At 39.9% G+C, this 70,790-nt stretch overlaps 2 protein-coding genes across 2 annotated transcripts; both read right to left on the reverse strand.

The window, feature by feature from the left end:
• Nucleotides 1-13,187: 13,187 nt before the first annotated feature.
• LOC131011229 (probable pectate lyase 16) lies at nucleotides 13,188-18,214 on the reverse strand. Its single transcript, XM_057939013.1, has 4 exons — nucleotides 17,474-18,214; nucleotides 16,969-17,072; nucleotides 15,436-15,574; nucleotides 13,188-13,621 (listed from the first exon to the last, which is right to left on the reverse strand). The coding sequence occupies exons 1-4, from the start codon at nucleotides 18,206-18,208 to the stop codon at nucleotides 13,403-13,405; spliced, it is 1,197 nt and encodes a 398-aa protein (XP_057794996.1). The 5' UTR covers nucleotides 18,209-18,214; the 3' UTR covers nucleotides 13,188-13,402.
• Nucleotides 18,215-26,090: 7,876 nt separating this feature from the next.
• On the reverse strand, nucleotides 26,091-27,482 carry LOC131008004 (uncharacterized). Its single transcript, XM_057934909.1, has 2 exons — nucleotides 27,318-27,482; nucleotides 26,091-27,149 (listed from the first exon to the last, which is right to left on the reverse strand). The coding sequence occupies exons 1-2, from the start codon at nucleotides 27,480-27,482 to the stop codon at nucleotides 26,091-26,093; spliced, it is 1,224 nt and encodes a 407-aa protein (XP_057790892.1).
• Nucleotides 27,483-70,790: the final 43,308 nt, after the last annotated feature.

Below are 70,790 nucleotides of genomic sequence, written 5' to 3' on the forward strand. Positions count from 1 at the left end.
GCTGCAACCTTTTTCAATTGTACTCTCTCAGATGGCCATTGAAAACTCGTAGCAGCCATACTCTCTATGATGTTCCAAGCCTCTGAACTGCCTTTCTGAAGCAGCGAACCTCCTGCAACTGTGTCCAAATGCATTCTTGTACGCTCTCCACAAGCATTGTAGAACATGATAATGACCGTGCCTTCATCAAATCCGTGGCTCGGACACTTTCTCAACTTCTCTTGATACCTCTCCCAAGTCTCTGCCAGCTTCTCTCCCTCAAACTGCTGGAACTGCACAATGTCCATCTTTAATTTTAGGGTCAGGCCAGGAGGATGGAACTTGCGTAGGAAAGCTTGAGCTACATCTTCCCACGTAGTAGTTGCACTCAAATTCAATGTATGATACCACGACTTCGCTTTATCCCGCAGTGAGAAAGGGAAAAGACGAAGACGGATAATATCATCAGATACTCCATTCATCTTTACAGTGCTGCAAAGCTCCAGAAATTGCGCCAGATGCGCATTAGGATCCTCTATAGCGTGTCCTCCATACTGGTTCTGCTGGACCATCGTGATCAAACCAGTCTTCAGCTCAAAATTATTGGCATTAATACGGGGAGGTTCATGATACTCATACTGAGGAACGAACATCTCTGCAATCGGAGTCTAATTCTGAGCTTCTTTAGCAGCTTGAGTGTCCAACAGCTGTTGCAGTTGCTCCTGTAGAGCACGAATCTGTTCATCTGTAGCCATCGTATGCAGTGTCAAAAAAAAATGAAAATTAGAAAAATAAAAATAAAAAGAAACAGTAAACGCCTAAAGTACTACTAAGTCCTATTGGAAATATTAAAGTAACTTCTAATCAATCCCCGGCAACGGCGCCAAAAAGTTGATCACTAAATTATTAGCACAAAATACTGCAACTAACACGGTGTAATTGTAGCACAGAAATAGTAACCGAATATCGTATCCACAGGGATTGACACAACGAAACGACTTTATCTATCTCCTAAACAGACTACAACAGTAGACAGGCAAACGAGAGTAGAAGGTTTAATTAACTTAAACTAAAACGCAAATAATAAATAAAAGTACGTAGGAGAAAATCAAATATTAAAAGCAACTGATCCTAGGGCAGTAAATTCATCAATTAAATCTATGCAATAAATCTATTAATCCTATGTACCAGTTTAATCCAGTTATGATGAGAGATCACTTAATTAATCAATTACTCTCGCTAGAGCAGCAACGATCGTAGATTAGTAAATTCCCTATCTCCGTTAGGTCTCAAGAAAATCTACTAACTCCCAATAGCTCCTAAGAATAGCTCCCTATGATCCACCTATCTCCGCTAGGTCTCAAGGTTAAAATCATATCATACATTCCTGAATCCGCTAAACAGTTATCTCCGCTAGGTCTCAAACCGAATAGCTAAACATGCAAACTATTGATCAGATAATTCACAAGAATTCAAGCACCAGGAATTATGAATCATAAACTGGAAGGCACAAAGGTATTAACAAATAAAACACATAAATTCAATCAACTATTTACAAACCCTAGAATCAGCTAAAGTAAACTAGCCAGACATGCTTAAATAAAACATAAACAAAATTAAAGAGAATGCAATTGTAAAAACTGAATTAAATAAAAGCTGAATAAAAACGATTGTAGCGACTTGAATCTTCAATCTTGATCCAAGCCTTGAAAACTGAAAAGCTATAAAATAAAGCTAAAACTATAAAACTGGAAAATATAAGTCTGGGTGTCGGGGCTCTCTCTCGAATAGGTCAAAAGAGAACCTATTTATAAGCTTCAGCTTTCCTTCGGATCACCATGGAAGTTGCCATGCAAAGTAGAATTCTAATGGTAATAGAATCGTGTGAATTAAGGCAACTCTCCAGCTGGATGCGCGCTTCTGGAAAACACTCCTACTCTCGCCAACTTCGCAGCTCTCGCCAGAGGAATGGATGTCACCAGGGTAACGGGTCACGCCAGGAGAATGGGTGATTTCTCTGACTTCGCCAGCGGAATCGTCGCCAGCGGAATGATGATCTCTCTGGCATTCGCCAGAGGAACGGTGAATTCTCTGCTATCGCCAGAGGAACGACGATTTCTCTGGCTTCTCTGACTATTGAGCGCTGGACTTTACTTCTCTGATGCTGGCGCTTCTCGGCAGAGGAATAGGTGATTCCTCTGCTCTGGCTTCTCGATTCCTCTGACTTTTCATTCCTCTGACTAGCGACTCCTCTTACTAGCGATTCCTCTGCTCTGATATGTTGATTTCTCTGGCGATTGGTTTCTCTGCTCTGGCTTTCGACTTCGCTGATCTGGGCTTTGATTTCTCTGGTCTTCCAGAGGAATGATGATTTCTCTGCTCTGGAGACCAAAACACCTAGAAAATGCCAAAATCATCCAAAATTGCATTCTTTCATCTCGAAAGCCTAAATCTCCTGCAAAGCATAAAATACACCATAAATGCACCAATTTCCAGAAGATTATCTTAAAATACGCACATACAAACCCTCAAAAATAGAGTAAATTAAGCATAAATCAGAGATAAGAGACGTCTGTATTGTTTGGAGGAGATCAAATAATTCATGGCGAAGTTATCAAAATCATGAATTATGTCCCAAACATGTTCAATTTGAAAGAGGCTGATCAGGGAAGCCTCTTCCATCTCAAATGAGTCTTCAGCTTCAAGGCAGTTAAGACTGTTGATTCTTGGACATGGCGCTGTCTTCAGAAGAGTATATGTGAGAAGTCTATGAAGGTCCCGGTAGACTTCTAGAGACGTATCAACATCACCAATTATGCGTTGAAGGCGATTGGTGGCAAACTGTTGAGCTTCAGACCGAAGTTCCACAGCTTCTTGAGAACCTTTGAAGAAAAGGTTGGAGGCTTGTTCTGGTGCGGTTTCCATAACTGCTTTGCCTTCGGATCTTGGAGAGAGTTTCCAAGGCATCTCAGTTGGTATAGATGGTTTCTTGGGGAGGATTGTACGAACACGTCGTGGGACATTTGTGTGAGGATTTGAAGGAGGTGAGTCAGGGGCTTCAGAATCAGATGTTGGAGGAGAAGAGATGTCGATTACCTTCGCCTTTGAGGAAGGTTTGGGATCTCTTCTAGCAATTTTGAAGAGACGCAGGCTGTCTGTGAATTTGATCATCTTAGGCCATTGCACATACTTGTGCTTCTTTGTCCCCTCGATGATGATCTGGGATACCCTGTTCCCCTATCGGACCATCGTCGCCGGTCGTGTGTTGTGGGCTTCATTGTAAAGAAGCTTCAGGTAAGCTTCTTCCCAGTTGAAGCATTCCTTCTTCATAAGAGCAGCCATGACATTCTTCTGTGGTTGAGAAGCTTTGTCTGGAGTCCCTGTAGCACCTATCCAGCACTTCTGGATAATTTTGCCCAACATGGCAAACTCTGGATGAAGATGAGATAGAGTGATCTGACTCTTCGTTGATTCGGATTTATCCTTCAGTGCAGTCTTGAGAGTTTCATTTGCTTCATCATCAGTCAATGAAGAGAGTAGAAATCCGTTGTTTGGGAGATTGAACAAATCCCTGATAATTTTGGAGACGTTGAGAGTCTCTTTAAAGCATTTTGCTCCATCGATGATGCTGACCTTTGAGATTAGTTCTCCGGAGTTGTTGAATCTGAGATTTTTGTAGAATTCTCTGACAGCATCGTCGAGTAAGTAATTTGGTTCACTTGTGACAAACTTCTTCCAACCATTTTGGAGAAGTATTTCAGAGACCTTCGTAAATTCCGGCTTCTTTTCAAATGATTCCTCATGCACTGTCTGTTCATATCTGACCTCTTTCTTCATTGAAGCTTCCTTCTCGTTGTCAGTCTTCTTCATATTAGTATTGGCCATTTCGAATAGAATATCTGTGAAGAGAATTTTGCAGAGAGAGAGAGATCTCACAGTAGATTGCTGTGGATTTTGAATGTTAGAGAGAAAGTGCAAAAGTGATGGAGAATGAGGAATGGCAGTAGTAATGGAGAAAGTGTGATCATAGGAGATGAACAGTTTCCTAGGGCAATCGAAAAGACGTGGGCGGTTTGAAATCTGCGCGCCAAATCAATTATAATAATTTTTTACGTCCGTAATAAATGCCCGTCAGAAAAGTGCCTAGAAAAGTGAGATATGAACTGATATAGAATATTTGTCATAATCTCTTGCCGTAAATAGGCGGCGTATAGTGCATGCAATGATTTGAAAAGATATGCATAAAAGGAGATTTTGGAAATTGAAAGACTGAAGTCGAATGCAATTTCACCAGTTAATCATAAACACACCTAGTCCCTATTTTCATTTGGTCCAAGTAGAAGATATGAACAAGTTCCCAATCAATCAGTAAGGACAACAGTCAAGGAAAGAAAAAAAAAACTTAAAAACAAACTTAAACAGTGTTCCCCCTAAATAAGATAACCCATACTCATCAAGTGTAAATAGGCAAAAGGAACAAAGACTGGATAAACATGAATCTACATGAACACAGTAAATAACAATATAAACCAAGGATGCGGAAGAACATAACAAGGAAGGGTTAACTAAGACAAACTAAGAACATCATATACAAAATAATGAGTTTCTGTTCAGATGACATTCCTTGTTCTTTCTCAGTCCTTAGTTGATGCGGAGTTGTTTGCTTGGTTTCCTTGGAGGACTTCCTTTTGGCTCTTCAGTCAGCTTCCCTTTTTCTTTCCTGTTCTCTTCTTGTTTGTCCTTGTTATCAGACTCAGGGACCTTGCTGACATTATTCTGGATGTCCAGTTGTTGTTGTAGGTGAGTGACTGTTGATTCAAGAATCGCAATCTTGACTCTCAGTTCATAAGAAACTTCTTCTTGAATGAGCATCCTTTCTTCCAGCATCTGGACTCTTTCATCAGTGGTAGTTTCAGTAGGCTCTTGTTCTTCAGCTGGCTTCTCTTCTTCTGTTGCTTTGGCTGACGCCGACTGATGAGGTGGAGTTTCATGGTGGACTTCAAAGTCCTCATCATTGTCTTCTTTGAGAAGACCTCTGGAAGTGAGGTACAATCTGAAGTTGGGTGCCCAGTCGTGGATGCCATCCCAAATATTTGTGACTCTGAACTTCTCAAAGATGTTGTTCTCCAAAGCTTCCATCTCACTATCAGTGAGAACTTCATCAATCTCTTTGTATTGGGATTTGGGTAGGGTTTTGATGAAGATATAGAAGAAATAGCTGACAAGAGCTTGAAACTCTTCAGGATTCAGGGAGGCTAAGACTGTAGGATTGTGACACAGTGTTCGGACAGTTGTGTCACGAAGCTTTTGAGAAGGGCAGTTTGGTTGACAAAGGTTGAGGATGAGGATGCAGCATTGATGTTAGAAACTTCGTCAAACTTTTCTTTCTTGTTGAACCCTTCAAGACAGTAATGGAAGAAACCTCTGAGAGGAAGTTCTTCAGATTCCGTTTCTCTGTCATAGGTTGCTCGAGTCTCCTCTGTCGGTTGATTTTCTTCATCTGCTGGAAGGACTGACGGAGCCTGATGTTGATGAGATTCTGTGCTCGGCATTGGAACTTCTTTAGAAGATTTTGGAGCATCTTCTTCATGTTCCTCGTTGTAGGATTTCTGAGGGGTGTCCAGCGAGATCTTGATTGGAGATGACACGCTTTCGAACTTTCTTTTATTTGAGCCTCGAGTCTTGTATCGTGGCTCGGAAGTAAGGAGAGGAATTTCAGTCGAGATACTGATATTCCCTCTGAGTGAACTTTTCTGTTTTTCAAACAGATAGATGGTGGAAGACACTTGAGTAGTGTTCTTCCAGAAGCAAGGTGTCTCCTTAGCACTATGGAGAATGAGTGCTGAGACTCTTGTTCCTTGACGCAGATGTCTGGTGGAGTGAGACTCCTTCTTCTCTTCAGCGAAGATCTGAATGTAGGCCTTCTCCCAGTTGAATGGGCCTTTCTGCATCAGGGCGATCAGCACAAGTTTGTGTGGTCTTGAGAGGTGACCAGGGGATCCAAGAGTACCAAACCAGCATTTCTTGATCATCTTCGCAATGGGTTTGAGATGAGTATGAATTCTTGAAATGCTCAGTACATTTGTGATGACGCGATCCGCAGGTGCATTGCTTGTCAGTGCTTCCCTCATGTGCTCAGTGGCTTCTTCGTCGGTGAAGAATGGAGCTAGTCCATCAGTTGGAAGATTGAACATATCTCTCACTGCTTCAGATATGTTGATGGACAACATGGTTGATTCTGAAAAGCCTTCATTTGTGAAAACAGAAATCTCTATTTTGAGTTCACCAGTCGATTCATATGTTTTGATGTTGTCGTAGAATTCTCGAATGATCGACTCGTCGAGAAGAAATCTTGGTGAGCATTGGACGAACTTCATCCATCCATGTCGTTCTAAGATCTCATCGATCTTGTTGAAATCAGCGAACTGTTGAAGTGACTCCAGTGTTGCAACAGATTCGTAACATACAACTTGTTGTGATACTGATTTTCCCATTTGGATTTTTGAGAGGTTTTCTGCAAAGGTTTGAAGATTGATTCTCACAGAGATGGAACTGTGGATTCTTGCTGTTAGTCTTGCAGAAAAAGGCACACTCACAAGTTTTGCACACAAAGATTTCTCTGAGATTGAGTAAATCTTTAGTCGAAGATGAAACATTTTTGAAGAAGGTGTGAGAGGTCGTACAAAAGGCGGTTTCAATAAACGTTTGAAATCCGTGAAAATGGAGTCGTGCCACGTGGATCACTCCGCTTGTTAGTAAAAAGGGCGGGTTCGTGTGATCGTGTGACAACCGTTTTAAAATAAATGTGCACGTGTCTATTTCATAAAATGAAGAGAGTAAATAAATAGACACGTCAGACTCATCATAATACAGCCAAAAGAAAATTAAGAAAAGCAGTCATAGATACAAGTGAATTGTTGAGAGAGGCTTACACAGTGATTATCACTCGTTTCGCCATAGTTTGAAGTGTAAGTTCCCCCTGAGTATTATGGCTGATTCTCCTTTGATTTCGAGTCTGTTGGCTGTTGTTGCACATCCCTTTCACGTTCCATCTTTCTTCTGTGCTTAAGTGATTCCTCACGAATCACTCTTTCAAAAACTTCTGATATCATTTTGAATTTCGTCTCTGCTTCCTTGAGACGTTCTAGAAGTTCTTGCTTTTGAGACTGAAGAAGTTTCAGTCTGTTGATCAGTCTGCGCTCCTGTATATCTCTTTTGTCTGCTTCGTCTTCATCTGTAATGAAGTGGCGCATGACGATCCGTCGAGCATCTTGCACCAGATCAGTCTCTTTGATGATCTGTTTGTGCTCCCTAAGGAGATTTTCAAATCTCATACTTAGGTGTTGATACTCTAGTCGTGTCTGATCATATCTGCTCGTTTCTTCTTATTGTGAGTGGGTTGGACTCATGTTTTCTTCAGGAAAGATAAATCTTTCTTCTTCATCAGAATCCAATGAACCCAACTCAAGTCTGCTGATTCCTCGAAAATATGTATGAACATAATCGCTGGAGGAATCCTTCTTGTTCCTGTACATTGTTAGAGAAGGCAGGGAGAACCACACAGGAAACAGGAAACGAACACAGAACAAGCAATCTCAAGAGTAATCTTGAGAGGAAAAGTTTGATCAAAGACAACGATTCCCCAAAAGGATCTAGTTCAATTAGAACTAAGTCAAATACAGATAGTTCTTGCGAACAACCTGCTCTGATACCAATTGTTAGGTCCGGGGGGTCTCGAATAGGTGTATTCCCCCCCATACACCTATAGGCTATTTTTACAATCTACCGACCTCAATCAGAGGGATCTCAGTCAGAGATTACAACGAAACTTTGCATGCAAACAAGACACCTGTTTTACCGAAATTAGTTGACCAACAGGGTTGACGACTGATACTGAAAGCTCTTCAGTAAAGAGTTATCAGTTAAGTTGCTGGAACTTAACTAATCCAAGTAAGGGCTTCAGTCGTGTTTGCAAAGATAGAGATGATATCACTCGTCCTTGCTATCAGAGGATAGTTAAGTCAGAATGATATCATACGCAGCAGAAATATAAACTTAGTTTCGAATAGCCTCGGTGGAGCAGATAGTTGGATTAAGGTTTCTCTTTGATGTTAGTCAGTGTTTAGTTTTATCAATTGAAATAGCACAGATATGAATGTAAAACTGAAAGCTGTAAATAACACAGAGACTTTTACGTGGTTCAGAAAAACCCTTTCCTACATCCACGGCTGGTTGATCAGACCAACAATCCCCTCCGTAAGTGCTTGCCTGGTGCACTGCAAACCGTAAATTGAAGATAAACTCTCTTCAGCACCTACACACCTCGCGTAGGATTTCACCACCTACACACCTCGCGTAGGATTTCAGCACCTACACAACTCGCGTAGGATTTCCCTGCTAAGCACACCTCGTGCTCAGACTTCCCTTTCAGAGTTCAGAGTACCTTCCTGAACTCCGAGTCACTCAAACATTCTTATGGGGGAGAGGTTTAAACGAGTGCCAACTATACTTACAAAGAACAAGTTCTTTGAAGCAAGTTTGACCTTTGGCTTCTGGGTACACAGATATATGCCTAGGGTCTAAGAGAATGTATGTAATCAGCAGCGACTGATTTTAGCTTTGGAATTCTCTTCTTCGATTCAAGCTTTGGGCGGTTTAAGCTTTAGGCTGAGTAGCTATTTCGGCAGAGCTTCAGCTTATGTCGTTGAATCGGTGAAGATTGAATTGATCCTCGAGCGCTATTTGTAGGAGAACTCTTGAATAGATCTGTTGGCGTAAATCGTCCTCAAGATTTCTTCCGTTGGAGAGCAATTCGAATTTGGGCTGAGGCTTTAATCTTCGAGGTTCCTTGTCTGTGTGGAAACGGCTCTCTTTGAAGGACAGGAGATGTGACATCTCTGAAAAGTAACCACCAAATAGGAATGACCTCTGCAGAGATAAGATATTAAGATATCTCTGCATTTAATGCGGCTGTACTTGAGCGTACGTGGCTTCCTCTGAACGTTGGAAGATCAGTCCTAGGAGGAATGTTCAACTGATACTTGACTTTAGTATCAGTCCATGGCGCGCATTAAATAATCAGTCTTCAACTGATTCTTCAACTGATACTTCAGTTGGTAACTCCAGTCTTCAGTCTTCAGTCTTCGTCCTTTAGTCTTCAGTCTTCAGTCTTCGACACCGCAACTAAACTAGAAACGAACTCTAACACTTGAGTTCAAAACGATTCTAGTCTATTACAAATAAGTCCTATGAATTTTGGTATCATCAAAACAAGGGTTAGGATATTCCACAAGGTTCCCAACATTAACTAATCTCTTATTTATGCACCCACCAATACGTGACTATGTATTTCAATTACATAACAGCTAGGCTTCATTCTCAAACCCTCACTTGACTAACATGCTTTTAACTAGAGAGAAGAAAACCCATAGATGGACTGGAAGAGGGGAATGGGACTTACCTCTTGTTGGACTTAGGCTAGAAAAGATAAGCTTGTTCCTCCCTTTGGAAAAGCTTGAAGAAGAGCTCATCCTTCTCCAATGGGGTGCTCAAGTAAGGTAGAGAGAGATTCTTTTTCCTTTCTTCTAAAAGACGAGTGGTCGAGAGAGAAAGAGTAGGAAGAGGTAGATAATATATTACCTTCCTTTATTTAGGCTGAAAGATGAGTAGAGAATTAGAGGTAGCTGCAATCTTTCTTCATATTTTCTTCTTGATTTAGCCGCTTAGGTGAGTAGGAAATGATAGTCTACATGTTTTTCCTTCTTTGTGGCTGCAAAAGTGGCTATAGAAAGGTAGAGAGCATGGTTTCTTTTCCCATTTTTCCTCATTGGCATGTACGTGTACAATAGGAGTGAGAGATGAGATATAGTTGTTTATTTCCCTTCTTTTCTTCTTGTCAGTCGAGGGTGGAGAGTTGAGGGATGATGTACAAATACACACACACACACATGTGTGTGTGTGTATTTTAAGCATGTGTTAGAATTAGGAGTGTGATGAAGAGATGATAAAGTGGCAGAGGAAAGTCTTTCATGCCTTAGGGTGGCGTTAGATTAAGGTTTAAAGTATGAGGTGAAAGAATTTGATTTAGATGTGGTAAAGTTGTGACATAACAAAAAGTATTCACGACGCTTTAACGTTCGGCTAGTCGAGACGTAGTTGCCAAGCCCAACTTCTCTTCTTCGCATTCTATTAGTCGAGAATACAAATGAGTAGCATGCCACTGAAATTTCAATTAAAAACTCCAACGTTTAAAATTGAGTGTGAATAGTGAATTCTTAGTTTATCGAAAGTCGCTAATTTTAATAGATATCAAATTCTCAATTTGACTTGCATTGTTAAACTATGAGGGATAAATATTGTTCATTATATAATGCAATCCCCAATTAATAAATAATAATGTAGTAAATCAAGTTCGGTAATACCGGGGTATTATAGTTCATCTAGGGGTAATCAGAGCACATACTAGTGCCATTAAGCCAGATCTTAATGCCCCTAATAAGCTTCTCAGTTTAAGGGTTTTATCTTCAAACCTTAAAGTATGATAGGATTGCCAATATTAAAAAATTTAAGACAATGCACAACACAATACACATATATAAGAAATGGTTCTACATGACAAAGGCTTCACATCGATTTTATCTCACACATGAGGATCCTGAACTGCACAAGAGTTGTAAAAGCAAAAAATTCATCACCAAGGTGATGTTTATGTGCGCGGTTTGCAGACCTTTCTTTGATGAGAATGGTAATGTGGTGTTTGATAGGAAAATATGTATTTTCCCTTTCACACAAACTGTTCCAGCTCAAAGATGAAGTAAAAATAGGATTGCATGGACTCTAGAGACAAAACCAGTGCAGTCTATCACCAAAGTGGTGATCTAAGAGTGTTTGATCAGCCAGGTATGGGGAGGAAGATAGACATATATGCAATGTACTTTATTTTGTAGAATTAGTATGCAAAGTGTACGTAACACATGTTAAAGCTTTTCAATTATTATTTTTTTAGATTATTCCAGCTATCATGTCTAAATGGCCACAAAGTGCATCCAAGTTGATTTTCATTCAACAAGACAATGTGAAACCACACATAAATGATTCAGACTTAGAGTTCAGACATGGTGCTTCACAAAATAGCTTTGATATCAGACTTGTTCACCAACCACCCAACTCACCGGACACGAATGTAATGACTTGGGGTGGTTTAGAGCAATTCAAAGCATTCAAAAGGAGTCTGCTTGCACTAATGTAGACCAATTGGTTAATACAGCTTGCAAAAGCTTCTTAGAGCTCAGTCCAATAGTATTAAATAAAGTGTTCTTATCCTTACAAGGGTACATGATAGAAATAATGAGAATGAAAGGGCATAATGCTTACAAACTGCCACATATGAGCAACGATGCTCTCATAAGGCAGAATGCGCTGCCTATCACATTGGAAGTAGATAAGCATCTAGTGAATGAGTGTATCATGCACATGATACAGTCAGGGGAAGAAAAAAGAATGCATGACATCATGGAAGAGTTGGGCTATGAACATCATGGTCAGCTCACTTTAAATGAAGCCTATATTTCTATTCTTTTTGTAATGCATCAAATATGGCTGACTTAGTCTATGGCTTAGAATCCTTTTGTACATTTTGGAAAAACTCAGTTGTAAAAAGCCAAAGGCTTCAGTTACTCATTTTTGTAAACACTGAGGCCTATTTTTTTGTAACATTACATACTCAATCAATGTGAAAAATGATGCATCATTTTGTGAAAACACAAGGCAACAATTTATCTTCCATAAGAGTCGGGGGAAGAACAATGTAGAAGCAATAAGATGGTAACCTTAAACACGGGAAGGCTTAAACAATTCATAACATTGCAACCCTCAAGGAATACACAAATCATAAGTAATAACACATGAAGACTTAACAAAAAAGGGCTACACAAGATGGCGGCCTCAAACACATCTATTATTGTGGAATCATCGATGTGGTTTAATGGCCAAAATGACAACACAAATTAAAGTTTCACACATAACAGAGCATCACGGATGCAAAAACAGGCGCCAACATATCAACTTAGCCACATTTAGATTTCACCCTCAAATCTACATCATGCTCTTACCAATCACACATGCAAGAGCAAACAATAATTTTCAAAGGCATGCATAAAAAAGGAATTTCCTCACCCGTTTGTAGAAGGGAAAATAGATTCCCAACATTAGATCTAGCACCCTTTAGAATTGGTACACGGGTTTCTCCGCGATTTCCGCCTCTTCCTCTTCACCAAGCACCGACTTTTCTTCTTCAGCAACCACTGTCTTCGGTATATCGATTTCAGGAACAAAGGTCTCCCGTAGATCGGTTTTCGGAACCATAATATCCACCTTGCATCTACCCTCTCGAAAATATTGGGGAACGTAGCCGTCGGGATCTAGCAGATATTCTGATCCATCAAAAATTGCGAATCGGAGATGTAGCCACCGTGGGTTGCGGTTGAGGGGTGGAGAGACGGCGGCAGAGGTAGAAGAAAAGGGGTGGAGAGAAGACGACTAAGGTTTGCGCCGCTAGAGAGAATGGGAAGAAAGGTGGAAGAGAAATAAAATTAGGGTTATTACGGTTTATTTGGGGAGTATATCTGCCTTAATTAATGGTCAAAGTTTAATTAATAAACCCCTAAACATTTCTAAATAAAGACTGGGCCTATTCAAGTGGGACGTCCCAAAAAGAAAAATGAGCTTATTAGAGTGGACAGAGGGAGTAATATTTTTGTAAAGTAAGCCTACTTGATTAGGCAAAGACTGAAGTTCAAACGTAACCTATCTTGGAATAGCATATATTGGAATAGCAGTGCTAATCCTCCTGGTCCACAAAGTCTATAAGAAATTATATATTCTTAATAGGTCTCGTGAAACTAGCCTTAAGTCATAGTGGGAGTACTAACATTCTTGATTGTGTGGTCCAGATTTGGACTTATATACTATGAGAGGAGTGGATACTATATGATCTCATCCCTATACATGTATTTTATACATGTAAAATATATCCATCTTATTGTAAATATAAAAACATGTACTACCTTCGTCTCACTTTACTCAACCTTATTTATTTTTCGGGCCGTTCCACCTAACTTGGCCTGTTTCCTTTTTTAATAATAAATTTTCACTACAATAAATATGAGTTCACATACTTTACGCTACCAAAATGGCCTAAGGGAAACGCATACTCCAAACTTATTAATAGTTATATAAATAATTTCTTTTGCCAAATCGATATAGGACATTTACATAAAATCACAAACATATCAAAAAGTTACAACGGGGCAAGCAGCAACTCATTCTCAACCCCCAAAAAACTGGAGCAAAGGAAAAATATATTGGAATAATTCAAAGTAGAGAAATTAAATTAGAAAACGACATGGTAGGGATTGTGGAAGGGTCAGCACTGTTGATGAGGTGAACAAAAGAGAGGGCCAGCATCAGATGTTAAAGCAGGAGCCATTGATCCCAAAGCGACTGCAAAGTTTTGTGATGGCAAATAATTTGGAGCAACACTCCCATATCCTGATGGCACAAAATACGCCCCATTTATGAATACGTCCTTCGTGGATCTCCATTTCCAGCTCTTCCAATTGTTCCTCGTCTCGCGTTTTGTCACCTGAATTAACCATTATGTCATCTTTAATATTTAAAAATTATGGTATAACGGAAATGGAAATATAGTAGTTGTATTTTAAGTGGAGATTGAGTCTCACAGTTTTTTATAAATAGGGAGTGGAAAGTTAATGGGTTATTTTCAGATATCGAAAGACCACAATTTTCAAAGACTTACCGAAATTAAAAGTAATTACAGAGTTTCTCTTTATACTTGTTATAGATAGTAATGTTATTTTGGAATACAAAAATATTTTGTGATATTACTTTCAGATGGTAATACTTCATCCGTCCACAAAATGAGTACTCATATTTTCTTTTTGGTCCGTTCATCAAATGAGTACTCATTTCCTTTTTCGGTAAGTGTACCTCAGACAACTCACTCATAATAAAAGTAGACACCTTATATCACTCACACATACTTAATCAATTTCTTAAAACCCGTGTTACCCTTAAATAGGTACTTATTTTGTGGACAGATGAAGTATTATTTATATGACGCAATATTCTTTTATATTTTTCGATCCCTTGGGGAAAATGACTTATTTAATGCTGTTCAATTTATTTAAACTCAACTGTTCACGAAGATAATAGGCAAATTCAATTCATTATTGATTTCTAGGGTTATTAAATCTGATGGGCCGCTCGAAAATGGGTTCTATGAAAAAATGAAGCCCAACAAAATCGGACCCCATAAACCTGATTTAAAGCTTAGGCCACAAATGCCCGCGGTTTCAGTTGGTATAGTTTTATGTATATGTTTCACTTGGTAATATCACAAAATGTTTATTTATCATGGTGTAGTAGTTTTACCTTTTAGGTGCATTCTCTTTAGTTGTAAATTTATCATGAAGAATGAAGAATAAATAAAATTTCACCCTTTAAATCCTTCCTTTTTTTTTTCCACATTCCGACTTGACCCTTACTCATTCCTCATTTACACTACAAAGGAGGGATAATATTATCCCTCCAAAATTATCCCTTCTTTGTAGTGTAAATGAGGAATGAGTAAGGGTCAAGTAGGAAATGTGAAAAAAAGAAAGGAAGGATTTAAATGGTGAAATTTTGTTTATCCTTTCTTTTTCATGATAAATTTACAACCAAAGAGAACGCACCCTTGTTCTTTTTAACTACTGGTCAAAGATTTGATTCTATCTCATCGCTTATATTCAATATTTAATTTTTGAAGTATTATATATTGAATATGGGCAAATTGATATATTGTATTGGTTTAATATGTGTGGAGCTAAATTGGATTAAGGTTTATTAGGCCTAATACCTTTTTGGGCCGGACTGGCCTGACCACTCACTTTTGCCGCCTCTAAATAACGACCATATTTATAATAAGAGTTGGAGAAAGAATTAAACATTTTTACCCTAAAAAAAATGGAACTCGTGATTTGAATTGCTAAATTTCAAATATCAAATAGTCACGTAGATGTATATTTTACTTATTCCGTCCATAAAAATATACAAAAAATAATTTTAAAAGAAAATGATACGAATTTTAATAGAATAAGTTGAGTGTATTGTGAATGGATAAGGAATCTCATTTAAAAAGTAATGTTAATAATAATAATTATTATTTGTATTGTGTGTGGAGAAAATGGTTCACTATGTCATAGAAAATTTCTAAATATGAAATGAATTAATTTTTATGAACGTAAAATGATAGAAAAGTAATATTTTTTATGGACGAAGAGAGTATAATATTAAAAAAAATGTTATGTATGTAAGACAACATTTTCTTGATATATACCGGCTATATATATATAGGGAATGTATATAGAGAGTCTCAAATAATTTTTTTTGACGCACCTCTTTAGCATGAGGTTGATTGGAAGCTGCAAAATAATTCCCCTCACTGAGTATAGTTGGATCGGCACTCCCACCAATGGCATACATTATCCACTCATCGTACCTGTTGTTGGCTACATGGGCGTAACCGTATCGAACTCTGCAAATCAAATACTATCTTTTTTAATATAAAATATATAAGGAATACTTTATTCACAAAGAGTGTGTGGTGGAATGAAGGACACGAATTTTAATTAAAAAGTTAGAAGATTTGATTTTAGTATTAAAGGATAGTATTTGGCTCACCAAATTATAAAAGTAAAAGTGGGTATTTTGTAAATATTGAATGTGAATGAGGTTTAAAGTATAAATGAAGTTTCTAAAAAAGGAAAACACACAATTTTGTGGACGGACGAAAATAGTAATAAACACACGAAGAGAGTATGTTAAATTTTTTTTAAAATAATTCACACAATAACTAAATTGAAGTAAGCTATAACGAAAAGACAACCTCTATATTAATGGGAATCGAACTAAAGACATAACCAAGTTTGCTTAATTAATCAAGTTGTAAATTTTGTGTTATAATTTTAAACCTATATAAGTAAGAAGGGATGCACAAAAAAAAAAAAAAAGCAAAGTACGTACCCATGCAAAATAATGGAAAAATGAATATTCATAATATACATACATATATATAATATATATAGTGTTAATGGGCAAAAATTTTGAAGTAGCCAAATTACTCTCTCTATATATATAGAGAGAGTAAAATTTTGAAGTAGCCAAAATGAAGCATAAAACACAATTTATGGTCACTCATTGAAAAAGATTAAACATAATATTTTGCCCCCTTTTTAACGATTTCGGACGTTTTTATCCTTAATGAAGCGGACCGGGTAGGATTAGGCACGTGAGTCGCATGTTGGGTCGGATTAGACACTTATGCCACTAATAGTGCCATAAGTGCCAAGATTTTACTTGGTTTTATTTTGGATTTTCATTGACACTTATGACACTAATAGTGCCATAAGTGCAAATGAAAATCCAATTAGTGCCATAAGTGCCAACGAAAATTCAAAATAAAACCAAGTAAAATTGTCCTTTTGGCACTAATAGTGCCATAAGTGCCAACGAAAATCTAAAATAAAATAAGGTAAAATGGTCATTTTGGCACTTATGGCACTAATAGTGACATATGTGCTATACATGACAGCACAAACACAGAAACAACAACAATAGAATGAATAAATCACGATGTGAAGAAGATGAAGCACATGAAACAAACAAACAAACAAAAAATTCGAAATGAATTATCTGAACCATAAATAGATAATCTAAACGGGAGAGAGAGAGAGAGAGAGAGAGAGAGGGTTAGACTAAATCTGACGGGAGATGGCTGGGCTGAGTCACGCAAGTAAAAAGGGTATAATAGACATACTGTCTAATGAATTGTCAAAATTTGATGTTTTAAGATTAGGGGCCAAAAATTGATTTTCATTCCTTATTATAGCCATCCGAGTGGATTGTTTCTATATATATATTCTTAATTACCTTGGCATTCTTTGCACCAATCCAGGGCCAAAGTGATTAAAAACTACCGTCACTTTCATGATTTTATCATCTGTAAATTCATCGTTATGTCCCAACAACATCACCTGAAATCAAATGTACCATATCCATTAACAAATAATGCTAAAATATTTTTGAGGATTAAGGTAGATAAATAAAATTAAAATAGTAGTATAGACTAATTATTGTTTATTAAGCTCTTGAATTTGATTTTACTGTGGCGAGTCTTTAATTATTTTTTATTTAACTGTAAATTTATATATAAAATCATGATAAAATGGAATTGAATATCTCAAGAGTCTGACTAAGACCTTGATAAATTTTATTTGATTCATATCCTAATGAAAAAGTGTAACCGAAAAATTTTTAATAATCAATAAAGATAAAAATACTCAATCACATATTTTTATCAATCTTGAAAAAATAATCATTTTTTAATGGGACTGTAAAATCGGATCGACAAAGGTGAATGAATTAATAATCATACCTTGTCATGCTGAGTGAAGTAATTGTTGGAAAGAGTAACAAAATTAGATGCATGTGTGACATCAAGGAGACCATCTGTGCAACTAGCAAGGTAGCAATGATCGATCCATATATTGGACGAACCAAGAATAGTAATAGCATCTCCATCGCTACCAAGCCTATGCCCGACATGATCCGGGCTACTCCGGACCAAGCCGGGCTTCCCGGGCTTGCAGTCGTGGATGCTAAGCCCATGGACTATAACGTGGCTCACGCCCTCGACAGTAATGCACGGCCCGTTTGATATCTCTACGCGGAACCCTCTACCATCAATGGTCTTATAACTATTCACGATCAACTCGTTTTCAAGAGTAATAGCCATGTCGCTTTCGAATATGATCCATAGTGGTTGGGCTTGGATTGCACCATAACGGAGCGTACCCGATTTAGGGTTAATCGGATCATCAGACGGGTCATTTACGACGTATATAGCCCCATTCTTCCCTCCCATGGCTCCACTGCCAAATCCTATGGCACAATCGGCTAATTTTTTCCGGGTTAGGATCCAATTTGGGTCGGGCCTCCAACATGAGTCGATTTTGTTCATCAACTTGCTAGTTGGGCGAGGATATGTAGGGATGTTAGAATGTGGTGACGTTTTGTTTTGAGTTTTATGATGAGATGAATGTGCAATATTTTTTGAAATGCAATAGGCAAATAGCCATGTAAGTATGAAAAGAGAAGTGTATTTTGCCATGGATGAGATTTGAGAAGAAAATATGAAATGTTGTATGATAAATAGGGAAGAAATTAAAGAGATTAGTTGTGGCTGCCATGTTTAGTAGGATTGTGGACTTTGATATCTTAACGTGTGAGCACGAGCTTTTGCTATTATAGGACTATGTATCATGTTATTATTATTATTATTATTATATTATTATTATTATTATTATTATTTAGTTTTGTTTTGTCGACTGTTGAGTATCTCCTCTTTTGGAGTGATTATTTGAGTTGTAAACTATACTATATGTAATCTACTTTTAATTTATTATTATCTCGTGACGACTTGTAATATATTATCTCCGAGATGCATTTGGGAAACATCTTTTCATTTCATATTCCAGAACTTGAGGACACGTGCCACGAAAACTAAAACCGACATTTCTTTTATATTATCAGTTTGCATATTTTTAAGTTAAAGAGAATTAGTGAGTATAATAAATTTAGATGATATCCAAAATTTCAGATATAAACATGTTAATATGATTCAGCCAAACTTAGACTTGCACACTTAACAAACCATTGACCAAGCCGAAGAGAGTTCCAAGTAGGGATGGCAATCGGGTACGACGGGTACAGATAGTGACTATCCATACCCATACCCACGAACTAAATGGATAGTGGTTGCTACCCACGAAACTATCCATGGATATCAAATGGTATCCAAACCCGCTACCCGCGGATACCCGCTACCCATTGGGTATCCGCGAAACCCGCTATCCGACGGGTATCCGTCACCCACTATCCGACGGATACCTGCTATCCGCCGGATACCCACGAAATAGAATTTAAATATAAATTTACAATAAATTTAATAGAAAAAAAATCAACACAAATAGCATAGTTCAAATCCACAAAGAACAATGTTTAAATTCAAATTCACAAAGAACAATGTTTAAATTCATCAACTAAAATATAAAATCCAACAAAGAACAATGTCTATAATTGCTCGACAGTAGAAATAGAACCCTCTTCATTAAACTCTTCATCTTCATCTTCAAGACAAGTCCAAAAGCTTCCATTCTTTCCTTGACCTATGAAATAAGCAATTATTTACATTAGATATATGAAATAAAAGATTAATTATAATTATAAATTTACATAACTTCGAGTTGATTTCGTAGCCAATTTTGAGTACACATTAATGCTTCTAATAGCTTTGGTTTGAGACGACTGCGGTGCTCAATATTAGACTTTGGGCTTTATTGTTTGGGCCTATTTTAAAATATAAAATACTAGCCCATAATCTCAAAATATGTATTTAAAGCCCATATTTTATAGAATTTTTTGTGGGTAATTGACGAGTAATTGACGGGTATTTTTCGCGGGTAAACGGGTTTCGCGGGTATGGATAGTAAGTATCCAAACCCATACCCACGAACTAAATGGATAGTGAATTGTACCCACGAAACTATCCGTGGATATCAAATGGTATCCAAACCCACCCTAATGGGTTCGGATTTTCGCGGATATCCACTACCCGCGGGTAGATTGCCATCCCTAGTTCCAAGCAGACATGCAAACAAGTTAGGAAATTGCCGCACCTATAATCAGTGCCGTACTCAGATTTTTTACACAGTGGAGTTCAATTAATCATAATTTTATAAATTTATATAAATATTTTTTTAATTAAAATTATAAATAAATAATGATATAATATAATTATATAACTCTTTAAATTATATCATAATATTATATATATATATATATATATATATATATATATATATATATATATATATAGGGTTAGGTTCAATGAAAAAGGCCTAAATGTAAGAAAGAAGAGGGAAGTAATCTCATCCGTTGATCTTATCTAATCTAACGGACATGATTTGTTCACGCCATGTTCAACGGATTTTTTCGTTGAACATTCGTAAACATATACAATATTTTTGGGGGTTCTGGGTTTCGACCCCCCATATGTTCAACGAAAAAATCTGTTGAACATGGCGTGAACAAATCATGTCCGTTAGATTAGATAAGATCAACGGATGAGATTACTTCTCTCTTCTTTCTTACATTTAGGCCTTCTTCATTGAACCTTGGCCTATATAGGGTTAGGTTATATATATATATATACTCCCTCCGTCCCATGAAGCAAGACCAAGTTTCATTTTTGATCTGTCTAACGAAATAAGACCAGTTCCTAAAAATAACAAAAAATTTACGCTTTATTCACTTTTTCACGCACCACAGTTTCTAAAAAGAACTAGGTCTTGCTTCATGGGACGGAAAGAGTATATAAGGATAACAACTTCTAAAAATAGTAAGTTATGTTTTCGCACCGAAATCACTTAACTGTTTTTTAAAATAATTATTTTTTTTTAAATTTATTTGTTTGTTTATTTCGTCTATTCGAGATGATACAAATATCTTTTTCTTATAATTTTTTTCTACTCATATTATTAAAATAAATTTTATTAAAAGAAGAAAAGGAAAACCTAAACCCTTGAAAGCACAGAGAAGCAAACTAAGGGCCGAGCCTCATTAAAACCTCAACTCGAGGAAAAAGAGTACTCGTCTACCGAAAAAAAACACAAACTGTGAGGGAGCGGAGTGAGACCACCTCAGAGACTCCGGCCTAACCATTGTCCCTAGGTTGTCTCGGCTACCCATCACAGAGAAAAAGCAAAAAAGACGAAGAGAAAACCAAAGCAAAAACCAGCAAAAATGCCAAACGAAAAACCAACCCAAGCGTCTGCTAGAGAACAGAAATAACTTCCAACAGTCAAGAAGCTTCATGTCCCAAACATCCGAAGACCAATGCTCTAAAAAGAGCGAGATACGGTGTATCGACGACCAAAACTCACTGCACTCAAGATCTCGACGCCAGACGGCAACGGTCCCGCCGGCGAAGCAACCGAAATAGGCCGAACTATCAGACCCCAGCCTTGAGCTCACCCAAGAGCTGAAAAAGAGCCTGAGAGCAGCCCCCCAAACCCAACAACTCTTAAGAAAAACCGCAGCAAGCCGCATCCCCCAACTGTATGACGAAAAACCCAAGAGAAAAAACTCATCAAAAGACGAAAGAGGCTCCAGCCACCTCTTAGAACAAACAACATCCAGCCAAAAACTCGCCAAAGACCACAACTCCACCCACCATCTGTAAATGTCGAGGTCCAAACTAAAGAAGAACCGAACCACCAACAGGAGGATCATTCTCCACACCCTCGAGCAACCAGAACTCAGCCCACTCCAACCCAGAAAGCATCCATAATGCTCGTAAAAGAGCGAGAAACGACGTATCAATGACCCAATCTCGCCGCTCTCAACAAAAGTTTGAGTCCGTTGGAATCTGCATGCCAACTGTTCGACAGAAAGTCTGAGTAGCTCAGCACAAGCGTTCCTCGTCCTGCGCATCAAGAAACCAGCGCCCATGCTGCTCCACTCCGAATGAAGCTCCAAGCAGACTCTCAAGCATTCCCACATCAGACCTCTTCCCCTCCGCACATCCAAGGACCATGTAAGACCCGGACCTCGCACTCTACATCTTGATACGAAGATGACTGTGAACCGCCATATCCATACGAACTGCATTCTTAATTTCATTAATCTCATGAGGCCACCAACCCTCAATTCTGCTGTCATTCGCCATAATATCCGCCGCTTTGTTTCCCTCACGATAAATGTGAGTAATTTGAAGATTAAAATCTTCAAGCAGTCTAAGCACTTCTCTCCAAGCTGCAAAATATCTCCAGGGAACCGAAGTGATACGGTTATGAAGAATGTGAACAATATAAGCCGAATCTGATTCCACCCAAAGATGTAACCAACTCCGCCAGTGGGCAATACGAATAACATAAATGACAGCCAGGAGCTCCGCTTCAAAAGCATATCCAATGCCGCCTTTAACGTGAAAACAACCACGAACCCAAGCCCAATTGTCACGAAACACGCCCCCAGCCGCGATTTTACCTGGAGAACCGAGTGCCGAACCGTCGGTATTGACCTTCATCCATTGCGTAGCAGGCGGCCACCAATGAACATTAATAATTTCAGGAGGGGGGGCTGCTCGAGAAGCAACCCCAAGCTGCCGCAGAACAATATAATCATCCCAAGAATTGTAAATATGTCCCATGCAAGGAAAAACGTTCTCCGTCTCAAGAAAAGTAGAACGAATAAACTTAACAGTAGCAAGCCTATTCCACTTAGCATTCTCGAAGATACAATGATTGCGAGCATTCCAAATAGTCCAAAGCATGGTGATAATACCAAGCTTCCAATAAGCTCCAATTTGTGGACTAAGCTCTCTGTTCCAAGAACACACCAGCATGCTGTGAATGTCGGGGCTAGCAAGGGCCTGTTCAAAACGAAACCAAGCGAAGAAATCTTTCCAAAGAGGCTCAATTTGGCTGCACTTCCAGAAAATGTGGTCAATCGTTTCCGCATTCTGAAAACAAAAAATACAGTAGTTAGGCATGATCATCCCGTGCTTGATAAGCCTATCATGTGTAGGAAGTCGGTTGTGTATTATACGCCAACAAGTAATGGATCTTCTGTCAGGAATATATTTCGCCCAAATCCAGTTTCCCCATAACACCGAGGGGTGTTGATTTCCATGATGTTTAAAAGCAAGCTTGGCCGTCACATCGCCATGAGTAGCAGGCTTCCAAAACCTCGTATCTTCTCCCTCCCCGATCGGAATCAGCAAAATGTCACAAACAATTTCGGGGTAGTTATTGACAAACTCCTGAGTAAAGTTCCAAACGCCCTCAAAGAAGTAATCAGCCACAGAGAAAGAGGGCTTTAAAGACGTAGGAAGGCCGCATTTTTCAGCAATAACATAACCAAGCCAGTCGTCCAACCAAAAATTAGTCATATGTCCAGACCCCACGTGACAGTAGGTGTCGTCCACAATGTCATCAATTTCATGACGAATACCCAACCAAATGGAAGAAGACGCCGTAATCGAAGACATACGGCTGTGAGCATTCAGATAACGGCTATGCATCAAATTATAACCAAACTCCTTCCCTTTGATTACGTTCCAAGCAAGCTTCATCAGAAAGCATTTATTCATCATCTCAAAGGAGCGAACTCCGAGACCCCCCTCTCCCTTGCTCGCACAAACCCTCGACCAGCTAACAGTACAAGTAGCCTTCTTGAGAATGCTACCGATCCAAAGGAAATTACGACATTTAGCATCGAGGTCTTTAATCAACGCTTTTGGCCACCTGTAAACTAACATGGAGTGAGTGACTGAGCTTTGGATAACCGACTTGATGAGGCACAGTCGACCAGCCATTGAAAGGTGCAGACCCTTCCATCGAGAAAACTTGTTGATAATACGGTCGTGAATGGCACGAAAATATAAAGCTCGGGCTCTGCCCTGAAAGATGGGAACGCCCAAGTAGTTAAACGGCATTAATCCCGGAGCAAAATGTAAAGAATTAAGAATGGGCCGTCTTAACTGAGTCGGGACCTTATCACCAAAGTAAATGAACGATTTTTCCACACTGCAAATCTGGCCCGAAATGTCACCATAATACCCCAAAATTCTCTTGATAGTGATGGCATTTTGTATAGAAGCTTTGCAAAAAATTAAGATATCATCGGCATAAAATAAATGAGTGGGAAAGGGCTGCAATTTAGTCATCATCATAGGCGCCAGATGTCCGGACGACACGCAATTTTGAAAAAGACAGCTGAGAACATCTTCGGTGATTCCAAAGAGAATCGGCGAAAGGGGGTCCCCTTGTCTTACTCCCCGAGAGCAAGCAAAATAGCCCCAAGAATTACCATTGCAAAGAATCGAAATCCGAGCAGAGTGCAGAATCACATTAATCCAATCGACGAACCTCTGTTGAAAGCCCAAGACCTTAAGCACATTAATCAGAAAATCCCAATTAAGCGTGTCAAAAGCCTTCTTGATATCAATCTTGCAAGCCATGTTCAGACCTTTGTTCGTACGTCTCATACAATTAACTCCCTCAGAACCAAGCATGATACAATCGTGTATAGAACGGCCTTGAATGAAACCAAACTGGTTACTAGAAACATAAATCGCCGCCACCTTGCTCAAACGAACCGCCAAAACCTTAGCAATAATCTTGAAGAAAAAATTCGATAAAACAATCGGCCTAAGGTCCATAACCGTAGTGATATTATCCTTTTCAGGAATAAGGATTAAAGTATTGGCGTTGCATCCGGAAGGCAGATAATTATTCAGAAAGAACGCGCGAACTGCCGGAATAACGTCATCTTTGATAATAGACCAGCAACTTTGAAAAAACTTACCAGAGAAGCCATCCGGTCCAGGAGCACTCATCGCATCCATATCAAAAACCGCAGCCATAATTTCAGCTTCGTCCGGAATACTACAAAGCTCATCATTATGAATGTCCGAGATAACATGATCCAAAATAGCTTCAATGTGAACAATGTTACTATCAATGGATCCAGGATCCTGGAAAAGATTAGAGAAAAACTGTGTCACATGTCGGGCAATCGCTTCCTCATCATGAACAATGTTGCCGTCGATCTCAAGACTCTCAATGCTCCTGTGTAACCTCTTGTGGCGAAGCATATTATGGAAGAAAGAAGTATTTCTGTCGCCATCTTGTAACCATTTTACCCTACTCTTCTGCTGGAGGAAGCAAGCCTTTTTAGTAAGAGTAACATTAATCCTGGCTTGAGTCTGGATTTCTTTATTGAAGAGCTCATCCGAATAACCATTCTCCGAGATCAACGTTTGAACCTCCAAAAGATCCTGCTGCTGCTCAGCCAACATCATGTCCACATTACGAAATGTGTTCCTGTTCCAGTCTTTCAAACGAGCTCTGAGTCTTTTCAGCTTAGTCATAACCTTGAAAATGGGGCAATTGGTATCAACATCTTCATTCCAAGACAACTGCACCATCTCCTGAAAATCCGGATGTAGAGTCCACATATTAAGAAATCTAAAAAACCGTCTACGGGGAGCTTGAGAAAATTGGCATTTCAGAATCAAAGCCGAGTGATCTGAGGTATTTCTGGGCAAAGCTTGTGTGTGGACGTTGCTCCAAAGATCTGCAAAATCAGCTGAGAATAAAGCCCTATCAAGCACCGATTCTGAATGCCGAGGCATGAATCTCCTTCCAGACCACGTGAACTTCAGGCCTGAGGTGGGAGACTCGATAAACGAGGTAGCTTCAATAAACTCACAAAACTCTCTATAGGCCATGCCATTGGGGCGAACTGTGCTGATCCGTTCATGCGAGCCTTTAACAGCGTTGAAGTCCCCGATGAAGACCGTATTACCATCAGTAAAGTTTAGTAAATCCAACCATAACGAGCGTCTTTGGATATAACAGTTGGAACCATGAATGATGCCAATTCTAAACTGAACCTGTTGCCATTTACAGTTAGCAACAATAACCTGATCAGAATCGAAGACAACATCAATATCCACGTCTGGATGAGAACAAAGCCAAATGTTAGGCTTCATGTTCGTCCTGTGATTTTGGTAGCAGGCAACCATGTTAATGGATGCCCAAAAAGAGGAAGGAACCTTATTAATCTTAATCTTAGGCTCAATAATGCCCAAAATAATCGGAGAGAAAGAAGCACAGTGCTCCTTGATCAGTCGTTTGGTTTCATCCGTGAGACCGCAGATATTCCAAACGAGAACGTTCATGACAAACTTATAGCAATGACGTAGAGGAGGGAGCACCCCTCTCTACTTCTTCAGCCCAACGTCCAGCAGCAAGGTTGGACATGGATTTGGCACTGTTGGAGCCTCCTTTGTCGATGACAAAATCTCTGGGATTCTGGCCCATGTCCAGCGCGGATTGAAGTTTTGAATGAATTAAGTCAGCGGCTTTGGGGTTCGGAGCAACCTTAGTCTCCGATTTCCTTAGACGGCCTTTAATGCTTTCCTCCTATATTTGTATTGGTTTTTTCCCAGCTCCGGGAGGGCGACCTCTTCTCTTTGGCTCCATAATCATCTGAGTCACACGCTGGGTGCGTATCGTGTGGTCAATCGCCTTTAAAGCAACCTCTTTCTCCACAGATTCTCTAGGCTCATCCCTCAGCTCCGATCCAGTCTGATGCGGTTCGACCTCCAGAACCAACTGCCTCGTATCAACTTCACGATCATTCTCATTATCCACCTCCTTCTCCGCATCCCCTTTACTTAAATCCTGAGTTTTTTCAACCAAGGTTTCAAGAATATCCGGACCGTATTGCTCTTCCTCATCTTCTTCCGAAACTTCCTCCTCGGTAATCAAAGCAGCGAACTGATTCTGCTCCACAGAGTGTTGTTCCGTTTGTTGTTCCGGTTGTTTTTGTTTCCAATTACTCACTTTTTTCGGTTGTTTGAAGGAAATATCCTGCTCAGTTCCAGTCGTGGTCTCCCCCATAACTTGCCCTCGAGGTTCCTTGCTCGCTTTATTGTTGTCCGGCTTGCTTTTCTTGCATTTGTCCAGATTATGTCCTGTAATTTTGCAGTTAGTGCAATAAAGAGGAAGCTGCTCATAAACAAAGTCCACATAGAATGACATAACATCACAATCTATTGTCATGGAATCGATCGAAGGGACAGATAAGTCGATTTCAACAAGCATTCGAGCAAAACTTCCGACGTCCTTACTGGCAGAGGCTCCATCAAGTTTAATAGGAAATCCAAGCGTCCTACCAATAGCAGCAAAAACTTCCGGATGCCAATATTCCACTGGCATATTATAGATACGTATCCAGACTTGACATAACGAAGAATTTTCCTTGTACGGATCAAAGTTTCGAACCCATTCACGAATCCGAAGAGATCCAACAGCAAGATCCCAAACCGTTTTGTCCTTGGCAATATCCTTATCAATCTGATTAGCAAACTTCAACGTGAAATATCCCTTGCCCATAGGGATTAGTTGCCATTCTTCCCGCAGGCTCCAGATTTTCTGTAGTTCAGTTTTGATCTCTTGTGTTGATCTCGGTTTGTCTCCCTTTTGAAGAATTAGACGACCAATAGCAGCATATTTGAATTCCTCCAAATTTTTTTCCACAAGGGCTTTTGGGATGGAAAGCGAGAAGCCGTTTCCCGTCTTCTCCGCAGAAAGCGACGTGAACTTATGTATGAGAAGATCCGGCTTTCATTGAATCTTCTTGTGCACCACAGCAGAATAGGTTTTCTTCTGCTTTTCATTGCTTGGGAACGACGGCAGTTCGGCTGTTTTCTCAGTAGTACTAGCAGTTCCTACAGAGGAAGGAACAAGGTTGTTGGGTTGCGGCGAGGTGGCCGCCGTACAAGCGGCATCGGCGGGCTCCATCATGTCCATCATAATCGGACGGCGAAACCAGAAGCACTAGGTCTAGGGTTTCTCGTCATGCTTCTCCAAAGAAATATATATATTTTTTTTCTACTCATATAATTAATCACATTTTCATGATTTGTAGTTTTTATTTTAAAATGAATTTGTAGCCTACCCTATGTGACCATATTAAATAATAACATATTTTTATCTGATCATAAAGTATATGTATATAAAATATTTAATATATATAAATAAATTTATCAAAATATTTATAGATAAGATTTATGATCATATATGAACTTTTAACATGTGTATTTATTTATCTTTCTTTCATGAATATTTAGTCAACAAATATAAATAAAAGGGTTAATTGCCGCAAAATTCAAAAGCTTTTTGAAAATTCGCGATATTCTCATCAACTTCAAAATCGGCGTATGAATACATGAATTGAGAATTCGTTCTTAATGTTCCCAAAATTAAAAAATCCGGCGAGATGACATGGCAAATACCCATGACATGTCAATTTCATGCCAAATCAGCTATGACATGTCATTTTTTTAATTTTTTAATAATTTTATTTATTTATAATTAATTTTAAAAAAAATAAAAGTCATCTTCCCTAACCCATCCCCAAACACCCCCCAAACCTACCCCCTTCCCCAACCGCCGGCGCCACCCCAACCCCCCCAAACCTACCCCCTTCCCCAACCGCCGGCGCCACCCCAACCACCACCTCCCAAACACCCGGCCTGCAAACACCCCAAGCCTACCTCATTCCCCAAACCCCGTCCACCTCCTCCATCTACCCATGTCGCCGCCTCATCCACCCACGCCGCATCCGTCCACCTCCGTCAGTCGCCTCTTTCTCTCTCCATTTCCGGCTCGTCAACAGCCCTCGCCCAATTTCATCCCCATTTTAGTTTGTGGATTTGGGGATTTGTTGATTTAGGGATTTTTGGATTTGGGGATCTAGGGATTTTTTGGTTTGTTGTACGTGTATGTGGAGTTTCCGTCCATAGCGGTAGTGGGAGGAGCAATGGCGGCGGCAACTGTAGGGGTGTTTTGGTCTAGCGGCGGTGGCTATTGCTGCTGTGAAAATTGATGTGGAATCGGCGGCGGCGGTGGTGGAAGTTGAGGTGGAATCGGTGGTGGTGGCTTCAGATGGGCGGTGGCTTGAGATGGGTGGCAGTAGGGGTGTTGTGGTCTCGGCGGCAGTGGTGGTCTGGTGGCTGGAAGTCCGGAGCCCGGCAGCGGTGGTTGGAATTGAAAATCAAGATTTTTTGTTTTTTTTTTAATTGTAGTTGGAAATTAAAACGACGTCGTTTTGATTAAAACTAAACGACGTCGTTCCTTTGGCCGGCCGACATCGCCACGCTGGACATTCCGGTGTCCATGTCAGCTTCAAATTGGGGGGATTTTTTAATTTTGGGAATATTAAGAACGGATTCTCAATTCATGTATTTATTCGCCGATTTTGAAGTTGGTGAGAATATCGCGAATTTTCAAAAAGCTTTTGAATTTAGCGGCAATTAACCCTAAATAAAATTATGAACATTTAAGATTAACATATGTGGGACCATTTTTCCACTCATTTAATGTATAACTAACTTTTATTAAAACTTGTGTCCTTCTCCCTTAAGAAGATGTTTCAGGGACGTATGGAGTATATAATAACGACTACATATTGTCGTAATTAATAACTTTTATTTTCAATTATTTTCATATATAGTTTTTAAAAATGATATGTATAAATGATATATCATATTTATGAATTGATAATTTTGAATCAACAATTATTAATTAATGTTACAATGACATAACTCATGACAACAAACTAATTTTAATAGTTTAATTGAATGTTATAACTTCTATAGTGGCATGTAATAAACTTAAGAAGATTTATTTATATATAATTAATAATATATTATTTTATATAAATAATATATTCCATACAATAAATGTGTATATATATTTATTGATTTTAATCTATAATAGATAAGATATTATAGTCGATGAATGTTCATTAACTTAATCTAATATATATCTATATATAATAATGGTATAGAAGGGGCAAAAACATCCAAATATTCTAAATTATAATTGTTTAAACAAAATAACGCATAATATCAATATTATATATAATCAAAGTAGTTCATTAAAAGTAATTTGTCACTCACATCCGCAAACATAACAAATTAAATTTTCAATTTTAAAAATTTGAGGACATTATAGAGTAGTACCTCTCAATCAAGACAAGTGATTTACTACATTTGTTACCAACTTTATAATTTTGCAGTAGAAAATACAAATTAAGAGGTGAGTAGAATTTAAAAAATTAGAATGAAATCAAAATCGTTATTACAATTTGAACTTATGAAGATGATCAATTTTTTTCTCACGTAACATGAAGCGTCTATTTCTATATAAAAAAAAAGTAAGAATGTGAAAATGTCAATTCAAAATAATTTCACTTAATTGAACTTTAAAAACTCATTTACTTTCTTCAAAAAAATCTTAAACTTTAATATTATTTTATGGCATTTTCCTTGTTCAATTTCTTCCATTAAAAAAACTAATTCACTTTGGTTTCATTCATCTAAAACTTCTCATTTCTATTGTCCTTCCGTACTGATAAAAGGGCTAATTGCCATAAAATTTACATACTTTTTGTTTTTGGGTTTTTTCCCATGATCAAAATTTTTTACTTGAAAATACATAAATTGGAAAACTGATAGGGAATTTCCCCTGCATTCGTTTTCCGGTCACCGCCGAAATGACTCAGATCCAATGTGTTGAAATTTAGTCCAGGTGTTAAGTTTAAAACATGACATGGACGCAACATAAGATAAAATTTCTATCTGCGCAATTCTCCTAAAATCAGAAAACCCTAAGGAAAGCAATTACAATTACAATTTTCCTTCTGTGCATTTCTCGCTGCTGCACCGGATCGAGATGTCGTGCGCGCCGTCATCGTCGCAGAACGTACACCGTGCTGCCGGAGAAATGCTCATGCCGCGAAACCAGCGCGAATTTTCCCGCATTCTTGTCCGCGAACTCGTGATCCTTGTCGCCGAGGACGAGGCCGAGCTCGGAGTCGACGACGACGGCGACGTAGAAGTCATCGATGGACTCCAGGCCGGGCTGGTAGAGGGCCGTGGAGAGGTCCCAAAAGAGGTCGGAGGAGGAGGAGGAGGAGCGGAGCTGCAACGATATTGGCCTTTGGATTTTCGGAACAAACGATAATTGGTGGAGATTTTAAAGGCGGTGGAGGGATCGTCGGCCAACTGAGAAATTGTAATTGCTTTCCTTAGGGTTTTCTGATTTTAGGATAATTGCACAGATGGAAAATTTAGCTTATGTGGCGTCCATGTCATGTTTTAAACTTAACACCTGAACTAAATTTCGACACATTAGATCTGAGTCATTTCGGCGGTGGCCGGAAAACGAATGCGGGGGAAATTCCCTATCAATTTTTTAATTCGTGTATTCTAAAGTAAAAAAATTTGGTCATGGGAAAAAACTCAAGAATCGAAAAGTATGTGGATTTAGCGGCAATTAACCCTTGATAAAATATATTCTATCTATTTCAATTAAATAGACTTATTTTTCTTTTTGAGATGTTCCAAAAATATAGGTCGATTTTCATGAAAGGTAATGCATTTTTAAATCGTTTACTAATATATCTCTATTTAATTCTTTGATTAACTCTAGCATTAATGTATCGCCAAATAATAAATATGAGCATATTGGGAAGTTACTTGTAAAATTTTTTTTTCCAATGATTTTTTTAATTCCTGTGCAAAATTCAACGAGCCTATATAATTGGGACGAATAAAATATTTTTAAAAAAGTCAGCGTTGTATAATATACACCAAGAAATAAAAGTTCTAGAAAATCTTTTTTGCTAATATGCATATAAAGTAAGGTTTAGAAAATCTTTCTTGCTTAGTAGAAACCCGAAATAAAAAAATATATGGATATTTTGATGGACATTTTAACTAACTAATAATGATCGTTGATAAAAATATATTGTTAATGGAGATATTGGTCATTGATTTGACTCACATAGAACTATAAAAAGTTATCTTTATTTAAACCCAGTATTAGCGAGATCTATTTTATATAAGTTAAAAATATTATGAATTTTATCATTTAAGTTATGAAAATACTACTAATGCTCTCTTCGACTCCATCAAACAAACAAAATGCGGTCGCAGGTACGTGACATTCGCCGGCGGATGAACTGGAACCGGATGGAGCTAAATCGTCTGGAGAAGAAGAAGCAGAACGCGGTTGGAAGGAAATAGACTCTGCTGGGGCTGAAACTCGAAGTGGCGGCCGAAAAAGCTAGGGAGCTAAACTATGAGATGTATCGCTGGTTGCTCCCTCACATGTCTCTGGACCGCTTGGAGGTCCGCTCGTTCATAGATGTGGAGACAGTGCGTTACTTGATTGACGAGCAAGAATTCAATTTCGGTGTTTGGGCTAACGGGAATAAGTTGAAGGCTGCGACGCTCGAGAAGATGGCGGATCGGGCAACTTACTTGGAAATTGATTTTGTGATCATCGTCTAATCTAGTCGTTGCTATGTTTTGACTGCTCCTAAAACTATGCTATGTAATAATGCAGTCAATATGAAGTTTTCATGATGATGAATTTACAGTATGTAGTTTTAATCTGACGATGAATTTTGACATTTTTTTAGGTTTTGTGTTTATGCGCTTAAAAAACTGAAAATATTACTAATTTTATTATAGTTCTATAATATTAAAAGATATTCAACTTCAAAAAATATAAATTACTTATACTTTTTGTTTTATTTGGTAATGAAGGTCAAATAACTTTTCTTTTACGCTCTAAGAAAATTCATCAATTTCCCTTAGTCTAGTGTAAAAACGCACAAAAAAACAAAAACTCCAAATTAAGAAAATAAAGAAGAGAATAGGTTCCCAAAAACTTGGAGACGAACTCTAAATCTAACTGACGAAATTTTGGAGACGATGGATTCTGAATCTGACTCCAACGGTTTAGACGATGAGTCTGAAGAAGAACAGACACTAAAGCTGAAGACGACGTCGAAAATCCCTTCAACTTTGATTCTGACTTCGAGTTGTTTGTTGTCGCTGACGTGGAACCTGCATTCCTTAAGGTTACAGAGCTGAAGGAGTTTTCTCCAACAAATGATTATATGATTCTTACCATGTGGAGTCTTTCAAAAGATTATATGCCGAAGCTACATGATATACATAAAAGTTTACTTGACATTCTAATGAAATGGTGGTCAATCTGGCCACAATTTTTCATAATCTCAAATTGAGACGGAGACGAAGACATTTAATCGATTATACGCTGTGAAAAAAAGTAGGATGATGCCTGAATTTGAGGATGAGGGATTCGCTAAAGTTTTGACGTATGATAGCATCCCAATGCAATTTCTGTTAAGTCAAGAGGATATCCAAATTAAGATTACATGGAACTATTTATCCTAAGTAAAGAAGATATCCAAATTAAGAAGATAATTCTATTAAGTCAAGAAGATATCCAAATTAAGAGAACGGTGAACTCGATGTTGCAATTTTCCTTACCGAGGATAATCCTAATGGCAATAGGAACGCCGAATACAAATGTTGTAGTATATGCCAGACCTCCTTCTCCCGCCCCTTTTTCCTGTTTGTCACAGCCCGAAACTAATTTTTTTATTTGAAATTATTTATCATTAAATTATTTGAATTTAAATTATTATGAAGTCCTTGAAAATTTTATTTTATGTTCGATTTATGAATTTTTCTAGTCGCGCCCCTAGTTAGATGCAAGACTTTAAATTAGAGATTATATCTATAAATATGAAAACTTATATTCTAGACATTTTAATTTAATTTGAGCCTAAATAGAAATATTTTTCAGCCTATCTAGATTGAGCCATATTTATTTTGTTTAGTTAAGATTGTATATATATTTTTCAGGCCCATTTTTATCACTACAATTTTAAATTTCATTCTAGCCCACATATTTTTATAAAATACTTAAACTTTGACTTTTATTTTATGAGAGATTAACGTGTTGTACCTATATTAAGCCACATAAGCTGCTCAGCCATGTGTCACTCTACAATTCGCCACATTTAAACCAATCGTTTTCCATACATTTTACTTTCCTGAAAGAAATTTGTCAAAGTGCTCTTTTGTTCTCCGCTCTATACTCAACAAAAGTAGCTTCTCTTCTCAGGGTGCCTCCAACGGTGTAAATTTTCAGCTCCCAAATTTGAGAACCAGCATTGGAGAAAACAAGAAGTTAAGAACCGATTTCTTCAAATAAATTGAGAAACTTGCTCCCAACTTGCACCCAGTTTCTTGTCAGATTGGTGGGTCTCCCTTCCTTTTTTTATGGTTGAACTGAAACAAACCATGCATTTAATTCCTTTTTTCACTTCTTTTTCCTTTTCTTTATCGATAGTTTCACTTCTTTCTTTTCGTTTTGTGTGTATATTATTTTAAGATTTAAAATTAAATATAGAATTTTATTATATTATGTGGGACCCTAAAAAGTAAGAAACTGGTTTATTATTGGAAAAGATGCTAGAGAAAAAAAAATAAGTGAGTTTCTAAAGCTGATGTGGCACTTTAGAAGCTGGAATTTGAGTTTAATTGTTGGAGGCAACCTCAGTTCTCTTCTCTGCCATTTCGTTCTATGTTCCTTACACCGAGAACTAGACTTTCATTTTCAATTCTCTTTCTGCAGGGCTCCCAACAGTAAATTCTCTATTTTATTATATTTTGTATATCAAGTTTAATGATTTATTTGCATACTTTTTTAATTATAATAGTTTTTAGTACAATTATGGAGAAAGAAATTTTATTGAATGGAAGTATGACTCTCCTCCCGCTCCATGAGCCCTAACCCTACCGCCGCCATGAACATCCCGGCATCAGAGCCTATCGCCTCCACGACAACCATACCGTATCTGTTGAAAGTTAAGCTCAATTAAATAAAGAAAAATCTAGAGGGACCTAGAAATAAATACACATAACTAAAAGGGGCATAAAGAAAATCCTAGAAGGATCAAGATGCAAAAAAAGAAAAATATAGAAGCGTGAAGAAATAGTCAAAGGTGGTTGAAGAATGAGAAGTTGGTGGAGAATTCTATTATGTCGGCTAAGAGAAGAAAAAAGAAGAATCCACCAACATATTGCATCTATATATATAGTAGTCTAGCTAGTCTTTTGTAATCACCACTAGAAAAAGAAAAAAGAGAGAAAAGTGCAGTAGCTATAGAAATAGCTCAAGTCTTAGTCCAAAATATTGTATAATTGTTTGTGTGTAATAAAAGTTTGAGTTTTTTTAAGCTGCGCATATTTGTTCCTGGGCACCTTAAACTGTTAAAGCTCCCAACAAATTTGGCATCAGAGCCACGCCGTTCGGAAGATAAGGAGTACCCGAAGGTACGTCGTTCTTGCTTATAGTTGGTGAATTTCATATATGGCATTCGTGTTGTACACTATGCATCAGCAAGTGCCGAAGCTGGATAAGCATAATTATGGGAATTGGAGTATCCAAATGCGAGTCTTGTTGCAATCACAAGACTTGAAGGACATTGTTGAAGTGGGCTATAATGAACCTGCTTCACGGGAGGCCGAAGATGCGCTAACAAATGAAGAAAGAAACAATTTACGTAACGCAAGGAAGCGCGACAAAAAGGCATTATACATAATTTATCAAGGCATGGATGAGACTACGTTTGAGAAGATCATTGCAGCGGCAACATCAAAAGAAGCATGTGAGATTCTGAAGAATTCCCACACAGGTGTCGACAAGGCGGTACGTATTAAATTGCAAATGCTCTGTGCTGAATTTGAGGCTTTAAATATGAGTGAATCCGAGTCTATTTCTGATTATTGTACGAGAACTCTAGTCCTCGTAAATAAAATGAAAAGACTCGGTGAGGAAGTTGAAGCCGTTCGGATCATTGAAAAGATCCTGAGGTCATTAACGGGAAGGTTCGAGCACGTTGTTGCAGTGATTGAGGAGTCAAATGACCTCAAAACAATGACAGTGGACCAACTGCAAAGTAGCCTTGAGGTACACGAGCAAAGGATGAAGAAAAAGTGTCATGGTTCATTGGAGCAAGCGCTAGAAGCAAAGATGAATTTAAGAGAAGAAAAAAAGTTTGAGTCTGCAGTATCTCGTAGAGGAGAAAATCGCGGGCGTGTTTACTATCGTAACCGAGGACGTGGCGCTTATCCAAGACAGGGAGGACAACCAAGTTACAGTCAAGACGTGTACACACCACGAGGGCGAGGACGCGGTTGAGGATTTGGACGAGGCGGACGCTATCAAATTGTAAGTCAGCAAACTTATGATAAACGTAATGTTGTGTGCTATAACTGTCATAAGGTTGGGCATTATAGTAATGAATGTCGTGAAGCACAAAATATGGGAGTTTGACAACAAGTGAATTATGTAGATGTCGAGGTCGATAAGGAACATGCTGGGTCAACATCATTGTTCATCCACAAGGGCATTGGCGAAGATGAATATTCCACGTGGTATCTTGATAGCGGAGCTAGCAACTACATGTGTGGCAAAAAGGAGATGTTTATGAAACTGGATGAAACTCCACAAGGAGATGTGTCATTCGGTGACTCCTCAAAGGTTGCGGTTCAAGGCAAAGGTACGATTCTATATAAATCTAAGACTGGTGATCATGGTGATATATCGAATGTCTATTACATTCCTACTTTGAAAAGCAATATTTTAAGTCTTGGTCAACTATTTGAGAAAGGATTTAATATCACCATGAAGGATTCATATTTAACACTAAGAGATGCACATGGAAACTTAATTGCATATGTGAAGATGGCGAAGAATAGGCTATTTCTTTTAACGTTAAGGCATGATACATTGAAGTGCATGAAAAGCATCATAAAAGATGAATCATGGTTGTGGCATCTACGATTTGGACATTTAAATTTTGGAGGTTTGAAGTTGCTATCTACAAAGAATATGGTGAAAGGTCTACCTCAAATCGATCATCCGAACGAAGTATGTGAAGGATGCATTCTTGGAAAGCATCATAGGCCGAGTTTCTCGAAGGAGAAGAGATGGCGAACATCCTATCCATTAGAAATCGTGCACACGGATGTTTGTGGTCCACTAACGCCCGTATCTCTCGGAGGTAACAATTACTTCCTCACTTTCATTGATGATTTTTCTAGAAAGACATGGGTTTATTTCTTGAAGAGAAAATTGGAAGTATTTGAAGTTTTCAAAGAATTTAAGAATTTGGTCGAGAAGCAAAGTGGTTGCCGTATAAAAGTTCTAAGATCGGATCAAGGTGGAGAATATACGTTGGATATGTTCGAGAGATTTTGCAAGGATCATGGAATCATCCATCAGTTAACCATAGCTTACACGCCACAGCTAAACGGAGTTATAGAAAGAAAAAATCGCACAATATTGGACATAGCAAGAAGCATGGTGAAAGGAAAGAACTTGCCACGTGAGTTTTGGGCAGAAGTCGTAGCAACAAGTGTTTACTTGTTGAATCGTTGTCCTATAAAAAGTGTACGGTTCAAGACACCCGAGGAAGCATGGAGTTCATTCAAGCCGGGTGTTTCGAATCTGAGAGTGTTTGGATGCATCGCGTACGTGAAAATCCCAGAGGCCAGAAGGACTAAACTTGATGAAAAAGGTGAGAAATGCATTTTCGTTGGATATGGAGATAGGACGATGGGTTATAAGCTATATAATCCACTAACCAAGGATAATATTATAAGTCGGGACGTCATCTTCGAAGAAGATCAAATGTGGAACTGGGAAGATCCACAAGATAAAGGAAAATCTATAGTTGTTGAAAGTGAAGAAGAAGTTTCTACACCAGTTGAAGAACTTGAGTTGCCACGTGAGTCGCCACCGAGAAGAACACGAAGTTTGAGAGAAATCTATGAAGCGACTGAAGCACAGGAAAAATATGATAATGTAAATCTGGTATGTTTCTACATGGATTCTGACCCTGCGACATTCGAAGAAGCTTCACAAGAGAAGAAATGGAAGAATGCGATGAATGAAGAAATCAACTCCATTGAGAAAAATGATACTTGGTATTTGACGTCACTGCCCGAAGGCCGTAAAGCAATTGGTGTCAAGTGGGTGTACAAGATTAAGAAGAATGCTCAAGGAGAAGTTCAGAGATATAAAGCAAGATTAGTGGCGAAAGGATACTGTCAGAAGTAAGAAATCGACTACAGCGAGGTATTTGCTCCCGTAGCACGCTTGGAGACTATCAGACTCTTAATTTCACTTGCTGCACAACACAACTGGAGAATTTATCAGTTGGACGTGAAGTCTACTTTCTTGAATGGGTTTCTTCAAGAAGAAATATATGTGGAGCAGCCTGAAGGCTATATCAAGGGAGGACAAGAGAACAAAGTTAACAGGCTCAAGAAAGCATTGTACGGGCTTAAGCAAGCATCTTGAGCTTGGAATATAAGGATCGATGAGTATTTTATGAGGAATGATTTTATGAAGTGCCCAAACGAGCATGCACTCTATATGAAAAAAGATGGTGCAGGTAACGTTTTATATGTTTGCCTCTATGTCGATGATTTGATCTTTACAGGAAACAATGTGGCGATGTTCGAGAAGTTTAAGAAAAGTATGGTTAAGGAGTTTGAAATGACCGATATTGGTTTAATGGAACACTTTCTCGGAATTGAGGTGGTGCAAAGCAAACAAGGAATTTCTATCTCCCAAAGTGCTTATGCTAAGCAGATTTTGGAGAAATTCAAGATGGAGTCATGTGTTTCGACCAAACTAACACCTAAGGTCGCCCGCAATAGTACGAGGTCATCCTAGGGTGGCAAGTCAACCCAAGTCGTATTCTCAGGGAAGGCTAAACAGGGCTCTAATCATGCTACGCACAATAAACGGGAAACAAACCTAAACATTCTAATCAGAAGCTGGGTCTGACACTCTCTCCGATTAACTAGCGCGTAATAGAAAGAAAGCAGTAAAATTATCTAGGCGAGAAATAAATATGAAGCAATAGATCAAGCATAATAACTAGGGTTCTAAGCTAATTAATCTAGAAGCGATAAATAACCTAAAAACGTAAAGCAATATTTATCTAGGCGCATAAAGAAACAATTATCTAGGCGATGAAAACATCAAAAGCATAAATCAAATATCATTATCTAAGTGCTCGATTATCTAGGCAATGCAATAACAAGAAAGCTTGCAAAGATTAACTAATCAAAATGAAGAACTTACAATCGATTCAATGAAAACAACGATCTAGCGGAATCCACAAGTATCTAAAATGTTTCTATCTACCTAAACTAAGGGAAAAGGCATAAAATCGCAGGTGGAGGCTGGGAGAAAATCGAATGTCAATGAAACCCTCAAAATCGGATTTTATAGCAATTTTCGTAACTGTCGGATCTGCCCAGGGACGGCGCCGCCGTGAGGGCCTTTCGCAGATTTCCTCCAAATATTGCATGGCCCGCGCCGTGGGGCAGCGGCCGGCTTCATGACGGCGGCCACAGTGTAACGGCGGCGGCCGTGAGCTCTGCCTCCGAAACTGCTCCAAACGATGCCAAAATACGCGGCTGCTCCCGATTCCTGCACACAACAGTAATACACCCAAATAACATCGAGTAAGTGAAGAATAGATCAAAAAGACACGAAGCATGCTCGAATGGACAACAACAAGACCCGTAAAATCATCACAAAATAGGGCTAAACAACCCCCCCACACTTAAATCCTTGCTTGTCCTCAAGCAACAATCACAACATCCAAAGGAAATCCACAAGCGATTCTTCTCACCAAGCAAACACAAACCAATCCAAGTCCTTCAAGATATCAATGCCCCCAATCAAGTGTTCAAAGCTAAGGTTTAAAGTGCAACAACAAGGTGATACAACTCAATCCGATCAGACCCAATTCTCCGCTAAGGGTGAATTTCCTAATGCAATTTCCTTTACAATCATATCTCATTCCTTTTCATATTCTTTCACTTTTTCACAATACTCTTCTCATTTTTTTTGGGGTCAAGTTATTTTCGCTCTTAATAGATGGGCCATAATTCACGAGATTGCACTTTTGGAGGTGATCCAAAATGTTCTCGTGTGGTTTCCCATGCTCATAATGAAAACATTAGAGGAGCAGAGACCCAGACTATCAGAAACTCAACAACCAACCAAACAATTCAAAACAGAGACATATATTAGGAAATTGCACTGAAAACACTCCCCTTAGCATCTACCGGACAAATCACGTCAAGAGTTGCTCATCAGGGTGTTGCACCAAAACCTTAAACTAATTACACTTCATTGGGAACAAATCAATCAAGAAAACAAGGACAACAAACCACACAGACACAATCCAGAATCGCCAGTGAACTACCATCAATCATGCGATGTACTTAAAAACAGGCAAGAAAACAAGAGAAGGGGACCATTCGCCCCAACACAATAAAGCCCAAGAACACAACAAGAAGACACCCACAGGATTTACAACTACCAACAAACACCCCCCCCACACTTAAAATCTGGCACTGTCCTCAGTGCAAACAAAAAGAGGGGTGAAAGAGAAAACTTCCCTAAATACCGATCCAGTGGTGAGTCTGTAGTGTCCCACGATGTCTGCCCAACTCGCATCCCTAGAACAGGCAGTCTCCAACGCAACAACCTGCACCAAACAACAGAAACAAAAGAACTCAAACACAAGCAAAAACGAAAGATAAACGAAAACAAGAAAAAGTAAGAAACATGGGTTGCCTCCCATGCAGCGCTAGTTTTAAAGTCGCCAGCCCGACTAAGAGAACCCCTTAACCAAAATCCGATTGGAGCTCCAGCTGCCTTAGCGCCCTTGTAAACACATCTTCTTGAATTGCAGCTGCGGGTCCTCCAAATGAGTCCTCCATGCTCATATCATGAGATAGTCCTCTATCCACCCATCCCAGGAGGTCGAGTGACACAAACTCATCAAGCTTCTTTTCCAGTAGCAAGGCAGACAGGAAGCCTTGCTCTATGTCATCTTCCTCGTGCAGCTTATCCAGAGATTTCTGCTCAATGTCAGCCTCATCCTGCAAGTTGGCAAGGAATTCCTCCTCAATCTCGTCCTCCTCCTATAACTTATTAAGGAATTCCTGCACAATACAATCCTCATCCAAAGCATCAAATGTTTCAACATAAGAGCAGATTTGAATTAAGGAAGTGGGGGTAGTAGGTTTTTTTATCAAAAACAGAGAATGTTACCGCTCTACCCGCCCCTACCATACTTACAGTTCCCGTACCCACATCGATGCGAGTACGGGTGGTATCCATAAAGGGTCGGCCAAGTAGCACGAGATGCCCATTATCGCCTCTAATCCCTTTTCCCACATCCAGGACAACAAAATCAACCAAAACACTAATCCCCCTCACAACAACCTCAACATCCTCAACCAGGCCCCGTGGGCTACTAATGGAGCCGTCAGCTAGCTCTATCTTCATATTCGTGCATTTCAGCTCTTTATTTCCCAACCTCTCAAAAATATCAAGCGGCATCAAATTGACTGCCGCGCCCAAATCAAGCATTCCAAACACCTTTTCATCCCCACCTAAGCTAATATCAACAATAAAGCTACCTGGATCTCCTTGCTTGGGTGGTGGTTGGTCTAGTGCCACAGTGACGGGTGGCAGTGGCTCACTGGGGCATTGGGTAGCCTTGATTGCTTGCACGGCTTTGCTTCTCCATTTCCCCGTGGTTATTAGGGCATTCTCCTTGATTACCGCCACGGCATGAGCTAGATGCGGCTGTTGGTCCTGGTTTGGGAACTTCCCAGTTGGCTGTTCTTGCTGCAGCTGATTCAAGGCTCTTGTTAGCTGCCCAACTATAGTCTCGAGGCGCTTGATGGTAGCACTCTAAGCCTCCATCGCCTGTTTGCTAGCTTGCATGAAAGCTTGCATCTGATCTTCAAATAAGGGGCCTAGAGGTTGGTGCTGCTGAGGTGGGTAGAGTTGTTGCGGTGGTTGCTGTTGCTGATATGGTTGAGGGTAATGCTGCTGCTGAGGGAATGAGGGCTGTTGTTGAGATGGGTAGAACTGCTGCTGGTTCTGATACCCCATTTGCTGTGAAGGTCGGGGGAACTGATTGCCTTGCTTTGATCCCGACCCTTGGCCAGGAGCTTGGTTCCTCCATCCTGAATTCTGCTCATTTCTCCAACCCGAGTTGGAGCCTTGTTGCCCTTGATTAAAGCTGGGCCTCTGTTCAAATTGAGGCCTCCCCGGATAGCCCTGAGCAGCATAGACTTCTGCTTGTCCTTTAGTTGGGAATTCGCCCATTCGATGGCACGCGTTAATTCCATGGCCAAATTCGCCACATATGCCACAACCTTCTGCTGATGGTGCGCGAACGGGTGGAGCCTCAACCTGGTTCATCGTGAGGTGTTGTACTTGCCTCATCAGGTCCGCTACCTGCTTCTGAAGCTCATTGTTTGGAGCTACTGCATTGGCTTCAACCCTCCTTCCTCTAACTGATTTCTGTTGAGAACTCGCGGCAAGTGTTTCGAAGATCTCCTTGAGCTCATCAGCTGTCTTCCGGGCAATGTTGCCCCCTGCTGTACTGTCCACCATAAACTGTGCCGTCTGAATCAATCCGTCATAGAAGAACTGCATCAACATGACGGGTGCTAACTGGTGCTGCGGGCACTGGCGGAGGAGCTCTTGGAATCTCTCCCAAGCTTCGTGGAGAGGCTCGTCGGCTCCTTGCATGAAGTTCATTATTTGAGTTCTAATCTCCTGTGTTTTGTGATTAGGGTAAAATTTGAGCATGAACTTCTCACATGCCTCGCTCCACGTGGTTATGGAGTTTGGCGGCAGGGACAGCAACCACGTCCTCGCCCGGTCTTTGAGTGCATAGGGTAAGCACTTGAGTCTCAACTGATCCTCGGTGAGCTGCAATAGTGGGAAGGTCTGTACTTGCGTGCAGAAGTCCCGGATGAATTGTAGAGCATCCTCACTCGGCATCCCATAAAAGAGCGGCAGCAGGCTTGAGTCGTTCGGCTTCAGATTATAATTTCGGACTGCCGTGGGAAGCACTATCGCCGACGTGCTAGTGTTCCCGATAACAGGCCTGGAAAAATCCCCCATATACTGTACATTCTGCTCCGCCATGACTTCTTGGTCGAGACTGGGATAATCCTCTTCACAATCTTCCTCTGGATACTGCGATTCCACAAAGTTTCTCGAACTGGACTCGGACTCCTCCTCCAGGCTAGAAAGGACCTCACGAGGTCGGTGAATGTTGTCAAAGTAAGGTACTAGCTTTCTCTTCAAGCTGCGGCGACCTTACATACACAACACTAGCAAACCAAATCAAACGCACCGGAGGGAGAAAATAACCAAGTCAAAAGAAAGGAACAAAATAAACACTGAAAACAAATGCAACACAATCAAATGCCTAAAGCCTTCCCCGGCAACGGCGCCAAAATTTGTTTCGACCAAACTAACACCTAAGGTCGCCCGCAATAGTACGAGGTCATCCCAGGGTGGCAAGTCAACCCAAGTCGTATTCTCAGGGAAGGCTAAACAGGGCTCTAATCATGCTACGCACAATAAACGGGAAACAAACCTAAACATTCTAATCAGAAGCTGGGTCTGACACTCTCTCCGATTAACTAGCGCGTAATAGAAAGAAAGCAGTAAAATTATCTAGGCGAGAAATAAATATGAAGCAATAGATCAAGCATAATAACTAGGGTTCTAAGCTAATTAATCTAGAAGCGATAAATAACCTAAAAACGTAAAGCAATATTTATCTAGGCGCATAAAGAAACAATTATCTAGGCGATGAAAACATCAAAAGCATAAATCAAATATCATTATCTAAGTGCTCGATTATCTAGGCAATGCAATAACAAGAAAGCTTGTAAAGATTAACTAATCAAAATGAAGAACTTACAATCGATTCAATGAAAACAACGATCTAGCGGAATCCATAAGTATCTAAAATGTTTCTATCTACCTAAACTAAGGGAAAAGGCATAAAATCGCAGGTGGAGGCTGGGAGAAAATCGAATGTCAATGAAACCCTCAAAATCGGATTTTATAGCACGTTGGAGTTCAGAAATACCTGAAGAATTCAGAAGAATTCGTCAATCTGTCGCTGAACAGGTCAGCCAACTTCAACGCTCTGTTTGACCCCTCAAACGACCTCCAATCGTATTTTGTGCAGAAATACGACTTCTTCGCCTTCGAAAGTGCTTTCCGTGGCCGCCTGATTCGTCGGAATCGGAGTTCTGTGGAGGAAGTTATGGCCGTTTTACGGAGACTGCCAGAACTTGGTTTCCTGCGAAAATCTGACTCCAGCTCTGATCTTCTCGACTGTATCCCGCTCAATTCCCAACGTTGGATGGACAACGAGCTATGGAAATTCCTAAGACAGAATTACCACTCACGATTTCCTGCGCCCCGCTCTGCTCTCAAAACCCTAATTTTTTATCAGTCTGTTTTCCTGAGAGCTGACAGCTGTATTTAATAGAATTAAAATACGTAGGGGGCGCTACATTAGTGAGGGGGACGATTTCTGTCTCTTCTAGGGCTAGGAGACATTGGGCCAGCCCAGGGACCAGATACAAGGAATAAAGATGGGCCTCAAATAAATTAATTTATCTATGGTCAGCCCAGACCATAATTAATTTATAAATATCAGTTCATTCCACTAGAGAACCGATACTGACTTACCCCTTTATTGCCGGTGATGAGTCGGGGCTTGTATTTAGACTTATTAAATCTCCGTATTTAAAATATCCGACATCCATTAATTAATTAGAGCTCTGACAGCTTAAATTAATTAACCTCTTAATAATTCCTTAAGCAGTACCACTCAAACTTTATTATTACGCCTGAACTTAATCAACCTGCAGGGTTTAGCGTAATAAACCTTATTGAGCTCCTTAAGGGGATGTCATTATCCTATACCGGATACGGGTACTAATACAGATAATCAAATATCATATATTAACCGCTATCACCCAAGATACAGAGTACTCGAGTTAGTATATAACTTTCACCCATAGTAAGTCAAAGTGATATACGAATTAATATATATATCTGAATACTTATTAGTATTAAGATTTATAAGTCACCGAGATCTTGATTCTTCACTTAAGTCAGATAGAAGAATACATCTCAAACTGTGGTCCTATCAATACGTAATGACGTACCAGTATAGTCAAGTAGCCAAGACAAACTACTTCAAGCTATACTGCAGCCTAAACCAATAACTTGTCCTAGAGTTATTTCGGCTGTGATCATATTATATCTCTTAAGGTTATTCCAATTATATGGTCTTCTGTGATCTACAACACACCATATAATCTACTTATATAGAGATAAAGAACATACATATGCAATCATGAACACAATCAGATAGGAGATTAGATAGTGAACTTAGGAAACATTGTATACAAGCATAAAACGTTCTTGCCTTCAGTATACAAATCCAACAGCCGTGAGACGGCGGCGCCGTGGAACGGCGGCGGCCATGAGCTCTGCCTCCGAAACTGCTCCAAACGATGCCAAAATGCGCGGCTGCTCCCGATTCCTGCACACAACAGTAATACACCCAAATAACATCGAGCAAGTGAAGGATAGATCAAAAAGACACGAAGCATGCTCGAATGCACAACAACAAGACCCGTAAAATCATCACAAAATAGGGCTAAACATCATGCAATCTCGTGAACACTCCAGTCGAATGTGGACAAGAATTCAGAAAGTCTTATGAGGAGAATCGCGTGGATCTGACATGCTTCAAAAGTCTCGTGGGCAGTCTCAGGTATCTTACTTGCACTAAACCTGACATTCTCTATACAGTTGGACTAATTAGTAGGTACATGGAGACTCCATATCAGTCATATCTAAATGCTGCCAAAAAGATCATGCGTTATATTAAAGGTACGTTGAAGGATGGTCTATTTTATTCCTCGAATCAAGAAGTTAGACTTGTCGGTTATTCGGATAGCGACTGGGGTAGAGATTTAGATGAAAGGAAAAGCACCACCGGTTATTGTTTCTATGTTGGAGATGCCACATTTACATGGTCATCAAAGAAGCAACCCATCGTGACTTTATCGACATGTGAGGCAGAGTATGTTGCAGCAAGTTCTACTGTGTGTCAAGCAATATGGCTAAGAAATTTGCTGAAATTTCTTGGATTCGCTCAAGATGAGCCGACGGACATAAACATCGATAACAGGTCAGCAATTTCATTGGCGAAAAATCCAGTATTTCATGAAAGGAGTAAGCATATCGACACACATTATCATTTTATCCGGGAGCACGTGGGAAATCATGAAGTGGAATTGATTTATTGTAGATCAGAAGATCAAGTTGCGGATATCTTTACGAAGCCATTGAAGTATGACGTGTTTAGACGACTGAAGATGACACTCGGCATGAAGACGTTGAAGAATTGAGCTTAAGGGAGGATGTTGAAAGTTAAGCTCAATTAAATAAAGAAAATTCTAGAGGGACTTAGAAATAAATACACATAACTAAAAGGGGCATAAAGAAAATCCTAGAAGGATCAAGATGCAAAAAAAAGAAAAATATAGAAGCATGAAGAAATAGTCAAAGGTGGTAATTGAAGAATGAGAAGTTGGTGGAGAATTCTAGTATGTCGGCTAAGAGAAGAAAAAAGAAGAATTCACCAACATATTGCATCTATATATATAGTAGTCTAGCTAGGCTTTGTAAGTACCACTAGAAAAAGAAAAAAGAGAGAAAAGTGCAGTAGCTATAGAAATAGCTCAAGTCTTAGTCCAAAATATTGTATAATTGTTTGTATGTAATAAAAGTTTGAGTTTTTTTAAGCTGCGCATATTTGTTCCTGGGCACCTTAAACTGTTAAAGCTCCCAATAAATCTGGCATCAGAGCCACGCCGTTCGGAAGATAAGGAGTACCCAAAGGTACGTCGTTCTTGCTTATAGTTGGTGAATTTCATATATGGCGTTCGTGTCGAACACTATGCATCAGCAAGTGCCGAAGCTGGATAAGCACAATTATGGGAATTGGAGTATCCCAAATGCGAGTCTTGTTGCAATCACAAGACTTGTGGGACATTGTTGAAGTGGGCTATAATGAACCTGCTTCACGGGAGGCCGAAGATGTGCTAATGAATGAAGAAAGAAACAATTTATGTAATGCAAGGAAGCGCGACAAAAAGGCATTATACATAATTTATCAAGGCATGGATGAGACTACGTTTGAAAAGATCAGTGCAGCGGCAACATCAAAAGAAGCATAGGAGATTCTGAAGAATTCCCACACAGGTGTCGACAAGGCGGTACGTATTAAATTGCAAATGCTCCGTGCTGAATTTGAGGCTTTAAATATGAGTGAATCCGAGTCTATTTTTGATTATTGTACGAGAACTCTAGTCCTTGTAAATAAAATGAAAAGACTCGGTGAGGAAGTTGAAGCCGTTCGAATCACTGAAAAGATTCTGAGGTCATTAACGGGAAAGTTCGAGCACGTCGTTGCAGCGATTGAGGAGTCAAAGGACCTCACAACAATGACAGTGGACCAACTGCAAAGTAGCCTTGAGGTACACTAGCAAAGGATGAAGAAAAAGAGTTTTGGTTCATTGGTGCAAGCGCTAGAAGCAAAGATGAATTTAAGAGAAGAAAAGAAGTTTGAGCCTGCAGTATCTCGTAGAGGATAAAATATCGGGTGTGGTATCTATAAACTCTCTTATGCGGCTATCTCTATGTCGGCTCAGTTAATAAGAAAACCTGATATCTTTGTAAATCGTGTTACTTTTTTGCAGCCAGAAGAACGGGGAGACGTGATTGCTCTAACTATCCCTATAGCCTTATATCAGAATTGCATTGAAAAGTTCAAGCACGCGATTATAGGCCGGCTCATTCTCCGTAAGGGAGGTAAACCAAGAACACTTGTTCATCTAAAAACTGAACTTGAGACCATCTGGTACCCTACTTCTAGTTGTCACTTGATCCTTATGAGAAAAAGTTTTTATACCATCAGGCATCAAATTTACTTCTCCAGAAGATAAAGCAGCGGCGAAATGGAAATAGACGTGGGACATCTCTGAAGGAACCCTTCGACTCTGGGAATGGGTTCATAACTTCGATCCCTATAAGGAATTATCCTCCCTTAGCCAGGTTTGAACATGTATTTTTTGCTTGCCTGTGGAGTATTGGACTACTGATATTATTACCAGCATCACTCGTGCCTTGGGGACGCCTATAAAATTTAACGGAGCTTCGACGAATGACGACGTCAAACATTATGCTCGGATTTTGGTTGAAGTTGATCTCGCCCTTCTGTTGCCTGAATCGATCCTTATCGACTGTCCTAATAAATCGTTTTATGTGGAATTTGGTTTCAAACAACTTCCATATTACTTCTCTAGGTGTTAAATCACCAGACTTTCTGTCGAAAAATGCAAAAGAAATATCAAAGAAGCTGCTCCTATGGAAACTAAGAAAGTTGAATCTACAGCTGTGAAGGGAAGTGGGGAAGATTTTGTCCCAGTTAAGCCTTAGAACAATTGGAAGCTTAAGGTTGTGCGGTCGATTTCTACAACTGAAGTGTGTAATGCCTTTGAGATACTTGAAACCGAAGTTGAGCAGGATAATGGGGTTCCCTTATCTTGTTCAGACTTATTGCAGGCTATAACTATTTCGGTGAGCCACGATCAAACTGACAAAGTTCATGCGACTGATGTGCATATTCTAGATCAGTTTGTGAAGGATCAGGTGACCGCAGAGGGCAATCACGACAACTTTGAGAAGATTCAAGCGACTGAAGTGGGCTTTCATGATCAGGTTGAGAAGGTCCAGATGGAAGAGTTGAACTCTGACAGCTCCTCAGAAGAGGAAGAGATCCTGGCAGACGACATATCTCACATTGGTGATGATGCTCTGGCTGATATTGAGGGAAGACGGTTTGACAAAGCGCGAATTATTGACAGCAGCGAGGGAACTCACATAACGAGCCAAGAACGACGCTTAGACACTGCCATTAAAACTCAACGGATTGTCAACATGGTTCAGCAATGGGCCAAGGACAACCCTCCACCAGCCAAAAAATGCTGACGACCGCTGAAGGGAGGCAGAAAACTCATAAACTTCTTTTGCAGGGTGAAGAGAATATCAAAGGTCGTCTTCATCATGCTTTCGGACATATCTGCCAGGCTACTTCTTCGAATTTGGAGTCTATGGAAATCATAAAGAACAAGCTTTATAAGGCCTGGGAGGCGGGACAGTCACCCCGGGATTTTGTTATTGCTAATGAAGCCTAACCCAGTGCTCGTGCCATGAATAATGTTGCCACCAAAAGTTCGAGTGATAAAGTGGAAACGGGGGATGCCCTGACCACGAGACGCGTCTAGTTGTGATGAATATTATCGTTTGGAATGTTCGGGGTCTCACGAACGAGTCTAAACGAATTTTGAGGGAGCATTGTCGTTCATTCTCCCATATAGTTGTTGAGCTCATTGAGCCTAAGTCGGCCTTTATAAGATAAATATTGAGTTTTGGAAGTCTATTAATATTCTTCCTTGTTTTCAGAACGCTAGAGTTAACAAATGTTCTAATATTCGACTCTTTACTCATCCTGAAGTTAACTCTAACGTTATTTTTTCTTCAGAGCAGGTCATTCTTGCTAACTGTATTTGGAGACATATGGATTTTTGTATTGCGGTGGTTCATGGGGTGAGCACCTACAAATTACACCGCGAGCTCTGGGTTGACCTCCTGAGATACACGGATGGGAGCACTGTCTTTATTGGTGACTTCAACGCTGTGAAAGACGCCCATGAGAGAAGTAGTGATTGTCTCCCTAAATCCTTTGCTTGCCAGGATTTCTGTGATTTCATTGACGCTACTGGCTTTATTAAGTCTTCTTCTATTGGCCTTCACTACACTTGGTCCGGCAAATATTTCATGCCATCTCATGTGGAATCCATGCTTGATCGAGCACTCTATTATGATGGTTTTGCTGCTTTGTGGCATTCGGTTCACACTCAGGTGCTGCCTAGACTTATACCTAATCATTCTCCGATTGTGTTGGTTTGTTGCCTCTCTCCTCAGACGATGCACCATTTTTTCAAATTCCGGGATATGTGGACTCTGCACTCGGATTTCCAGGGAATGGTTGAGCGCTCTTGGGTGCAGGATATGACTAGCCTATGTCCTATTTATTTAGTGATGGCTAAGTTGAAATGTTTGCGGTAGGATATTAAAGTCTGGAACATGAATACGTTTGGGAATGTGGATGTTATGATTATGGAAACTCAGCAGGAGCTCCTCGACATTCAGTCTCATATCTCTTATAGTGGTTACATAGATGATTTGTTTGATAAAGAGTTGTCGGCGCAGACGTAAATTAATGTGGCTCTCTCCCGTAAGAGTGCGCTTTTGCAGCAGCGTAGCCGTGTCACCTGGCTTCATGATGGCGACCGTAACTCGGCATTTTTTCATACTAGAAGAGGCCCCACATCATCCCCTATCTGGATATTCAGGGAATTATGGTTTATGACCAGGATATTATCGGTCATCATATTGTTGACTATTTCACATCTATCTTCACTGAAAGCTATGTTCAGGGAGACATCACCGCGGTGGAAGCTGTATTGGATCCTATGGTGTCGGATAAGCATAATGTGATGCTCTTTCGTATTTCAGATGATGAGGAGATCATTGTTACGGTCTTCCAGATGGATGCCCACAACTCGCCTGGCCCGTATGGTTTCTTTGGGAAATTTTACCATTCCTGTTGGGCCATCATTAAGCAGGACATTTGGAGAGCGATGCACACCTTTATTGACAGAGCTTATCTTCCGATGTGGTGTAATTCTAATACCCCCATCCTTATTCCTATGAAGGACATCATGAATACAGTCAGGGATTTGAGACCGATTGTGATGTCCAATTTTCTCTTCAAAATCATTTTGTAGGTGCTTGCCACTCGACTGAGCACGATTGTTGCTAGTTATGTCTCTCCCAACAAATTTGGTTTCATTATTGGTAGATCGATTCACAATTGCATCATGCTAGCTCTGAGGGAGTTAACTGTATAAGGAGAGCTGGTGGGGGTTTGAATATGGCCTACAAGATTGATATAAAAAAAAAGCCTTTGACACTCTTCTCTGGGATTTCCTTCTCAATGTTCTTCGTGTTGGGAATTAAAGTGCGCGATTTATTCACTGGATTGACGTCATCCTTAGATCTACCACGCTGTCAATTATTTATAATGGGAAACTCTATGGTTATTTCACCCGCTCTCGTGGGGTGAGACATGGGGATCCTCTTTCCCCTATTCTTTTTTAGATCGCGGAAGATGAATTGAGTGTTCTCTTCCATAATTGTCTCTGTTCTGGGCACCTCATTCCTATGAGGATGAGTAGGGTGATGCGTCTTCGACTTTTGGGCTATTTGGCCCTCATTTTTCCCTTTATTTGTGTCAGTTCAGATCATTCCGGGGGGAAAAACAATATTGTGGAGGAAGAAAGGTCCAGTAAGAGGCAAAAAAGATAAATGTGGTCAGAATGGGCATTACCAGCCCAGATTGCAATGTTATATTTACCAGCATGGAGCTAAGATATAGTACCCCTCAGTGTTTTATCTAAGATGTAGGAATCCCAAAGCATACCACCTGGTATGAGCCAAACCCGAAGAAGCAATCCGTTCGACCATTACTAGAAGAAGCATCCAGCCGAAGCCATAAAAGGAAAGTAAATCAAGAAGATTTGATGGAATAATGCAAGAGAATGAAGAAGGAGCTGGAAGGATCTAGAAAAGGGAAAGGTTGACTCAAGATTGCAGTTGGAAAATATCTTCAATCGGATAAATCAAAGATTGAGCTAAAGAAAGAAAGAAGATCTCGATGAAGATATGGAGCTGGCGCAGTGTTGGATTTGTATACTGAAAGCAAGAACGTTTTATGCTTGTATACAATGATTCTTGTGTTCACTATTTTATCTCCTATCTGATTGTGTTCATGATTGCATATGTATGTCCTTTATCTCTATATAAGTAGATTATATGGTGATTAACAGATCACAGAAGGTCATATAATTGGAATAAACTTAAGAGATATAAATAGATCACAGCTGAGATGACTCTAGAACGAGTCATTGGTCTAGGCTGCAGTATAGATGGAAATAGTTTGTCTTGACTATTTGTCTATACTGGTATGTCATAAACGTATTGATAGGATCATAGTGAGATGTATTCTTCTATCTGACATAAGTGAATAATCAAGATCTCGGTGACTTAATAAAATCTTAATACTAATATTTGGTTTGTATATCACTTTGATTTACTATAGGTGAGAGTTATATATTAACTTGAGTACACTGTATCTTGGGTGATAGCGGTTAATATAGGATATTTGGTTATCTGTATTAGTACTCGTATCCAGTATAGGATAATGACATCCCCTTAAGGAGCTCAAAAGGTTTATTGCGTTAAACCCTGCAGGTTTATTAAGTTCAGGTGCAATAATAAGGGTTGAGTGGTACTACTTAAGGATTACAAAGAGATTAATTGATATAAGCTGTCAGAGCTTTAATTAATTAATGGATGTCGGATATTTTAAATACGGAGATTTAATAAGTCTAAATACAAGCCCCGACTCATCATCGGTAATAAAGGGGTAAGTCAGTATTGATTCTCAAGTGGAATGAATTAATACTTATGAATTAATTATGATCTGGGCTGATCATAAGAATTAATTCATTAGAGGCCCATCTTTATTCCTTGTATCTGATCCCTGGACTGGCCCAAAGTCTCCTGAGCCTAGTAGGAGTGAAAATCGCCCACTACAGTTATTGGAGCCCTAGGACTGTGTATTGTCTATAAATACAGTTATCTGCTCTCAGGATAAGACACACAAAAATCAGGGTTTTAGAGAGAGCAGTAGGGGGCGCCGTTTGTAGGTGATCGATTTATCCTTGGGAGTTCTCATAGTTCATTGTCCATCCAACGTTGGGAATTGAGCGGGATACAGTTCAGAAGGTCAGAACTGGAGTCATTCGATTCAGCCATCGACAGCCTCTGCATCCAATTCACAAGTAAGTGATTCTAACTCCAATGTGCAACACTTAAATTCATAGGAGCATGTTAGGAATTAATCGTTATTTGGTGAATTAAGATATCCGAGAACCGATCCACGTGGGGCTAAATCCTTCAATTGGTATCAAAGCCTAGATTGATTTTCTTGGCTCTGTCAGTTAATTCGTATACGATTAATAATATGTGTTGTTTTTTCTGCTGCTGTTCTTCGTGGTCTGTTGATTCGTGGGATACGTCATTTTGACGTTGTAATCGTTTTTCCACCACGAGAAAATCTGTGGTTAGATTAGATTTTCAATTGTACTTTATTTTTCGGCTGTAATCTGTAATCATGGTAAAACGAGACGAAGACGACGATCAGACGAAGAACGGAGAACAGGTTTTTGGAGTGGATGGCCAGGCAGGGCTGCGCTGAGCAGCGCCTTGGGGCAGAGCTGCGTTGAGCAGCGCTTTGGGTTAGAGCTGCGCTGAGTAGCGCTTCCGGGGTAGGGCTGCGCTGGGCAGCGCTTCGGGACAGAGCTGCGCTGAGCAGCTCTTCGGGGCAGAGCTGCACTGAGCAGCTCTTCCGAGGCAGGGCTACTCTGGGCAGCGCTTCCGGGTCAGGGCTTCTCTAGGCAGTGCTTCGGGGCAGAGCTACGTTGAGCAGCGCTTCTGGTGCAGCGCTTCCGGGGCTGCGCACGAATCTCGAGGCAAACCCTAGGGGTTCCCAAACCTTAGTTTCAAAGACGGGCCTGATGGAGCTGTTTCGGGCCGAGTTTTCATTTTTGAGTTTTTGTTTTCTGTTTTAAATGTAATATATTAGAATTGGGATTCCACGAATGGGTCACGAAGAACTTTATTTCTTTTATTATGTTCTTTGCTTGTCGTCGTGTTAATCCGTTATGCTCTTTGCATGTTGTTTTTGTCTTTGCTTATTAATATGTGTTTATTAACTGCGCTTAGACAAGCATGCTAGTTTTATCATTTTCTTAAGCATGTTTTAGAATTCTGCGAGCATGTTTTACGTGTTGCGTTCTAGAAGAGCATGTTCAGGATTATGTGTTGAGCATGATCAAACCTTTTGAAAGAAAAAGACTAAGTTGTTTTAATAATTTTTATGGTGTTTAAAAATTATTTTAGACCTCTACAAGCGGTCTCAAGACAAAGTGATTGAGAATGTGAGTAAACGTCCACACGATCGTGGCTTACTTCATGTTTGATTTCATGAGTTTGTCAAGTTGAGATTTCTATTAAAATATTTAAATCCATTTAAGTAGTGGGAGTTATGCGGTAAACGTCCACACGATCGTGGCTTACTCGTATGATTTTCATAAGTACTTTAGAGGATCGATTTTATATAAGATAACCAAGAGATTAAATTGAAAGTAGCATGATCCTAGTGAGTATGTCAATTTCGAGAATTTAATTGTCAAGGTTAAATTGTGATCGCTGCTTAGATATCGTTTCAAGTACAATGTACAACTCCCCATCAGAGTCCCTTCTTGAATATAATATGGTCTAGTAAAGGTCCAACTATTAATTTCTTTTGTCAAAAGGTTAAGTTGACATGGATGGAAATTAAATGACTAGGTGAATAGTCTGGTTGAGGGCTTCATGTGTAAACGTCCACACGATCGTGGCTTACTCGTGAGATTCCTTGGGCGATTGGAGGTTTCATTAATATTATTTTTTATCAAAAGGTTACAATATTATTGTTACGAATTATGTGCTTCATGTTCTTACATGTTTAAATTATTTACTTTCAGATATGTCTATGTCTCCTTTTATTTATTTATTCTTGTACAAAGTCTTCAACCGGTCCATGTTTAGCCCTATTTTGTGATGAATTTGTGGGTGTTTACGTCTTATATTGACTTTTATTTTGGTCTCTTTCACTTAAGAGTTGAATGATTTGAGCTTTTGTGCTAATTTTGTTGTCTCAGGATTTTGTGCTCAAATTGATTGATATGTGGACAAAAATAAAGTCAGAATTTAGTTGATTGGTTTGAAGAAGAATCGAAGTTCGTCTCGATACGAGTTCGTAGGCGAAAACGGATCCAAAATCCGACTTGAAACGAGGGAGAACGGGCCAAAACAAAACCGCTGCGCATTGCAGTGGACGGCGGGCGCCGTGTGACGGCGGCCGCCGTGCCCAAACTGCGAAGGGGGCACACGGCGCCGCCGTGTCACGGCGCCGCCGCCTCTGTGCAGATCCGACAGCATCTTTTTTTAGTTTAAAACCCATCCCTAGGGTTTCTATTTAAAGGACTTTCGTCCCCAGCAGCCCACAGACGATTTCTCTTAGTTTTTCTTCAGTTTTAGGGGAGTTAGAAACATCAAGAACATCTTGGACTCATTGGATTGCTTAATTTTGTAAGAACTCATTTCAATTCTCTTTATGTATCCTTTGGTTATTGAGTTTTATTTCTAGTCTTTGATGAACATGAGGATGGAAGATTATTGTTGTTGATGCTATATTTCCTTGATTTTATAAATCCTTTGGTTTAATTGAATCTTATTTTGTGTTTTGATGAATATGATGTTTGGAGATAATTTTTGTTGAGTTTAGATAATCTACGTGATTCGTAGTTCGTTTCTATTGTTTACGTTTTCCATTCTTGTTGATGAAGGTTTAGATATTTCTTTTTATGGAGATTAAGATTTTCTTTGCATTAGAATCTTATGCTTGATTGAGTTTCTTGCCTAGGTAGTTATTAATCTTTGATGTTTACAAGTTTATGATCGTTTAGTTTAGTGTTGGAGTTGGAAACTCTAGTTGATTTCGTTAATGTTCAAAAGCCATGTTCTAGTTAGTTCGTCGTTGAGTTGCTTGCGGAATTCTCTTTGATTGTGTGTGTTTGCTTAACATTCCTTTGATTAAATGTTAATATGTTAATTCGTCTAGATAATCGTTGTTATTGGTGTTGAATTGATGATTGCTTTCTAGATTGCTAGTTTAGAACCCTAGCTTGTTTGCCTTCTTGCGTTCTTATTGGCTTCCTATCTTTTGCCTAGTTAACTTTATATGCTTATTTTAATTACGCATTAGTTAATCGGAGAGAAAGTGTCAGACCCAATTACCCGATTAGAGTGTTTAGATTTCTTTTAAGTTTCTTGTGAGCAATACGATTAGAGCCCTGCTAAGTCTTCCTTGTGAGACGACTTGAGTCACCTTACCACACTAGGACGACCTCGTACGATTGCGAGTCAATCCCTTGGGTGTTTTGGGTTGAGTCAAATTTTGGCGCCGTTGCCGGGGAAGGCTTTAGGCATTTGATTGTGTTGCATTATTTTCCGTGTTTATTTTTGTTTATTTCTTTTAACTCGGTTATTTTCTCCCTCCGGTGCGTTTGATTTGTTTGTTCGTGTTGTGTATGCAAGGACGCAGAAGCTTGAAAAGAAAGCTTGCACCTTACTACGACAACATTCATCGACCTCGGGAGGTTCTTTCAAGCCTGGAGAAGGAGTCCGAGTCCAGTTCGAGAAACCTTGTGGAATCACAGTCTCGAGAGGAAGACCGTGAAGAGAGAATCGCTTCCAACCCCATTCTGGAAGCCGTTGAGGATACGCATCCAGTGCATCCGGAAGAAGAAGAAGAAGCTCGGCCCAACCCTGACCAAGGAGTCATGGCGGAGCAGAATGTACAATACATGGGGGATTTCTCCAGGCCGGTTATTGGGAACACTAGCACTTCAGCGATAGTGCTTCCCACGGCAGTCCGGAATTATAATCTGAAGCCCAACGACTCGAACCTGCTGCCGCTCTTTCATGGGATGCCGAGTGAGGACGCCTTACAGTTCATTCGTGACTTCTGCACTCAAGTGCAGACCTTCCCACTACTGGAACTCACCGAGGATCAGTTGAGACTCAAGTGCTTACCTTATGCACTCAAGGACCGGGCTAGAACGTGGTTGTTGTCCTTGCCGCCGAACTCCATCACCACATGGGGAGAGGCATCTGAGAAGTTCATGCTCAAGTACTACCCTAATCACAAGACCCAGGAGATTAGGAGCCAAATAATGAACTTCATGCAAGGAGCTGACGAGCCTCTCCACGAGGCTTGGGAGAGATTTCAAGAGCTCATTCGCCAGTGCCCGCAGCACCAGTTAGCACCCGTCATGTTGATGCAGTTCTTCTATGACGGGTTGATTCAGACGGCACAGTTTATGGTGGACAGTACAGCAGGGGGCAACATTGCCCGGAAGACAGCTAATGAGCTCAAGGAGATCTTCGAAACACTTGCCGCGAGTTCTCAACAGAAATCAGTTAGAGGAAGAAGGGTTGAAGCCAATGCAGTAGCTCCCAACAATGAGCTTCAGAAGCAAGTAGCGGACTTGATGAGGCAAGTACAACACCTCAGAATGAACCAAGCAGAGACCCCACCAGTTCACGCGCCACCAGCAGAAGGATGTGGCATATGCGGCGATTTTGGTCATGGAACCAACGCGTGCCATCGAATGGGGGAATTCACACCTGAAGGAGGAGCAGAGGTATATGCTGCTCAAGGCTATCCGGGGAGGCCTCAATTTGAACAGAGGCCCATCTTTAATCAAGGGAAACAAAGCTCCAACTCGGGGTGGAGAAATGAGCAGAATTCGGGATGGAGGAACCAAGCTCCTAGCCAAGGGTCGGGATCAAATCAAGGCAATCAGCTCCCCCGACCTCCACAGCAATTGGGGTATCAGAACCAGCAGCAGTTCTACCCATCTCAACAACAGCCCCCATTTCCTCAGCAGCAGCATTACCCTCAACCATTTCAGCAACAGCAGCCACCGCAACAACTCTATCCACCTCAGCAGCACCAACCTCCAGGCCCCTTATTTGAAGATCAGATGCAAGCTTTCATGCAAGCTAGCAAACAGGCGATGGAGGCTCAGAGTGCTACCATCAAGCGCCTCGAGACTACAGTTGGGCAACTAACAGGAGCCTTGAATCAGCTGCAGCAAGAACAGCCAACTGGGAAGTTCCCAAACCAGGACCAACAACCGCATCAAGCTCATGCCGTGGCGGTGATCAAGGAGAATGGCCCAATAACCACGGGGAAATGGAGAAGCAAAACCGTGCAAGCAATCAAAGCTACCCAATGCCCCAGTGAGCCACTGCCACCTGTCACTGTTGCACCAGAACAACCACCACCCAAGCAAGGAGATCCAGGTAGTTTTATTTTTGATATTAGCTTAGGTGGGGTTGAAAAGGCTTTAGGAATGCTTGATTTGGGCGCGGCAGTCAATTTGATGCCGTTTGATATTTTTGAGAAATTGGGAAATAAAGAGCTGAAATGCACGAATATGAAGATAGAGCTAGCTGACGGCTCTATTAGTAGCCCACGGGGCCTTGTTGAGGATGTTGAGGTTGTTGTGAGGGGGATTAGTGTTTTGGCTGATTTTGTTGTTCTTGATGTGGGAAAAGGGATTAGAGGCGAGAATGGGCATCTCGTGCTGCTTGGCCGACCTTTTATGGCCACCACCCATACTCGCATCGATGTGAGTACGGGAACGGTGAGTATGGCAGGGGCAGGTAGAGCTGTAACATTCTCAGCTTTTGATAAAAAACCTACTACCCCCAACTTCCTTAATTCAAATCTGCTCTTATGTTGAAACATTTGATGTTTTGGATGAGGACTGTATTGTGCAGGATTTTCTTGATAAGTTACAGGAGGAGGACGAGATTGTGGAGGAATTCCTTGCTAATTTGCAGGACGAGGCTGACATTGAGCAGGAATTTCTGGATAAGCTGCAAGAGGAAGATGATAAAGAGCAAGGCCTTCTGTGTGCCTTGTTATTGGAAGAAAAGCTTGATGAGGTTAGGTTACGCAATCTCGTTGGATGTGTGGATAGAGGGCCATCCAAGGATATGAGCATGGAGCACTTATGTGGAGGACCCACAGCTGCAATTCAAGAAGATGTGTTTACAAGGGCGCTAAGGCAGCTGGAGCTTCAATCGGATTTTGGTTAAGGGGGTTCTCTTAGTCGGGCTGGCGACTTAAAAACTAGCGCTGCATGGGAGGCAACCCATGTTTTCTTGCTTTTTCTTGTTTCGTTTTGTTTGTGTTATGTTTTGTTGCTTCTGTTGTTGGTGCAGGTTGTTGCGTTGGAGATTGTCTGTTCTAGGGATGAGAGTTGGGCAGACATCGTGGGACACTACAGACTCACCACTGGATCGGTATTTAGGGAAGTTTCCTCTTTCACCCCTCTTTTTGTTTGCACTGAGGACAGTGCCAGATTTTAAGTGTGGGGTGTTTGTTGGTATTTGTAATTCCTGTGGGTGTTTTCTTGTTGTGTTCTTGGGCTTTCTTGTGTTGGGGCGAATGGTCCCCTTGTCTTGTTTTCTTGCTCGTTCTTAAGTGCATCGCATGTTGATAGTGGTTCATTGGCGATTCTGGACTGTGTCTGTGTTGTTTGTTATCCTTGTCTTTCATGATTGATTTGTTCCCAATGAAGTGTAATTAGTTTAAGGTTTTGGTGAAGCACCCTGATGAGCAACTTTTGACGTGATTTGTCCGGTAGATGCTAGGGGGAGTGTTTTCAGTGCAAATTCCTAATATCATTCTCTGTGTTGAAGTGTTTGGTTGGTTGTTGAGTTTTTGATAGCTCTGGGTCTCTGCTCCCCTGATGGCTTCATTATGAGCATGAGAAACCACACGAGAACATTTTGGATCACCTTCAAAAGTTCAATCTCGTGATTTTCGGCTTATCTATTAAGAGCGAAAACAACTTGACCCCAAAAAAAAAAAAGAGAAGTGAAATGCGAAAAAAAAAAAAAAATGTGAAAAAGGATGGAGATATGATTATAAAGGAAATTGCATTAGGAAATTCACCCCTAGCGGAGAATTGGGTCTGATCGGATCGAGTGGTATCATCTTGTTGTTGCATCTTAAACCTTAACTTTGAACACTTGATTGGGGACATTGATATCTTGAAAGACTTGGATTGGTTGGTGTTTTGCTTGGTGAGAAGAATCGCTTGTGGATTTTCTTTCGATGTTGTGATTGTTGCTTGAGGACAAGCAAGGATTTAAGTGTGGGGGGGTTGTTTAGCCCTATTTTGTGATGAATTTGTGGGTGTTTACGTCTTATATTGACTTTTATTTTGGTCTCTTTCACTTAAGAGTTGAATGATTTGAGCTTTTGTGCTAATTTTGTTGTCTCAGGATTTTGTGCTCAAATTGATTGATATGTGGACAAAAATAAAGTCAGAATTTAGTTGATTGGTTTGAAGAAGAATCGAAGTTCGTCTCGATACGAGTTCGTAGGCGAAAACGGATCCAAAATCCGACTTGAAACGAGGGAGAACGGGCCAAAACAAAACCGCTGCGCATTGCAGTGGACGGCGGGCGCCGTGTGACGGCGGCCGCCGTGCCCAAACTGCGAAGGGGGCACACGGCGCCGCCGTGTCACGGCGCCGCCGCCTCTGTGCAGATCCGACAGCATCTTTTTTTAGTTTAAAACCCATCCCTAGGGTTTCTATTTAAAGGACTTTCGTCCCCAGCAGCCCATAGACGATTTCTCTTAGTTTTTCTTCAGTTTTAGGGGAGTTAGAAACATCAAGAACATCTTGGACTCATTGGATTGCTTAATTTTGTAAGAACTCATTTCAATTCTCTTTATGTATCCTTTGGTTATTGAGTTTTATTTCTAGTCTTTGATGAACATGAGGATGGAAGATTATTGTTGTTGATGCTATATTTCCTTGATTTTATAAATCCTTTGGTTTAATTGAATCTTATTTTGTGTTTTGATGAATATGATGTTTGGAGATAATTTTTGTTGAGTTTAGATAATCTACGTGATTCGTAGTTCGTTTCTATTGTTTACGTTTTCCATTCTTGTTGATGAAGGTTTAGATATTTCTTTTTATGGAGATTAAGATTTTCTTTGCATTAGAATCTTATGCTTGATTGAGTTTCTTGCCTAGGTAGTTATTAATCTTTGATGTTTACAAGTTTATGATCGTTTAGTTTAGTGTTGGAGTTGGAAACTCTAGTTGATTTCGTTAATGTTCAAAAGCCATGTTCTAGTTAGTTCGTCGTTGAGTTGCTTGCGGAATTCTCTTTGATTGTGTGTGTTTGCTTAACATTCCTTTGATTAAATGTTAATATGTTAATTCGTCTAGATAATCGTTGTTATTGGTGTTGAATTGATGATTGCTTTCTAGATTGCTAGTTTAGAACCCTAGCTTGTTTGCCTTCTTGCGTTCTTATTGGCTTCCTATCTTTTGCCTAGTTAACTTTATATGCTTATTTTAATTACGCATTAGTTAATCGGAGAGAAAGTGTCAGACCCAATTACCCGATTAGAGTGTTTAGATTTCTTTTAAGTTTCTTGTGAGCAATACGATTAGAGCCCTGCTAAGTCTTCCTTGTGAGACGACTTGAGTCACCTTACCACACTAGGACGACCTCGTACGATTGCGAGTCAATCCCTTGGGTGTTTTGGGTTGAGTCAGTCCATATATACATGGAAACGCAATTTGGAGTTTATCTTCATCACAAACTAGCACATTTTTTGTGCTTTTTACTACTCCACGTTCTATCTGTCCGAACGATGAGTTAACTGATGGGTAAAAGGAATTGCATAAAAGGTGACATAAGATGAATAATGTGGTTATATGTTATATTATGATAATAATGTCATCAATCTTGCAGCTCTAACATCAGGGCATGGACGATGCTCTTAGCATCATGCTGAATCTCAAGAAAGCATTCGGAGAGTCGTACCGAGCTACTCGTTTAAATTTGATGAGAGTAATCTTGTTATTTTTATGAGCGAGCATAGCTCAGTGCACGAGCATTACATACAATTGGCAAACTTGTTTGATGGACTTGACTTGCTTAGTGGGAGTATTGACGGTGAGGCAAAAGTCGATATTATCCTGAACCATCTTTTCGAGTCTTTTAATTAAGAACTTCCGCCTCAACCCTGTTATGAGCAAGAAGGATAATACTCTTTTGGAGTTGTTGAATGCTCTAGTTACAGCTAAGGAAGTTGTGGGAAAGAGATGTGCAAGCACTTGTTATTACCAAAGGAGGGCCATCTTCTTCGTCGAAAGATGGAAAGAAGAAGGGTCCAAGGGGCAAGAAAGACAAGGAAAATAGTGGGAGTAGTGGTGTGCTAAGATTGAGTATTGAGGAATTTTCCTTTCAATACTCAAGGCAAAGGGTTAAAGTACTTCACTTGCTGTAGTAACTGAGACATGTCAACTCGTTTTCTACTCAGTTGTGAGTAGTGGATAACGAGAGAAACTGATCATGATTGTTGCACCTTTCATGACCTTTTAAGTTGACAAGGAAGCTGAAAAGTGATGAGATGATTGTCTTCATAAGCAACGCGACAAGAGTCGCAGTTGTTGCAATTGGAGACTTGTCTTTATGTTCTAAAAACATAGTTTAGTTTTTTAGAGTACCTTATCATGTTCCAAAAGTTTGAATAGATGGATATTATGTCATTTTTGATAGTGGTGTCTCTATGATAGGAAATGATAAAGTTGTCTATTCTGGTATTTTGAACATCTCTCTTTATACTATAACTTGTCTACATAATACCTTTATATTGCATGTACATCATCGAACAAAAGAAATAGAAACGTTAAAGCTAATCTCTCATGAGGATCTTGCACATTTATTGATACCCTAGATTAGGTCACATCTATCTTAACAGGATCCAAAGGCTTGTGTCTAAATAGTACATTGGATTCAATCCAGGTTGTACCATTTGGAACCTGCGAATCCTGTATAGAGGAAAAGATGGAGACCGGGTCATTCATGGCAAAGGGGATAAAGGGCTAATAATGTGTTAGGAATGATCTTTTCTGATTTATTGTCAGTGTTTGGGATTCCAACTCAATTTACTACACCATGTAATCCCTATGTAAGACGGTATGGTGGAGGGAAGAAATAGGTCACTCTTGAAAAAATATGTTCTATGATGAGTTATGCATCTTTGAAATTAGTCCTAAAGAATCAGAAGCTAGGTGGTTATTAGCAATGACAAACGATTCTTAGAAGTGGACTACGTGAATAATAATTCATCCAAGTCAGATATTGTGCTTCAAGAAATTGAAGGCAATAGACAGGCGATTCTATAAGTCAAGCCAAGTGTGCAAGAGTTTCTACCACAAGACACTGCACATACTGTTGACATATACATGCCACCACAACTCCATTGTAGTGGGAGGGTTGTGGGACAACCCGATCGATTTATGTTCTTGGGAGAATCTTTAGATTCGGTCCCTAATAGTGAATATAAGAAAATCGACCCAGATATCTACTTGGAATTAGTGGGAGACGAGAATGTAGATTCCTGGCACACCTCAATGGAGCAATCCATTAATACTATGGGTTGTATACTAGGAAAATCTTGCTACTAGAATGCAGTAAAGCCATAGGTTGCAAGTGAGTATACAAGAGAATGATAAGTCCGAATGAGCAAGGTCGTAGCTTTTAAAGCTAGACTGGTGGCGAAAGGTTATACCTAGTATCAGGGTATAGATTACGATGATGTTCTTTCGCCAGTTTTTGTGCTCAGGAATTCAAACCATTTACCCATAGCAGCTAACTTAAACCATCAAGGTCTGGCAAATGGATGTCAATTTTTTTTTCTAAAACTGTTACCTTGGAGAAGGTAGGGACATTTATGTGCAGCAGCCTTAAGGTTACGTAGGGGAGGAAGAGAAACATCTCGTGTCATCGGTGATGTGGTTTACCTTGCATTTTATGTAGATAGTACCCTCCTAATTGGCGACAATATGGAGTTATTATCAGACATAAAGTAGTGGTTATCCGAACAGTTTCAGATGAAAGACTAAGGAGGTATAGTATACATCTTTGTGATCAAGGTTATAAGGGATCACTAGAAAAAGATTTTGGGCTTATCTCGAGTGTCTTACATTGATACTGAGAATACTCGTTTTAGTATACATACAGCCAAGAAAGGATTGCAGCCTTTGAGCTATGGCGTTCCTTTATCTAAAGACATATGTCTTAAGATGCCTATTGAGGTTGAGGAAATGAAGGTAGTATTCTACGTTTCCGCAGTAGATCCTCATGTATGGATTGCTATGTACGAGATCTGATATTTGCTATGCAGTTAGCATGGTTGTAAGATATTAGTATAGTCCTAGTTAAGGACACTGAACTGTGGTAAATTATATTCTCAAGTCCCTGACTAGAGAATAAGGATAGTTTACTAGTTAGACAGTTTAGTTTTTTTTTGGATCTACGGTTTCGGATTTTCAGGCTAACCAGAACAAAGAATAATTACCTCGAGCTATGTGTTTTCCTTGGGAGGTAAAAACCTTTTGGTTTGACCACTACCTCCAGGATCTAAGGGTGATTCATAGTTTGCGTGAGAGCATCACCTTCGTGATACCTCAAGTGCAGTTGTAAACTCTAAGGAATCCAAGAACCAAATCCTTTGTGGACACATGGAGAGTAAGTACAAAGTTATACGATTATTCGTAAATCGAGGTTATGTGCTCAAAGAATAAATTCTCACATATTGGAGAAACCTACTAATCTTTCACAAAAGGCTTATCGCAAATGGTCATTGAAAGATGGAAATGCGATTGATGCCACCCACATAGGAAACTTTAAGTATAAGTGGGAGAAGTGTTAGGTGATTGGTAAATAGACGCATTATATACTAAAAGTTTGCTTTAGTATAAGTGGGAGATTGTTGGATTTGTATACTGAAAGCAAGAACGTTTTATGCTTGTATACAATGATTCATGTGTTCACTATTTTATCTCCTATCTGATTGTGTTCATGATTGCATATGTATGTCACTTATCTCTATATAAGTAGATCATATGGTGATTAACGGATCACAGAAGGTCATATAATTAGAATAAACTTAAGAGATATAAATAGATCACAGCCGAGATGACTCCAGGACGAATCATTGGTCTAGGCTGCAGCATAGATGGAAATAGTTTGTCTTGACTATTTGTCTATACTGGTATGTCATAACGTATTAATAGGATCACAGTGAGATGTATTCTTCTATCTGACATAAGTGAAGAATCAAGATCTCGGTGACTTAATAAAATCTTAATACTAGTAAGATTTCAGATATATATGTTGATTCGTATATCACTTTGGTTGGGAACTTAATGGAATATCCTAATCCTTGTTTTGATGATACCAAAATCCATAGGCCTTGATTGTAATAGACTAGAACTGTTCGAACTCAAGTGTTAGAGTTCTTTTCTAGTTTAGGCTGTTGTTCTCAAGACTGAAAACTGAAGTACGAAGGACTGAAGACTGAAGACTGAAGTTGCCAACTGAAGTATCAGTTGAAGAATCAGTCCGGAACTGATTACTTTATGCGTGCCACGTGGATTCAGCGGACTGATACTAAAGTCAAGTATCAGTTAAACATTCTTCCTCGGACTGAACCTCCAACATTCAAAGGAAGCCACGTACTCCAAAAGTACAGCCGCATTAAATGCAGAGATCTCAGGATCATCTTTCTCTGCAGAGGTCATTCCTATTTGGTGGTTACTTTATAAGAGACGTCGCATCTCCTGCTCTTCAACATAGCCGTTCCCACCAAACAAGGAACCTCAAAGATTGAAGCCTCAGCCCAAATTCAAAAAGCTCTCCAACGGAACAAATCTTGAAGACGTTCTCCGCCAACGGATCTATTCAAGACCTCTCCTAAAAATAGAGCTCGAGGATCACTTCAATCTTCACCGATTCAACGACATAAGCTGAAACTCTGCCAAAATTGTTTCTCAGCCAAAGCTTAACCTCTCCAAAGCTTGAATCGAAGAAGAGAATACCAACGCCAAAAATCAGTCACTGCTGATTACATATATTCTCTTAGACCTTAGGCAAACCCCTGTTTACCCAGAGCCTAGGTCAAAACTAACTCCAAAGAACTTGTTCTCTGAAGTTTAGTTGGCAAGATTTCAAACCTCCCTTCGACCGATAGAATCGGGTGTTTGAGTTGAAAAAAAGTTCAAGAAGGTACTCTGATTTACAATTGATAAACTTAATAATTGATAAACTTATGTTCTTACAATCGGGTGCTTTCAGTTTTACTTTCCTACTTGTGTTCTTACAATTGATAAACTTAATACTGATTAAATGCCAAGAGAAACCTAAGACTAACAACGTGCTCAACAAAGGCTATTACGAAATAAAAGTATTTCCGCTGCGTATGTTATCAGTTTGACCGATCTATCATCTGATAGTCAGGAAGATTTATAACATCTCTGTTTTAGCAAACTCGACTGAAGCCTTAACGTGCATCAGTTTAGTTCCAGTGACTTAACTGATAACTCATTACTGAAGAGTTTTTCAGTATCAGTCGTCAACCCTGTTTGATCAAAACTCTTTTCAGTAAACAGGCGTCTAAGTTTATGTGTAAAGTTTCGTTTTGATCTCTATCTTGAGATCCTTGTGATTTCATAAAAATAGCCTATAGGTGTATTCTCCCCCCCCATACACCTATTCGAGACCCTCCGGACCTAACAATTGGTATCAGAACAGGTTGTTCGCAAGAACATTCTGTTTCTGATTAGGTTCTAATTGAACCAGATCCTTTTTTTTCTCAAAGGTCTCGAAAAACTTATCTCTTTCTAAAAGTGCTTTAATTGAAAAATACAGCAGATTATCCTCTCTACCTATGTTTAGTATTGAAAAATACGACATATGGATGTTTCGGCTTGAAAGCTTCCTCACCGCCCAACATTTTCGAATGTGGCAAGTCATCACCAATGGACCAATCATCATCACCGAAACCATCAAAAGAGTTCCTGTTGACCCAACTCGGGATCCATACGATGAGGTCTAGATCAAGCAGAAGGCAGACTTCACCACAGAAGAAAGGAAGCAAATTGAGCTAGACAACCTCGCCAAAAGCATCATCTCCGGCACAGTTCCAGACAAGCATGTCACCAAGATCATCAAGTGCAAAACTGCAAAGGAGATGTGGGACATTCTTGAAAGAATGTGTGTAGAATCCGAGGAAATCAAGGAGAACAAGTTGTCCATAGCTTGTCAGAAGTTCGACTCCTTCCTCATGCTCAAGAATGAATTTGTCGACGAGATGGAGCTCAGATTCAATCAGATCCTGAATGAAGTTCAATCCATCTCGAAGGACAAATACACTCAACGAGAAATCAACCTGAAGATTCTTTGAGCACTGCCGCGAGGAGATTGGCAGATCTATTCAGTCGCTCATCAGAACAAGCCTAGATTCAGTCAGCTCCCGACAAACAAGCTCTTCTCTGACCTCTTGGCAAATGAGTTCGACATCCAGAGAAATCTTGGAATCAAGAAGGCTAGAGGATCAGACGAAGATGGTCCATCAACCTCAAGAGGAGCAGCACTGAAAGATTTAGCTAGAGAAAGCAAGAAGCAGACAAAGAAACCAGCGGAACTCAAACCCGAGGACTTCTTCAGTCAATATGCTTTGTTGACTGAAAGATTCAACAAGATGGAGTCCAAATTCCGCAAATACAGAAGGTTCCACAAGCAACACTACAAAGGAAAAGAAGGAGAAAGCAACCCCAGATATTCCACTGATCGAAGCGGAGAAAGTAAGTCAGCCGCCTTCGACTTGAAAGATATGGAATGCTTTGGATGCAAAAAGAAAGGGCACTTTCGAACTGAATGCCCTGAACTGACACAGTCTGAGCGCAAAGAGTTGAAAGCCAAGAAAGAACGCAAGTATGCGAAGAAGAAAGCGATGGTTGCTGACGATGCTGGATCTTCCGAAGATATATCAGAATCATCCGACTTCAACTCTACCAGCTCAGATGATGAGAGCCAAGCTCTGATGGCCAACGAAATTGAAAGCGTGACCGACAACAGCTACGACAATGGAATGAATGGCCCAGAGGTAAACTCTCACTCAAAAACTCCTTATACTGATAAACTCCCTGGTGTTTTCAGGAGATCATTCAGGATCAGGAGAAAGCTCAGCCGATGAAACTGACGAGTTCGATCAGCTCATGACTGATCACTGTCAGTTGAGGAAAATGTTCGAAGATCTCCTCAAGAAGAATCAGAAAATGGAAAAGGAAATCGATGATGAACGATCCAAGAATCAGACAATCATCTACTTTCCGGATGAAACTTGTCTTGATCAACTAATCATGGAGAACAGTCGACTGGAAGAAAAGCTCAGAGTCTCCAACACAGAATGTGACAGAGCATCTCATGAAATCAAGAGGCTCAATCATAAACTTGAAGAAACAGTCAAGGACTGCATGATGAAGTCTCTCATGATGAGCAACTTTCCATCAAAAGGCCTCGTTGAAAGCATTGGAGGAAAGGTTGCTGCAACTGATAAATGAAAGAATATCATGATCAACGCAGTGGACGATGCTTCTGAAAACAACACTTCAGAAGAATCAAGAGATCATGATATGGATGAAGTTCAGAAATGCAAACTGATGGCAAGGACAAATGTTCCTCCTCCACAAAGCTACAGACGAGCAAAGGAGGCCCCCAACCAGATCATCCTACTGAGAAGACTGGAAAGCAGATTTCAGTCAAAGATTGGGTAAGGAACATCAGGACTCAAGAAGAATCTTCCTCACCAGTCCAGGGGGAAGAACAACAACATCAGTCAAAAACTGAAATCAGTTCAGTTCCAAAAAGAACAACATCCATGGAGACAAAGCAATGAAAGGTCCAGACGAGCCAAACGCCAATCACGACGACAAGCGACTGGACATCATATGACTCATGTTCCACAACATCAGTCAAGTCTCCATCAGTCTAGAATGACTCAAGTATCTCAAGGAAGATACTTTGTAGAGCAAAGAAGACCTCAACAACTCATCAGACAAAGCTTCTACAAGAGTGAGGTTCTCAAAAGAAAAGCTCAACAGAAGATTGCTCATGTGCCAACTGAAGCGCCAACCAGACAACCAATAAAGCGCAAGAGATCAGCACCAAGACCAGTTCTGAAGCAGATATGGGTTCCAAAAGGAACACGAGCTAACATTGAAGGACCCAAACATTGATTGGGTACCTAAATTAACTCTTCCTTGCAGGTCATAAACAGGAAACATAAAAAGAAGGAAGAAGTTAAAGCTTCAATCAAAATATGGTATCTGGATAGCGGCTGTTCGAAGCACATAACGGGCTACAAAGAATATCTAACTCAATATGTTGAGAAAGCTGGATCAAAAGTTTCATTCGAAGATAACTCAATCTGAGAAACAAAAGGCTATGGTGTGCTCGACATGGGTAACGCCAGTATCAGTAATGTTAGCTTTGTTTCTGGTGTTAAACATAATCTGTTGTCTGTGAGTCAATTTTGTGACAACGGTTTCGCAGTGAAGATCAACAATGATGAATTCACTGTTAGAAACAGTCAAAGAAAGGTGGTTCTGAGAGGAATCAGACAAGGAAGTCTCTACGTCGTCTCATGGGAAGACAACCCTCCAGAAACATGTCTCATCAGCAAAAGCAACTCGGAGCTCAACTGGCTGTGGCACAGAGACTCAACCACTTCAACTTTAAAACGATCAACAAGCTTGCTAAACATCAATTGTTAGAAGGTTTGCCTTCTATTGTGTTCTAGAAGAAGTAAGAATGTGAAGCTTGTCAAAGAGGAAAGCAGACAAGGATGTCATTCAAGTTAAAGTCAGGACACTCCTCTGAAAGGATTCTTCAACTACTTCACACGGATCTGTTTGGCCCAATCTCTCCCAGAAGTTACAATGGTAGGAAGCATACCTTAGTTGTTATGGATGATTATTCACGATATACTTGGGTTATCTTTCTCTACACCAAGAGAGAGACACTGCTGGAATTGCCAAAGCTGTTGAGAAGACTAAGCGTTGAAAAGGAAGTCAACATCATCAGCATCAGATCGGATCGTGGGACTGAATTCCTCAATACTGTCATTCGTGAGTATTGTGAGGAACAAGGAATCAGTCATCAAACTTCTGCAGCAATGACTCCTCAACAAAACGGAGTAGCAGAAAGAAGAAACAGGTCTTTGAAGAAAGCAGCAAGGACGATGCTAGCTGAATCAAAACTCCCCTTGAAGTTTTGGGCCGAAGCAGTCAACAACGCATGCTACACGCAAAATTGCTCCTTCCTCACTCAAAGACATGGGAAAACTCCATACGTGCTATGGACGAACAGGAAGCCTTCAATATCATATTTTCATGCTTTCGGTTCTAGGTGTTTCATCCACAAAAATGATAAGAGGAGATTAAACACATTTGATAGGAAGGCTGATCCAGGAATCTTTCTTGGATACTCTGGAACTGAATGATCCAGCAAAGCCCATCGAGTGTTTAATTCTCAAACTCTTTGTGTTGAAGAAACACCACATGTTGTTTTTGATGAGTCTGCTGATGATTTCAGGAAACAGGAAACTGAAAAAAGTGTTGAGAACACTGAAGTTTCCAGAACTGAAATAATTAACACCGAACTTTCTACAATATTGGTGTGGGGACCAGGAAAAGATGAAGATACTAAAAAGCTTCAGTATCAGAAAATCAGTCAAAGGTCTGAAGATCAGACTGGAACCACAGCAGATGGCATCAGTCAAGGGGGAACTCCAGTTGCCGGAGAACGAGTTGAACATGCCGACGCAGCTCCAGTTCAGCTCTCCCCTGCTCTAGAAGATGCTCAACATTTTAGAACCATTCTGACTGAAGAACCTCCACCATCACCTGAAGAGATCAAGAAGTATCGAAGATGGTTTGAACTCCATTCAAAGAAGAACATCATTGGAGAACCATCAGACGGTGTAAAGACTCGAAGATCAATGTGCAACCTCGTCTTTGATATCAACCAGAACTGCATCAACGAAGATAAGAATTTCAGCTGTTTCTTATCATCTACAGAGCCCAAGGATGTCGAAGAAGCTCTGAAGTCCACTCAATAGGTCATCGCAATGCAAGAAGAACTCAATGAATTCAATCGGAATTCAGTTTGGGAGCTTGTGGATCGACCAGACGATGCAAAGGTGATTGGTTTGAAATGGATTTTCAAAAACAAGAAAGACGAAGAAGGAAATATTGTGAGAAACAAAGCAAGGCCTGTAGCAAAAGGTTACAGTCAAGAAGAAGGAATCAACTACGATGAGACGTTTGCCCCAGTTGCCAGATTGGAAGCAGTCAGACTCTTCTTAGCCTTCGCAGCTCACAAAGGATTCAAGGTACACCAAATGGATGTGAAGTGTGCATTTCTCAACGAAGTGCTCATCGATGAAGTCTACGTGGAACAACCTCCAGGTTTTCAGGTTGTAGGACCAGAAAAGGTGTACAAGCTGAAGAAAGCGCTCTATGGCTTGAA

The sequence above is a fragment of the Salvia miltiorrhiza genome, chromosome 2 (assembly GCF_028751815.1).
Source record: "Salvia miltiorrhiza cultivar Shanhuang (shh) chromosome 2, IMPLAD_Smil_shh, whole genome shotgun sequence".
NCBI classification, from domain to species: Eukaryota; Viridiplantae; Streptophyta; class Magnoliopsida; order Lamiales; family Lamiaceae; genus Salvia; species Salvia miltiorrhiza.

Coding starts and splice junctions, on each gene's coding strand:
- LOC131011229 (XM_057939013.1), bottom strand. CDS start 18,208: ATGGCAAAATACACTTCTCTTTTCATACTTACATGGCTATTTGCCTAT. Junction 17,073..17,473: donor ACTTCACTCAGCATGACAAG/GTATGATTATTA, acceptor ATTTGATTTCAG/GTGATGTTGTTGGGACATAA. Junction 15,575..16,968: donor TTGGTGCAAAGAATGCCAAG/GTAATTAAGAAT, acceptor TTTGATTTGCAG/AGTTCGATACGGTTACGCCC.
- LOC131008004 (XM_057934909.1), bottom strand. CDS start 27,482: ATGGACATGATGGAGCCCGCCGATGCCGCTTGTACGGCGGCCACCTCG. Junction 27,150..27,317: donor AGAAAACCTATTCTGCTGTG/GTGCACAAGAAG, acceptor ATTCTTCAAAAG/GGAGACAAACCGAGATCAAC.